The 72,089-nt window shown below is 41.9% G+C and overlaps 1 protein-coding gene and 1 pseudogene across 1 annotated transcript; both read left to right on the top strand.

Moving 5' to 3' along the window:
- Positions 1 to 20,358: 20,358 nt before the first annotated feature.
- Positions 20,359 to 20,451, top strand: LOC115467403 (annotated as a pseudogene).
- Positions 20,452 to 21,553: 1,102 nt separating this feature from the next.
- On the top strand, positions 21,554 to 63,420 carry TMEM30A (transmembrane protein 30A). Its single transcript, XM_030199048.1, has 7 exons — positions 21,554 to 21,971; positions 44,204 to 44,320; positions 45,419 to 45,526; positions 49,955 to 50,042; positions 53,266 to 53,409; positions 59,860 to 60,066; positions 62,799 to 63,420. The coding sequence occupies exons 1-7, from the start codon at positions 21,735 to 21,737 to the stop codon at positions 62,990 to 62,992; spliced, it is 1,095 nt and encodes a 364-aa protein (XP_030054908.1). The 5' UTR covers positions 21,554 to 21,734; the 3' UTR covers positions 62,993 to 63,420.
- The last annotated feature ends 8,669 nt before the right edge of the window (positions 63,421 to 72,089 follow it).

The following is a 72,089-nucleotide window of genomic DNA, read 5'->3' as shown; positions in this document are numbered from 1 at the left end:
GTTTAAAACAAATTAAAATACCCAGAATTAGAAAGAAGAAAAAAGGAAGATACAATCTTAAAAAGAAAAGTGAGAGAAGCGAGAACAAAGACTAACCAGCAGGCATTGACAATACATATGGGAGGGGAGAATGGGATAAGGGAAGTAAAAAAAAGAGGACTGGGAGGAAAAGGCACTGCCTTGAATAAGAGGGAGACAGTAGTTCAATTATAAGCTAACTGGAACAGCTAGGTTTTGAGTAAGCTTTTTAATTTCTTGTATGAACGTTCTATGTGGACTTTGATAGGAAGAGAGTTCTATAGTTGTATGGAAACATCTGAAGAAGGCAGAAAAGCAATGGGCAAAACTCAAAGGAGAGCTGTGATGCGCAACAAACGTTTTTGTTAGGAAAGTGAATTGATATAAGAGTAAAAATAGTCCAGTACGGTTAGCATTCATAAATGACAAGAGTTGCAGAAAGAGAAAGACATGCAACAGTATCTGGAAAAGATAAGAGAAATTGAGAAAGCAGTCAAGTAAGTAAAGAAGCAAACTGAAGAAAAAATAGCCAATACAGTAAAATGGAGGGGGGGGGGGGGGGGGGGGGGAGGCAAGACTTCTTTTCATTATGTAAGTGACAGGAGGAAATGCAAAAGTACCATTGTGAGATTCAAGGATGAAATAAAGGAGTATATAGAGGCTGGTAAGGATAAAGCAGAATTGCTTAACAAATATGTCTGTTCTGTATTCACAGAAGAAAGACCAGAGTAGGACAACAGAAAACAAACATAAATAAAAATGGAATGGAGGTAGATATTGTCTGAACTTTTCAATGCTTCTTTAGAGTAGAAAGTGGCTCCAGAGGACAGTAGATGGATGCATGAGGTTCCTCTCCACAAAAGCAGAAGTAAAGAAGAGACTGGTAATTACAGGCTAGTTAGTCTGATGTCTGTGCTAAAACAGAGGAGAGTGCAACTTCTGGAATCAGATTACAGAGTACAATTCAGAATGGTTTTACTAGAGGAGATCTTGTTAGACAAGCCTGATCAATTTCTTTGGCTGGATGACCAGGGAAAAACACTGGATGTGGAGTACTTAGATTTCAGCAAGGCCTTTGACATCATTTTGCATAAATGACATAAATAAAGTGAGCAGCCTTGGTATGGACTAGTGCTGTTTGATTTGGCCAAAATGTTTTCGATTGAATTCACTCATATGAATCAATTTTTAATTTGATTCAGTACTTTAAGGCTACTGTCAATAAACAGAAAACAAAATTCATTTTTTCTACCTTTGTTGTCTAGTCTTTTAATTTTTGTAATTGTGTTGCTGTCTTCTCTTAACTCTTTTGACAGGGTCCTCTGTCTTCTCTTAACTCTTTTGTCAGGGTCTCCTGTCCATTTGGCATTTCTTCTTTGTTCATGTCCATCATTCAGCTGCCTTCTTTCCCCCTTCCATCCAGCATATGCCCTCCTCCTCTCCCCCTTCTATCCAGATTATGCCCTCCTTCTCTCCCCCTTCCATCCAGGGTGTGTCTTCTTTCTATTCCCCCTTCCTTCCAGCATCTGCCTTCCTCCTCTTCCCCTTCTATCCAGTGTCTGCCCTCCTCCTTCTCTCTCCTCCTTACATCCATGGTCTGTCCTCATTCTCTGCCCCCTTTCCATCCAGCCTCTGCCCTCCTTCTCTCTCTTCCTTACAACTATGATCTGCCCTCCTTTTCTCTCCTTCTTACATAAATGGTCTGCCCTCCGCTGCCCCCTTTCCATCCAGCCTCTGCCCTCTTTCTCTCTCCTCCTTACATCCATGGTCTGCCCTCTTTCTCTGCCCCCTTTCAATCTAGCCTCTGCCCTCTCTCTCCTTCCAACCTCTTCCATCCAGCCACCGTCCCATCTCTGTTCCCCCCCAATCTAGCATGTGCCTATTCTCTGTTCTCCCTCCTATCCTGTCACCCCTGCTGCTGCTGCAGCTATTGCTTCTCTGGAGCAACAGCAGCAGCAAAAGAAGCTAAATTCTCCAAGGGGCCGGACTTTCCATTGGCACAGCTGCCAGTCCTGCTCTCTTGTTCCGAGGCGGAGCTGGCAGCCTGTGCCAATATGGAGCCCGGCCCCGTGGAGAGTTTACCTTTTTTTGTTGTCATTGTGACAGTGGGAGGGAGGTGGGGAAGTCCCAAATTGGGACTCCTGATTTTTGGCAAAAACAAATTGATTTGAATGAATTTGCCTAAAATGAATTGGCAAATCAATTGAAGTGTGAATTGGACAGCACTAGTATGGACCCTTCAGTAACTTACGGGGTTAGAAACTGGTTGAGTGGGAGGTAACCAAAGATAGGGGCATTACCGGTGGCCTGCTACAGGGATTAGTATCTGGTTTAGTTCTTATAACCTTTTTGTAAGTGATATTGCAGAAGGGCTGTTGGGAAAGGATTGCCTCTTTATGGATGATACCAAAATATGCAACATGGTAGACACCTGAAAGGCATAGAATGCATGAAGACAGATGAAACTTGAGGACTGATTTTGAATTTGTCAGCTAAGATTTAATGCTAAAAATAATGCAGGACATGCATTTGGGTTGCAAAAACTCAAGGAAGCAATACAGTATACAGGGTGAAGTAATTTTATCCAAAAAAGCAATGTAAGACCTGGGGGTGATCACGTCTGTTGATCTTAAGATGACCATACAGATAGGAAAGGTGATGGCAAAAGCCAGAAGGATGCAGATGGAGAAGAATGGTTAGCAGGAAAAAGGAAGTGATATGGCCTCTGTATAAGTCTCTGGGAGATCTCATGTGGAGTATGGCAAGGCCGGTCCTAGGGTCTCTGGTGCCCCCTGCAGACTATCAGTTGGCGCCCCGACGCCCAGCCACCCTCCCCCCCTCCCCCCGCAGGGCCATTACCTGGCTTAAAGAGCTTGATTGAGAAGATTCTTCTTCTCTTCTGCTCTGCTGAGCGAGTTCCGACTGGTGGCGTGGCCCATGGACGGCAGGGGTGGATGAGGAGTGCACTAGCCAGTGCAGGAAAGGCCAGGGCAGGGGCGGAAGCTTAGGCAGTGAGTCAGACAGTCAGCTGGAAGCCTCAACGCCTGGGACGGAGGAGCGAGCCGGCCGGAGGAGGACACGAGACATGAGACGCTTAGGCAGTTAGGGTACTCACTTGCCGCAATCGCAAGGCGCACTGGCACGCACGCAGGGTGCCGCAGAGGGAGGAGGCAGCGTCTCGTGACGAGAGCGGAGGAGCCGCTGGCCAGGCTGGAAGGAGACGAGCAGTGCCGCAGAGGTGTAAAGCGCATGCGCTGCCGCATGCAGCGTTACAGCAGGAACTGAAAGCGGGAAGGCCATTTAACAGCTGGGCGGGCCACAGGAGCCGGCGCCCTTGAAGGCAGGTGCCCTCCTGCGGTGCTTACCCCGCTTACTGGGTTGGACCGGTCCTGGAGTATGGTGTGCTGTTCTGGAGATTGTACCTTCAAATGGATATAAACAGAATGGAATCATTTCATAGGGTATCTATAAAATGGCCAATGGTCTTCATCATAAAGCATATAGAGATAGACTTGAAGATCTAAATATGTATACATTGGAAGAAAGAAAGATGGGAGAGAGGAGATTATATAATAGAACATAATAACTCTTAGTTGTAAATTCTAACAGATCATCCTATCACTGTTTGGATAGGGCCAGTGCAGTGTGTCTTAAATTAAAGCACTTCGCTATATGGACAACAATTGAATATTTGTGTCATACAGTGGTGGAAATAAGTATTTGATCCCTTGCTGATTTTGTAAGTTTGCCCACTGACAAAGACATGAGCAGCCCATAATTGAAGGGTAGGTTATTGGTAACAGTGAGAGATAGCACATCACAAATTAAATCCGGAAAATCACATTGTGGAAAGTATATGAATTTATTTGCATTCTGCAGAGGGAAATAAGTATTTGATCCCCCACCAACCAGTAAGAGATCTGGCCCCTACAGACCAGGTAGATGCTCCAAATCAACTCGTTACCTGCATGACAGACAGCTGTCGGCAATGGTCACCTGTATGAAAGACACCTGTCCACAGACTCAGTGAATCAGTCAGACTCTAACCTCTACAAAATGGCCAAGAGCAAGGAGCTGTCTAAGGATGTCAGGGACAAGATCATACACCTGCACAAGGCTGGAATGGGCTACAAAACCATCAGTAAGACGCTGGGCGAGAAGGAGACAACTGTTGGTGCCATAGTAAGAAAATGGAAGAAGTACAAAATGACTGTCAATCGACAAAGATCTGGGGCTCCACGCAAAATCTCACCTCGTGGGGTATCCTTGATCATGAGGAAGGTTAGAAATCAGCCTACAACTACAAGGGGGGAACTTGTCAATGATCTCAAGGCAGCTGGGACCACTGTCACCACGAAAACCATTGGTAACACATTACGACATAACGGATTGCAATCCTGCAGTGCCCGCAAGGTCCCCCTGCTCCGGAAGGCACATGTGACGGCCCGTCTGAAGTTTGCCAGTGAACACCTGGATGATGCCGAGAGTGATTGGGAGAAGGTGCTGTGGTCAGATGAGACAAAATTGAGCTCTTTGGCATGAATTCAACTCGCCGTGTTTGGAGGAAGAGAAATGCTGCCTATGACCCAAAGAACACCGTCCCCACTGTCAAGCATGGAGGTGGAAATGTTATGTTTTGGGGGTGTTTCTCTGCTAAGGGCACAGGACTACTTCACCGCATCAATGGGAGAATGGATGGGGCCATGTACCGTACAATTCTGAGTGACAACCTCCTTCCCTCCGCCAGGGCCTTAAAAATGGGTCGTGGCTGGGTCTTCCAGCACGACAATGACCCAAAACATACAGCCAAGGCAACAAAGGAGTGGCTCAGGAAGAAGCACATTAGGGTCATGGAGTGGCCTAGCCAGTCACCAGACCTTAATCCCATTGAAAACTTATGGAGGGAGCTGAAGCTGCGAGTTGCCAAGCGACAGCCCAGAACTCTTAATGATTTAGAGATGATCTGCAAAGAGGAGTGGACCAAAATTCCTCCTGACATGTGTGCAAACCTCATCATCAACTACAGAAGACGTCTGACCGCTGTGCTTGCCAACAAGGGTTTTGCCACCAAGTATTAGGTCTTGTTTGCCAGAGGGATTAAATACTTATTTCCCTCTGCAGAATGCAAATAAATTCATATACTTTCCACAATGTGATTTTCCGGATTTAATTTGTGATGTGCTATCTCTCACTGTTACCAATAACCTACCCTTCAATTATGGGCTGCTCATGTCTTTGTCAGTGGACAAACTTACAAAATCAGCAAGGGATCAAATACTTATTTCCACCACTGTATGTATCATTCAGCGATCATAGGTTTATTTAGTGCTACTAACTATAGCTACAGTGGCCAGGGTGGGTCAAGGGTATTTGACACCCTATGCAAATCTTCAGTTATGCACCCCCCATCAGAGAGAGACAGGAGTTGACAGGCCTTGAAGATGTACGGATACTTAAGGCACCTTCTATAGCTGCTGACTACTGTGTTGCTTCCCCAGTGGAAAGGGAGGTAAGATGCCAAACACTTTGGGGTAGAGGGAGAAAAAGAAGGATGTTGGTGAACACGGTGGGGGGTGGGGGGAGAGAGAGATGCTGAAAGTCAAGTGCCGACCTCTAAATTCTAATGCCCTAGGTGGACAGACCAGCCTTGACAGTGCCACTGAATACATGTGAAAGATTTAAGTGCTTCAACCAGTATATTTAAAAATTGTTGGGTCTCACAATAAAGATTTGTTTGCTATCCCAGCTCTGAAGGCCCTTAGTTCTGTTTTTTCTTGATGTTCTGTACTGTGTGCTTTGGTTTCCTTCTTCTTCTTTTTTTTTTTTATTTAAATGAAGTCTTTATTCACTTTGATAACAGAACAATCAATTAAATAACAATACAGGTTGCTGTGTAAAAAGATTGTTGACCACAAGGTTTAAATATTGACCTGTTAGACTATAAGCCCTCTGTGGCAGGAAAAACAGCTACAGTCTAATATTCAAATGCATTTATGCAGTCAGTGGTGCTGCAATAAATAAATGCTCTTTAAAAAAAAAACCCTGCAGCATATCTGTATATAGAATGGCCAAAGTTATCCCTAAGGAAAAGAAGTGTGATTTGGGGAAGTACAAGGCCAGGGGAAAGTAATAAGTTCAGCAGCTAAATTCATTTGCTGTACTGAACACATTTACGTAACGCATAACCTAGTAAGTTACGGCAGATAAAGACCTGAATGGACCATCCGGTCTACCCAACAGTCATATTCATTATCAATTCAAGATTTAAGTCAGCAATGAGCGTGATATTATTTACTTGATCATGGTCTTTCTTTGGTGTTTCTGGGACATAGACCATAGAAACCCAACTGGCTCTGTCCTTATGTTCCAACTACTGGAATTGCTGTCAAAGCCCACTCTAGCCTATCCAAATCTCTCGTGTCATTTGCGGGACAAAGACCATAAAAGTCTGCCCAGCACTGTCCTCATGTTCCAAATCACTGGAATTTTCATCAAAACTCTCTCCAGCCCACCCTAAGCCAGATCGCCATGTGCAGGACTCAGACTGTACGACCCAGCCCAGCACCGGCCTTAGTTGATGCAGCCAGAGTCGCCATCTAAGCACCATTTCACATGCAAACACATATACAGCCCTTTACGTTTTGTTTTTTTATATCATTTATTTTCTAATTAGAGATCCTCTGTGTTCATCCCATGCCTTTTTGAATTCCACCACAGTTTTTTTTCCACCACCTCCCTCGGGAGGTCATTGTAAGCATTCACCACCCTCTCTGTGAAAAAGAATTTTCTGACATTACTCCTACGTCTTCCACCCCACAACCTCAATTCATGTCCTTTAGTTTTACCACTTTCCCTTCTCTGGAAAATATTTGTTTCTATATTAATACCTTACAAGTATTTAAATATCTGTTTCATATCTCCCCTGTTCTTCCTCTCCTCTAGGGTACACATGTTCAGGTCTTCCAGACTTTTTTTCTCATATGTCTTTTGGTACAAGCCTCATATCATTCTTGTCACCTTCCTCTGGACTGCTTCAAGTCTTCTTACATCTTTAGCAAGATACAGCCTCCAAAACTGAACACAATACTCCAGGTGGGGACTCACCAAGGACCTGTACAGGGGCATTAACACCTCCTTTCTTCTGCTGGTTACACCTCTCTCTTTACAGCCTAACATCCTTCTGGCTATGGTCACCGCCATGTCACACTGTTTCATCGACTTCACATCCTCAGATATTATCACTCCAAAATCCCTCTCCCTATCTGTGCATATCAGCTTCTTACTGCCTAGCACAGATGTCTGCCTTGGATTTCTACTCCCTAAGTGCATCACTTTGCACTTACTTTGCATTGAATTTTTAATTGACAAACAGACCATTCTGACTTGCAGATCCTTTTTCCTGTTTTCAACTCCCTCTGGCGTGTCCACTCTGTTACAGATCTTGGTATCGTCCGCAAAAAGGCAGACCTTACCTTCTAAACTTTCAGCATTATGCTTACAAATATATTGAACAGAATCATCCCCAGCACTGATCCTTGAGGCACTCCACTACTCACCTTTCCTTCCACTGAATGAATTCCATTAACCACCACCTTCTGGCGTCTGTTCATCAACTAGTTCCTAATCCAGTTCACCACTTTGGATCCTAACTTCAGCCTGTCAAGTGTATTCAAGAGCCTCCTGTGATGAACCGTGTCAAAGGCTTTGCTGAAATCTAAGTAAATTACATCTAGTGCACGTCATCGATCCAACTCTCTGGTCACCTGTCAAAGAATTCAATCAGGATCATTTGGCACAATTTACCTTTGGTAAAAACATGTTGTCTTGGATCTTGTAACCTATTGACTTCTAGGAAATTCACTATCCTTTCCTTCAGCATCGCTTCCATTACTTTTCCAATAACCAAAGTGAGGCTTATCGGCCTGTAGTTTCTATCTTCTTCTCTCTCACAACCTTTGTGAAGAGGGACCACATCCGTTCTTCTCCAATCCCAAGGAACCTCCCCCGTCTCCAAGGATTTATTAAACAAATCTTTAAGAGGACCTGCCAGAACCTCTCTGAGCTCCCTCAATATCCTGGGATGGATCCCATTCAGTCCCATGACTTTGTCCACCTTCAATTTTTCAAGTTGTTCATAAACACTTTCTTCCGTGAACAGTGCTATATCCACTCCATTCTCATATGTACCTTGGCCAGTCAACTGCGGTCCTTCTCCAGGATTTTCTTCCTTGAACACAGAACAGAAGTATTTGTTTAGCAACGTTTGTTTTTTCCTCATCATTCTCCACATAGCAGTCCATGGCATCTTTCAGTCTCACAATTCCATTTTTAATCTTCCTCCTTTCACTAATATACCTGAAAAATTTCTTCTCACCCCCTCCTTACATTTCTAACCATTTGTTCTTCCGTTTGCACTTTCGGCAGACGTGGCTTCTTTCAGTTTCATCCGGTATTCCTCTCTGTGTTCTTCTTCTTCTTAAGTTTTTCTGTATTTCATGTTTTTCAACTCTTTAGCCTTTATTTTCTCAGCCACTTGCTTGGAGAACCATATTGGTTTCCTTTTCCTCTTGCTTTTACTTACTCTCCTTACATAAAGTTAGTAGCCATATTTATAGCTCCTGTCAGCCTGGACCTCTGCCTTTCCACTTCTTGTATGTCCTCCCAGCCTGCCAGCTCTTTCTTCAGGTATTCCCTCCATTTTGCTAAAGTCAGCATGTTTGAAATCCAGGACTTTGAGTTTTGAGTGGCTGCCCTCCACTTTAGCTTTTATATCAAACCAAACTGTTTGATGATCACTGCTGCCCAGGTGGGCACCCACTTGGACATTAGACACACTTTTCCCATTTGTGGGCACTGACTGTATGTCTAGAGTATAACTGTGCTGTGTGAGCCACGTGGGAATGCTCAACAGATTCTTTGAACTGCAGGAGAGAATTGACTAGATCTCATTGCTAGATGTTTGAAATCTTGACAATTAAATTTGAGACTCCCTATTGCCACCATGACTTTTCTACAGCAAACGAGCTAAACATTATTAAAGACTTTTTTCCTGACACATTTATGTTTCATTTGTTTATCGTTTAATAACATTTGATATACCACTCTTATTAAGCACAAATCAGAGCGGTTTACACAAATAATTAAAACACGGTAAGAAAAGAACTCCAAGTTGCATAGGACAGGAAAGTATAAAGTCTCACATATACAACATTCATTCAGGGAATCCTAGCAAAGGAGTGGCAAGGGTAGGCAGGAAGGGTGAGAAGTTATAGTGAGACAATAATGGAAAACAAAGGAAATAAGTAGGGATGGCATAGGGACGAACTTCAGGGGAAAAAAAGGGGAGTCTGCTGTGCAATTAACTCTTCCACTAGGTCTATCAAAGTTAAAGTGAAGGAAAGGCCAGATTAAAAAGGGATATATGGAACAGCAAGAGGGAGAGAGGTCTTTGCTCTGAGGGAATGGGGCAGGGAATTCCAGAATTAAGATGCAAGTAAGAAAAATGCAGTATTATTAGTTTTTTCTCCCATCTGGCTTGAGCAGAAGTTGGGAGAACAAGTCAGTGAACAAAGACAATGGGCTGGAGTATAGGGGATGGTGAGCGAGACAAGGTAATTGGGCTTATCTTTGTGAGAATGATTATTTTAAACTGAATCCAGTAGGGAATTGGGAGCTAATGCAAAGGTACATGCAGGTCTGTACACAGTGCTTCATAGTGCTTGTTTTGCCCTACATCCCCTCCCCCCCATTTTCAAGGGTTCAGCTTTAAGGAGGAGCTGAGCAGCTTGAAACACTAGCTAAGCAAGCGACAGTGTGTTTACTCCATCACAATAAATGTCATTACAATGTTTCACCATGTTAGACTATATTCTTGCATCTAAAAGCTTAATAAATGAGTAACACAATATTGTAATCAAGCTTCAGACAATAGCTTAAAACAGTAAAAGGTATACAAATATGAAAATACACTCTACTTGAACATAAAAATATGCTATAAAGTAAAGCACATTAAGTTGCATGTGATGTTCAACAGAGAATGTGGTTAAGTGACTTTGAAATGTATAAGCAAATGCCCATAAAATTCAGATGACTTGCAAGTTCATGGAAGAAAAGTCACTTTGTAGCGTGGAGGGGCATAATCGAACGGGGCGCCCAAGTTTTCCTGAGGACGTCCTCGCAGGATGTCCCAGCGAAGGGGTGGGGAAACCCGTATTATCGAAACAAGATGGGCATCCATCTTTCGTTTCAATAATACGGTCGGGGACGCCCAAATCTCAACATTTAGGTCGACCTTAGAGATGGTTGTCCTTAGAGATGGTCCTCCCTGGTTTTCAGCGATAATGGAAACCGAGGACGCCCATCTCAGAAACGACCAAATGCAAGCCCTTTGGTCGTGGGAGGAGCCAGCATTCATAGTGCACTGGTCCCTCTCACATGCCAGGACACCAACCGGCACCCTAGGGCGCACTGCAGTGGACTACATAAATTGCTCCCAGGTGCATAGCTCCCTTACCTTGGGTGCTGAGCCCCCCAAACCTCTCTGCAAACTCACTCCCCACAACTGTACAACACTACCATAGCCCTAAGGGGTGAAGGGGGTACCTAGATGTGGGTACAGTGGGTTTCTGGTGGGTTTTGAAGGGCTCACATTTACCACCACAAGTGTAACAGGTAGGGGCGAGATGCCTGAAGTGCACTGCACCCACTAAAACTGCTCCAGGGACCTGCATACTGCTGTCAGGGAACTGGGTATGACATTTGAGGCTAGCATAGAGGCTGACAAAAAATATTTTTAAAGTTTTTTTTGAGGGTGAGAGGGGGTTAGTGACCACTGGGGGAGTAAGGGGAGGTCATCCCCGATTCCCTCTGGTGGTCATCTGTTCAGTTTGAGCACCGTTTTGAGGCTTGGATGCAAGAAAAAATGGAACAAGTAAAGTCGGCCAAGTGCTTGTCAGGGACACCCTTCTTTTTTCAATTATCAGCTGAGGACGCCCATGTGTTAAGCACGCCCCAGTCCCGCCTTCGCTATGCTTCCGACACACCCCTGGGAACTTTGGTCGTCCCCGCGACAGAAAGCAGTTGGGGACGCCCAAAATTGACTTTCGATTATGCTGATTTGGGTGACCCTGGGAGAAGGACGCCCATTTCCCAATTTGTGTCGAAAGATGGGCGCCTTTCTCTTTCGAAATTAAGCCTGAAAGCCTTGCAAAAGCTGAGTGGTGAACTACAGCATTGAAGGTAGTGTTTGACACACCACTTTAGCGACTTTTAATGTGCACAGTATGGGCAGCAGGCAATACATGGCTACACAAACAGTCTGTAGGTAACTCAGTCCATGGAATGCAGTCCTTATCATGCTGGGCAGTAAACAATGCAGTAACATAGGTTGCGTGTGGCAGGTAACATAACACATTGCTTTGATTGGGTTAAAAGGTCCATGCCACAGGAACTGTAGGCACTCATGCTTATAAGTCTCTGATAATACATGCAGTTCATGGTTCATGAAGAAAAGGTATATGAAATACATTGCAACAAATAGGCAACAAATAATGTTCAGCACAAATCAATATAGATGCAATATGAAAATCAATAGTATAAGTTTACAAGCAAAGCTATTAACAATACTATATAAGTGTAGAAAAACCTACTCATGGGAAAAAAATCTACAAGAGTTTATTTGCACTAGAATGACAGTGCACATTGTTCAATATAATGACTTAACCTAATATGTATTATGACAATGCAAATAAAGTAAATGTGATACACAAAATAGTGATACTTGGTCTAACCTATAAGATATAGATAAACTGCATTATACTAGGCATATATGTACTATAAAAATGGAGAAAACCTTGTCTTTTATCATATCAAATAACAATAATGTACTAGCGAAACATAAGAGGAGTGTATATCACCTAAAACATGGTATGTGAAATAACACAATCAGTGTGAAATTATGTAAGTATTGCTATAAATGCTGAGACAAGTGACCCCCATGTCCAAGGCTTCCCCTTTTTCAAGACTTTGACCAAAGGTTGTGTAATCTCTATGTATTGACCCACAAACTGCTGGGAATAATTGCATATCCCTAGGAAAGACCGTAGTTCAGAGATATCGGTAGGTGTCTTCAACTGCTGTAATGTTTGAATTCTTTTCTTCTGGGGACAGAGTCCCTTGGCAGACACCTCATGTCCCAGGTAATTCAGCAAACTGTGACACCACTGTCTTTTTGTCAGGGATAATTTAGCACCTGCATCCTTCAATTGTTGGAAGGTGTGCTCAGTCTCTGTAAGATGTTCAAAGAGAGTTGCACTTTTTATGTTAAATTCCGCTGGGGAAATGAAATATCCAAAAGACGTTCTATTCTAGAATCTTGCCAACATAAGAGGTTCCAAATACTTCACTAGCCTAGATTTTGCTTCAGGGTTATGGGCCATACCTGTGCATTCTCTTGATCAGTACAAGCTGCCATTTTAGTACACCCAAAATAATAGTAAATGCTATTGAAAACAATTAGAAATAACAGACTGCCTATGTGTGGTCCATATATGATAAAAGCGGTTAGCTTAATGGGGTTTAAAAAAGGTCTGGGTGGCTTCCTAAAGGAAAAGTCCATAGACCATTATTAAGTCGACTTGGAGAAAATCCACTGCTTATTTCTGAGATAAGCGGCATAAAATGTATTGAACTTTTTTGAGATCTTGCCAGGTATTTGTGACCTGGATTGGCCACTGTTGGAAACAGGATGCTAGGCTTGATGGACCTTCGGTCTGTCCCAGTAAGGCAATACTTATGTACTTATGTACATAAGTACATAAGTATTCAGTTGGATAGGCAGCACCTTAAAAGGTGGAGGACAATAGATTTCTCTTTGTACTTCTTTGACAGCTTTTTGATTTATTTTAAAGCTTCCCATATCTAGATATAAATATCATGAAATAAAAATTAAATATCACTAAAACAGCTGGAAATATTATTGTATCTACAACTACTAATCATTTCTATAGTGCTACTAGATGTATGCAGCACTGTACACATTATATACAGGTAATTTCTCTATCCCTAGGGGGCTCATAATCTAAGTTTTTTGTATCTGGGGCAATGGAGGTTTAAGTGGCTTGCCCAAGGTCACAAGGAGCTGCAGATTGAATTGAATCCGGGTTGCCAGGATCAAAGCCCACTGCACTAACCATTAGGCTACGCCTCGACTCCACTGGTAGAAACAGCACTTATAAACTCTGTATTTTGTGCTCATTTTTCTACACTGTTCTATACAACACAGAAGGCCAAATTTCAGTGAGGATATCCTGTTGCCTGATGGTTCATCTTAACTGTTGTTGTAATCTGCCTTGGGAAGCCTGGTGTTATAAAGATGGAATATATTGAAATTAAATGGAAGTAAAATTAAACTCGCCTTTCACTGGGGCACATGGAATCACTTCATCTGTTTTGTAGATGCTTACATTTTAGATACACAAATGGATTATTCTGTTTCAGGGGCAAGTGGTTTTATAAGTCAAAATAAAAATAAATAATTTGTTTCATGCAGATCACTGTTGTTTAAACATAACTACATGGGCTATAAGCCCCTAATGCAGCCCATTGGTTTTCTTATATTTTGTTCTTCTGATGACTTATACTGTGCCAAAACGTATCTCTATCTGGTTGATAAGAAAAGAGGTCATGGTGAACACTATCCACCTTAAAAGGTTGTTTTCTAGCTGTATATGAGAAATTGTGATATTGAATTAACAAGTGTATATTTGTGTCCCTAGTCATGCATCCAAAATGTATAATCCTTCCAATAAAGCCAGTTAATCACTTAACTTATTAAGTGGAACATAACCACAGTGACATGGTATGGTCGCATTTTCAATATGGTAATACAAAGGCCCAGCAAGGCACATGTTATTTTGAGTTAGCCTTCACTGGCCTCCAACCTTGCTTTCATTGTGCCATCACCATCCAGCTAGATAGGTAGTGTCTCAAAAGGTGGAGAATAAAGGATTTCTTTTTTACATTTATATCACACATTATCCCAAACAAAGTTGAGTTCAATGTGGCTTACATTTGAAAATACAGTGAGACAGAATAAAAGAATTCAGTTATATCATGGGAGCAAATAGATGAATATGTCTGAAACATTTTTCAAAGTTGAGATTAGCATATATACCCAACTGGCATTTAAAAGTCTGTCCTTTAATGATGCCACCATGATAGCCATAAGTATAGACAGTTATTCAAATATTATCACACGCATACACCAGAACAGGCATCCATACACACATTGCAAAAGTAAACAACAACTTCTACATAGAATATCCAGAACTTATTTTTTATTTTCTCATATCCATCTTCCAAAATTCTTGACAGTAGATGTACTGATCAGTAGGACCCAAAACAAGTAAAGGCAGAAACAACACAGTTTATACCTAATTGTTCCACCACCCTTAGGATTCACCTTTGGGTTTAAAAAGCAAAAATATGTGCATGTAAGGACTGGATAAACAAATTTTTAGGAAGTTTTATTTTTATTTTCTTTATTTATTTGTTACATTTGTATCCCACATTTTCCCACTCCTTTGTAGGCTCAATGTGGCTTACATAGTTCCGGAGAGGCACTTGCGGACTCCGGTGTAGACAAATACAAAGTGATGTTGTGGTTAAATAGTTAGCTAAAGCTAATGTGGTGCAACCACATTGGGAGATTGTGCAACGGAAGATACAGTATGTGTCCTGGTTGAACCGTGCATTAGTTAAGTTGTGTTGGAGAGATCGGGCATTTATGTTGGATCAGTGGGGTATGCCTTTTTAAACAGGTGAGTTTTTAGGCCTTTCCGGAAGTTTAGGTGGCCATTTGTGTTTTTCAAGGTTTTTGGTAAATCGTTCCACAGTTTTGTGCTAATGTAGGAAAAGCAGGATGCACATGTTGATTTGTATTTGAGTCCTTTACATCTTGGGAAGTGCAGATTTAGGTATGGTCTTGCTGATTTTGATGTGTTTCTCGTTGGTAGGTCAATCAAGTCAGACATGTATTCCGGAGCTAGACCATGGATTATTTTATGAACCAGTGAGCAGATTTTGACAGTAATTCGTTCTTTGATTGGTAGCCAGTGTAGTTTTTCGCGAAGGGGTTTCGCACTATCAAATTGTGTTTTTCCAAAGATAAGCCTAGCTGCTGTGTTCTGAGCAGTCTGCAGTTTCTTAAAGTTTAAAGCAAATGCCCTTAATATGTAATACTTGGTAGCAATAATAAAATGGTGATGAAATATTCACAGAGCAAGCAGCCTGAGCCAACAGATTTGTTTACCACGGAACATAATTAACTTTGTATGAACTTGGTGGCTAATAGTGTGCTGAACTGGACAATGATGGCACATTTAGACTGACTCTGGACTTCTGCATGAAGGTAGCTCTGCCCTCATTATTCAATATCTGTCTTTTAAATAGCAGTAATAAAAAATATCAAATGCATTTTTATAATATACCACTGCAATCAACAAGTTCCCACAAACCATCTTTTTCTTTTTGATCTAGATACAGGGGGGAAAAACTATTTTAAATGCTCCCGGGTTTCAACGTAATTCATGTTTGACTTGGGATATATAAATGTCACAAATAAGTAAATAAATAGAAACTCTAAATGTTGAGCATCTGATTCTCATAAGACGATGTCTGTTTTAGTGGTCCTTTACCAGGAGAAAAAAAATCTCTGCACGAATATAACATATGCTAGGGTGTCCCTATAACCAGCCTCTCCAAATGACACACTGATTATGATTTATAACAAATTCAACTCTACCTATGAAAAGTTATTCTGTTAAACTTCCTCTGTGTACATACGTATGCTGCACAGCCTGGTATGTTTGAAAATATAAGCGAGATTAAATAAAAATGCTACCAACAATAAAGAACAACAAAGTGGACGCAGAAGCTCATAGGTTAGTTTGCTTTTTTTGAGGGTACAGGAATGACGGCAGCATGGAGAAGGAGAAACAGGCTAACCTAATTGGTTTTAACTCTTTGACTTCATCCCGTCTCCTGTTTTCATCCAACCTCCTTGGTTTCAGCCAAGGAGGTTAGATTGAGAACAGGAGACAGTGTGAGGCTATCTAGCCCATTATAGGCAGTAGGCAGAGTCACTGGTTCACCCAAAACAATAGCAAACGCTATTGAAAACAATAGTAAAAGATTATTAGAAATAAGGGACTGCCTATGTGTGGTCCATCTGTAAAAATTCAAAAGCTGTTCCAGTTGGATAGGCAGTGCCTTAAAAGGTAGAGGACAACATGTGTTTTTGTTAATTTGATAGCGTTTTAATTTATTTGAAAGCTTCCCATATGTATTGAGCCTACAAATAGGCGGGAAAATGTGGGATACAAATGTAACAAATAAAAAAACTGAATATCACAAAACAGCTTCAAAAATTATTGTAGTTGGTGGAAACAGCACTAATAAATGCTGTATTTTCTGGTCATTTTTCTACACTCTTCTATACAATACAGTAATACATAATTTTAGTGAGGATATCCTGTTTACTGATGGGTTCCTCTTAACTGTTGTTGTTGTAATCTGCCTGGTGTTATAAAGATTGGAAGTAAAATTAAATTCCCTTTTCATTAGGGCAGATGGAATCACATCTTCACCTGGCTTATTCTGTTTTGAGCATGTTTCAGGGACAAGTGGTTTTCATAATTCAAAATAATAAAAAGAAATATTTTCTTTCATGCAGATCTCTCATTTGTTTAAACATAACAAAATAGGCAATAAGCCCCTAATGCAGTCCATTGGGTTTCTTATATTTTGTCCTTGTGATGACAAAACTGGAAAAACAGTGAGACAGAATAATAGAATTCAGTAACATCCAAAATGTATTTTTGTTTTAATCATCTTTATTCAAAGCACAACATGTTGGTTGATAAGCTTCATACAGAACAAGAAAAAAAACAAACCAATGAACAGTCCAACATGGCACAAGAAAAACTTTTACTGAACTCACGCTGGCTCATTTCCCCTCCTCCAGATTTGTTCGTTATTCAGCTCCAACACTTTTACTGCTGCTTTCCCTTAGTCATCATTATTCCCAGGACGCATCTATATATGTTATTCAACATCTCACTTATAAATAATAGTAATAATCAATATTAAGTGCATTTTTATAATACACCACTGCTTCTTTTCCCTCTCTCACCCCCGCCGCGAAGCGTCTAGTTTAAATTAAGGGCGCCGGCCAGCAGAGATTCACAGAGATCAACTCCGGAGCCTTCCCTGTGCAACGATCCAAGCGGTGGCCGAGGTGAATCATCTTTTCCCTCCCTCACCCCTGCCTCAAAGCATCTAATTTAAATTAAGGGTGCCGGCTGGCAACGATTCACAGAGAACCACTCCAGAGCCTTCCCTCTGCAATGATCCGCCCTCTCGGAAACAGGAAGTTGCGACAGAGAGAGTGGATCACGGCAGAGGGAAGGCCCTGGAGTGGGTCTCTGTCTGTGAATCACAGTCAGCTTGTGCCCTTAATTTAAACTAGAAGCAGCACAGTGAGAGTGAATGAGGAAAAAGGACGGAGTAATACTGACCTGTGGGGCGGGCTGGGAGTGAGTGGCTGTACCTGCAGGGTGGGAGAGGGGGCGGGCTAGAAGACAGTGGTTGCACCAGGGGGCTGTAGGCTGAAGGGAAGGGGGAGAGGTTCTGGACCTGCAAGGGGGGGGGGAGAAGGCTAACTGGCTGGAGGGGAGAGAGGTTTGGGACCTGTAGGGGGAGGTGGCTGGCTGGAGGGAAGGAATAGGGTTTTGGACCTGCAAAAAGGGGGGGGGGGGTTGGCTGGCTAGAGGGAAGAGTGGTTCTGGACCTGCAAGGGGGGGAGTGGCTGGCTGGAGGCAAGGGAGAGAGGTGCTGGAGGCAAGGGAGAGAGGTGCTGAACCTGCAAGGGGGGAGGATGATGGAGGGAAGGAAGAGAGGTGCTGGACCTACAAAGGGGAGAGGCTGGGAGCTGGAGGAAAGAAAGGAAATTGCTGAACCTGCAAGGGGGGGGGGGGCAGGCTGGAAGGGAGATGCTGGACCTGTGGGGGGGTGGGGCTAGAGGCTGGAAGGAAGGCCTGCAAGGGAGGCTCGAGGGAAGGAATAGAGGTGCTGTACCAGGGGGAGAGATTAGAGGGAAGTGTCACGTCCCTTATCTACGGCGTGCTCCGCGCAGTTGGGCCGCTCCCTGGACTCCCCCTGGAGACACTGAACGTCGGTGGGCTGGGCGGGGCCCACACGTCCGGTTCTGCACCTCGCCCGATGCTCTTGGGCACGTCCTGGAATGTCGGCCATGTTGGTGGCGCCGGCGCCCCTAACGAGGGTCATCTTCCGGGTGCCGAGCCCGGGAACTTGGGCCACACCTTGCTCCCTCCAGATTCGCCGGGTATGGCTCGGCTCTGCCCCTGCCGGCTAACAGACCTATCAGGAGGGCTCAGTCCGACGACGCCGTCACCAGGTTCCAGCGTCTCCTGCCCCCTGCCAGCTGATCCTCGTTTCCCAGATTGAAGAGCTATTTAGGGAACCAGACGGGTGCCTTGCTTTACTTCGGCTTCTACTCTTGTAGAGGGTTAAGCTTCCTGAGAGGTGTATCCTGACTTCGTTCTGCCTGACCGGACCTGACTTCTGCTGGTATCCTGATTATTCTCTGCTCGCTGCCTGCCCTGACTTCTGCTGGTATCCTGATTATTCTCTGCTCGCTGCCTGCCCTGACTTCTACTGGTACTCCGACTACTCTCTGCCTGCCCTGACTTCTGCTGGTACTCTGACTATGCTCTGCTCACTGCCTGCCCAGGCCCCGAGGTTCCGCGCCATCTGCAGTCCACAGTCCACCAACCCCGCGGTTCCAGAAGTCCTGTTGGCCGCCAGCACCTGGGGGTTCAACTCCCGGGGAACGGCGGTTGCCGCAGGTGAAGTCAAGGGGTTGTTCGGCTGTCCTTCGTAGGGCCGGTGTCCACCTTTGACCTCAGCTCTCCATCTGGACCCAAGGGCTCACAAGATTCAGTACAAGACAGGAAGGGAGAGAGATGACGGGTCAAGGGGATGAAGTGGAAGACAAATTTTTAACTCACAGTGGAAAAGCCAAAAGCTGGAAGGAGAGAAGCTGGATAGGTGGGATCGCAGAGGAGAGGGAGAAAGGGGAAATACAGAAACAGATGTGAGATGCTGTATGGGGATAGCATATGAACACAGAGGGGCAATGCCTGATGGGGGGGGGGGGGGGAATTGGGAATAGAGAGGCTATGCTGGACACTGAGAGGGAGGGTTATATGGACACAGGGGAGAGATACTAGACAGGGGAGATTAGGAACTTAGAAGGGAGGTACTGGATATGGGAGGGCATAGGGACACAAGGGATGATGCTGGACACAGGGGTAGGGGATAAGAGGGTGATGGATGCAGGAATTTGAACATGGTGGAGATACTGGACAAGGAACCATAGGGACACAGAGATGGGGGATGGATGGTGAACATGGAGAGAGAGAAGACATGACAAATAGACAGGAGACCATGGTAAGTTAAGACAGAGGAAAGAAGAAACCAGAGACTAGGACCAAGCTGATTTGAAAAATAAAATAGCCAGAAAACAAAAGGTAGAAAAATAATTTTATTTTCTATTTTGTGATTAGAATATGTCAGATTTGGAAAGTACATCTTGCCAGAGCTGGTGTAAGACATGGCTGGAACCCAGGCCATAAATCTGGGAGGGAATCCCAAAGCCCATCACCAGGCTGCATTGCCTTCAGCTTCCATCATGCCTGTGGTTCTCTCTGGCCAGGGGATCAAGAATAATTGCTCCAGTTGCCCTCTTCTAACACCATCCTTGGCATGTACTATCTTTATATTTGCACAGGAGGAAATCCATTTCTTTCTGTTTCTCTGGTATTGTATTGCATGCGAAGTCTGTCTTCCTGGGGTTTTGGTTATGTTTATAATTTGTAGTCAATTATTCTATATTTGGCATTTTTGTTCCATGTGTGTGATTAAGGTATTCTGTTCGCATGAATTTTCTGTGTAGCCTTTTGCAGTAATTTTGGTTTGTTCAGCTTTCCCAATAGATGTATTTATATTTTAGGGCCCCTCTGTTTTATGTCAGGGAATGCCTTTTTCATAGGTAGGATCCTTGTTTTGGAAGTTAATGCTGGCATCGCAGATTTGCTCTAGGTTATGAGTGACATTTTGTTTTAAAGATTGTTTTATTTACTATACGGTAGCTGTTGAGATTACGTTGAGTTTTATGGGGAAATGTCCTAATTCTGCTCTGCACCCATTGGGGGAAGGTCAGGGGGTTATGTGGATGCAGAATTTATTTGCCTTTAACACTAGGCTATACTTTCTAGGATCATTTCTATAGCATGTAACTGGAGAGATATGTTGAAAAGTGTTTGGTCTTGCTATACAGGCTAAGTATGTGTGTTATGGGACGGAGGCTCAATGGAGGCTGAAGAGTGAAATCTCTTGTACTTCTTCCTAGCCCTCAATGTGGCCTGCAGTCACTGAAGCCTGCACTGCTACCCTCATTGAAGTAATTGGGAGTGGGGTAGAGGTGGAGTATGGGGTGGGGCATCAGGTGGCAAGTTTTTCAATTTCAAAAAGTTGGCAACCCTGGTGGTGCCCACCCATCTGACCAGTGTTGCCAGGGCTGCGGGTTCCTTTCTGCGGTTTTTTTCTCTGCGGCCGCGGGTTGGCTGGTTTTCACACGGCCGCAGCCAGTAGAAGCCCCACGGAGGTGGGCTTAATGATGTCATTTGTATGCAAAAGGCCTCATTAATATTTATTAATGATGTCATTCACATGCAAATTGACTTTGTGCGGTTTGGGGCTGGCTTTGGGCGTGAAAAATTTTCTCCATCTGGCAAAACTGCATCTGACCTGTTGGCCCACCCAAAAATTGCCTTCTGGCTACGCTGCAGTTTTAAAGGCTCCCAGGTTTCAACCTAATTCATGTTTGATGTGGGATATAAATGTCATAAATAAGTAAATAAATCGAAACTCTAAATGTTTGAAGAGATGATTTTCATAACATGATGTTTCTTTTAGTGGTGCTTTCCCAGCAGAAAAAAAAAATCTCTGCACCAATATAACACATGCTAGAGTCCCCCTCCTCCAAATGACACACTGATTACGATTTATAAACAAATTACTACTCTACCTATAAAAAGCTATTCTGTTATTATACTTCCTCTGTGTACATCCGTATGCTGCCCAATCTGGCACGTTAGAAGTGAGATTAAATAATAAATGCTATCAACAAGAACGACAACATGGATGCAGAAGCTCATAGGTTTGTTTGCTCAAGTGTACGCGTCGCGAACGACCGCTGGGAAAACAGCCAGGAACTAACCTAAGTGGCTTCAACGTTTTGACGTCATGCTGCCTCATAATCTCAATCTAACCTGCTGTCTTTTGTGCTGCTTTCTCCAAGCTCTTTGCTGACACTAGCAAGTGCTGCGCAGGCGCAGTATAGCGGAGCAGACGGGGAATGAAGGCGAAGCCCTGTCTCTGACGATGCCGTGATATCACTTCCGCCTGCGCGGAATAGGGACGCTCCATAATTCCGGTTGTGTTTCCGGTGTCGGTTGTTGTTACTTTGTATGAGGAGAGAGAAAGGTTTGCTGTGATCGCTGCTGGTGTATTAAGGGGTAGCGGGGCTCGTCGCGGCCGCTCCGCCGAGGAAGGAAGGGCGGACGGAGAGCGCCATGGCGATGAATTACAACGGGAAGGAGGAGGACGGGCATCCCTCAGGCACCGGGCCTGGGGCTCCAGCCAAGAGCCGCAAACCCGACAACACCGCTTTTAAGCAGCAGCGCCTGCCCGCCTGGCAGCCCATCCTCACCGCTGGCACCGTGCTGCCCGCCTTCTTCGTGATCGGCCTCATTTTCATCCCCATCGGCATCGGCATCTTTGTCACCTCCAACAACATCGTGGAGTTCGAGGTGAGTTCAGGCTGGGTCGGGGGTGTTTGGTTCCTTGAGGAAGGGGCCCTGTAGTTCAGGATGGCTCCGAGTAATCATGGGTTGAGGCGGTGAAACAGAGTTTGGGGAATGGTGGAAATGACTGCGCTTCATTCCATACTTCATGGGTCACAAATGCAAGTAGAGTTCGTACGAAACCAGTTCAATTTTTTCCTGATTGTTTTCTCTTTTAGATTTATAGCTCCACAAAAACAGCAGTGAGCATGAGCAAATAGTTACAAAAAAAGTGTAACATGCTTTCTGTGGTCACCTGCAGCTATCAGTTTGCAAGGTCTGCTGGTGGGGGCGGGGCGGTGTCTGATCAAAACGGGGGTTAGAGATATGACCAGCTAGGTGTTTCGAGCTGCTTGGCTTGCTCTTCCTGTTTGGTAAGTGTTGAAGGTGGTGTTATGTTAAGAGCATTAATCTGACTGGTTGATCAGAAGCTGAATCATCACCGTTTTCCGCCTGCTGACTCGGATGATTTTTGAAATTGACTTTTTTTCTACCTACTACTACTACTTAGCATTTCTATAGCGCTGCCCGGGTTACGCAGCGCTGTACAAGTTTAAACATGGGGAAGGACAGTCCCAGCTCAAGAGAGCTTACAATCTGATTTCGGAGAATAAATGAGCCGCTCCCTCTTGTAGTTTGACTGTTTTCATAGGACCTTGACTGCGTTATGTACATTTCATCTTTAGGACTGTTTCTGTGCTGGCTCAATATCGCTTCCTTCCTTTTCTTGTCGTTGTCCCCCCCCCCCCCCTTTTTTTTTTTTTTTTAAGCTGTTAACGGATCACAGGGACCTTGACTCGCGTTAAGGCAGGCAGGCAGCCAGTTTGTTTAGATTTTCTTTTCACAGTTTATATATAATGGTATCACTTTCTATTGTTAATAGCTTCAAGGCAGTGAAACGTGAATTGCCAAACTTTTTTGTGTCCGCTTTTCTGTATTCCGATAAGTAAACATTCATGATGTTTTGTTTAGCTATTTTTATACTTGTTGTCCCATTTTATTTTTAATGTGTTCCATGTACTTTGTTATCTCAAGGGGCACACTTAAAAATAAATGAGCTGACATAGAAAAGCACTAATAACACTAATGCCATCAATGGCAGTACCATCTGTATAAGTGCTTTTAAATTTTTTATTTTTTAAATTGCTGGCGCATAAAGTTTTACCGAGGCACACATCTCAGAGAATGCAAAAAATATATAGAGAAAACTCTTCACAACACAAAGGTGAATTGGAAGGAAAAAGCCTCAAAGAGCTCCAGGAACACAGTTCTATAGAGCTGAATCATACCACAAGCTCTGAGCTGAAATCAGCTTATGAGGCAAGGCTCTTCATCATTGGCAAACAACCTTCCAAAAATCACCTCCATGTTTTACAAACATGTCTATTGAAATTGTGTGAACCAGTTTCTGTTTCTTTTGTGTAGTGCACTTATCTTATCAGATATCCATGGATAATCTCAAGCCCTATTTCTCAGATCAGAGATCCCCGAACCAAGGATGGTCAGCGTTTTGCTCTGCTGAGTCAGGGTCCGAAAAAAACAAAAAGTAGGCTAAACACTAAATTGCTGTATACATAGGCACTCGGTACTGTTCATTGTAACTCGCTTCTCTTAACAGGGCCAGAATACTTAGCTGCTGGAAAAAGGCTCTCACAGTACCTGCAAAAATGGATGCTATACATTTTTTGCTATCCTTTTGTGTTTTGCTTGCTATATATAAATGACATCAGGTGCTTGGAAATTCTGCAATCAGTGGCTCCATAAAACACTTTGAGTACCTGTTAATAAAGAAAACAGGAGTCCAGAAAAATCAAAAGAAATGATACCATTCCACATGAAAATTTAAACCTACAGGTTCAAAAGAATTTAAATGAAAAATCCATTTCTGCTCGTTTTTGAAGTAAAATCTTACACCGGTCCCCATCTCTACATGATGACGCGACCCATCTACAGGTCATGGAAAATGTGGAAACTGCAGTTTCTGTGACATTATGCTTGAAACCATTGAATGTAGGCATCCACTGACTGGCAAACAATATAAATTGAAAACTAAAACCTCTTGTATGTCTGAGTTTGTTGTGTACTGTCTAATATGCCCCATGACAAACTTTATGTTGGACAGACCACTTGTAAGTTGTCCATCAGGCTGACTAAGCAAAAATGCTCTATTCAAACTCAGTGGGGCTTCCGTTGGCAGTTCACTGTGTGAAATATGGATACTCTTACTGAACTACGATGGTTGTATTTCAGTTGATAGCACCATTACATAGCGATGGGGACCAACATAAGATTTTACTTCAAAATGAGCAGAAATAGATTTTTCATTTAAATCCTTTTGTACCTGTAGGTTTGAATTCTCATGTTGAATGTTGTCATTTCTTTTGATTTTTCTTGACTCCTGTTTTTCTTTATTAACTGGTATTCAAAGTGTTTTGTGGTGCAACTGATTGCAGAATTTCCAAGCGTCTGATGTTGTCATTTATATATAGTGGCCATTTTTGCTGATACTGTGAGAGCCTTTTTCCAGTAGCTAAGTTTTCTGGCGCTGTCAAGAGAAGTGAATTATAATGAATAGTACAGTGTCTACTGTATGCAGCGATTTAGTATTTAGCCTACTGTTTTGTGTTTTCTTGCAGCCCTTGTATTTTCAGACCCTGACGCAGCAGACCAAAACGCTGACCATCACTGGTCCGGGGAGCTCTGATCTGGGAAAGAGGGCTCGCTTATCAAAGGATGTTTTGTTAAGTGCACTACACTTAAGTCATACTTAGTGCAAACCAGTCTGTTTCATTATCTTGAAAGGATTGTTTTGCACTATTTCAATGTCCAGTTTGTAAAACAAAGTGGTTTTTGGAATGTTTTTTGACAATTTTGAAGAGCCATGTCCCATAAGGTTGGTTCGCCCCCTCTCCCTTTCTGAGCTTGTGGCATGACAGCTCTATATAGGACCGTGTTCCTGGAGCTGTTTGAGGCTCTTTCCTTCCAATTCACCTTGAATTGTTTTGTGAAGAGTTTTCTCTATATATTTTTTGCTTTCTCTGAGATGCGTGCTTCTGTGTAGTGTGTAGACAGTATTGCAGACATTGATTATTATTATTGATTTTGTCTACATCCCACCTTTTATGTAGTAGTATGCATAATGATGGCCATAGAAAACAGCCACATCGATGTGCCTGAAAGAGAGACATGGTTTAGAGCCAGGTCAGCAAAAAAAGAAAAATCTGTACATTTAGCAACAAAACCAGTGGCTGAAAGTGTAACTACTCCTGCTACTTAACTGTTAGCACATTGATGCGACAGGTTATTTAAAATTATATATGGGTTTTCAAAGTTTGCATTTTAGAAATAATTCAGCATCATTAACCATGTATAATTTAAAATGTATTTTTATATGTTTCAAGCTGGCAGGCATGCAGCTAACTATTGATGATCCTTTCCGTTAAATAAATGCGTGAAGCTCAGTTTGCTGAGGGCACCGAGGTAGAAAAGGAGATCCTGAAAGGAGTGGAGCAAGATGGAGGTGCATTAGAAGTGCTTCTGAACTGCTAGTGTTTCCTTTTGTGAGTTCTTTTCTATAATAGTTAAGAGGAAAAGGAACATACGGGTGAATTCCTTGGAGGGGCCAGTGCTCAAAAATCCCTGTTAAAAGCCATGTGTGTTTAGATCCATGGTAGATTTAACAATTTTAAACTAGTGAGCGATGCTCAAAGGAAATTGTATGCAAATGAGATTCAAGTAAATTCAGCAAGCATCTTGGTAGGGAAAGCACATACGCAGAACAGTGTCTTGGTAAGTGTCCATGTTTTGTGCAAGCTCAGGAATCCTGCTGCTATACTCGCTCCTTTCCCCTGCAGTACTTGCTGTTCCACCGTCTCCCTGTCTCTGTTCCCCTGCAGTGCCCTGATGCTGGCTCCACGGTCCTGCAGCTTACTTAAAAACATGACGGCAGATAAGGGCCAAATGAACCATCCAGTCTGCCCATCCTCAGTAACCACTAACTCCTCCTTTTCCTAAGGGATCCCGCGCTTTTTATTCTGACAGTCTTTGTCACCACTACCTCCACTGGAAGGCCATTCCATTCATCCACCACCTTTTCCGTGAAAGAGTATTTTCTTAGATTCCTCCTAAGCCTATATCCTTTTAACTTCATCCTATGCCCTCTCATTCCAGTGTTTTCCTTCATTTGAAAAAGGCTCTCCTCCTGTACATTAACACCGCTGAGGTATTTAAACGTCTCTGTCATATCCCTTCTCTCTGTCCTTATATGTTTTATGACCGAGACCACTTATTTTGTAGCTGCCCTCTGGACCGATTCCATCCTGTTTATATTTTTCTGTAGGTCCGGTTTCCAGAATTGCACGTAGTACTCCAAACGGGGCCTCACCAGAGATTTATATGAGGGCACTATCACCTCTTTTTTTTTTTTTTTTTTCTGCTGCTCATCCTTCTCCTTAAACACCGAAGCTTAGGCTTTGACCAATTACCTGTTTGGCCACTTTAAGGCCATCGGACACAATAACTTCCAAGTCTTGTTGTTCATCCGTATACAGAAGCACTTCACCCTTTATATTGTACTGTTCTCTTGGATTCTTACAACCCAAGTGCATGACTCTGCATTTCTTAGCATTAAATCTTAGTTGCCATATATTGGACCATCCTTCAAGCTTTGCTAGATCCTTCTCATGTGGGGTGTCCATCCTATTACAGAGTTTGGTATCGTCCGCAAAGAGATGAAAATTTCCCCAGCTTGCTTTTATAAAAGTATTGACAAAATTTTAAGTAAGCTCTTGTGGTCTGGGAAAATGCCCAAAATTGCTCTTACTACTCTTAAATCAACTAAAGAGAAATATGGGGTTTTAGTCCCAAATTTCCTTACTTATCATAGAGCCTTCATATTACAGCAAGCCTCCAAGTGGTTAGTGAGTGATCTGGTTTATTCCCCTTCGTGGTTACAAATTGAAAAAAGTAAATGGTATCCCCTAGATCTTAGCTCACACTTGTGGACAAATTAAAACAAGATCCCTTGATTTCTTCTGCATTTTCATCTTTACTAAAACTAGATAATCTTTTGGTCATTCCATCTGATACTTCATTGAAGTCATCCTTATGGTATAACCCTAATATTCGCATAAATAACCATCCTCTCCAGTGGAAAGAATGGTTTCACAGTAACATTTGGTCTGTTGAAAATGTTTTTTCAAATAACAAATTGAAACCATTCTCAGCACTTCAAACTCAGTTCAGCGTGCACTCTACCCAATATTTCTGTTGGATTCAGTTGATGCATTGTTTTGACTCCATCCAGACTTATTTATCATCCTTACGACTGGCTGCCCCTTCTCTCTTTGATTTTGTCTCTTCAGTCACATCAAAAGGTCGTGTTGTCTCCAAGTTATACAAGTTTATGATTACTTCACTTTACAGTGGTAAATCTAGTCTACGAGCTATATGGGAATCTGAGCTGATATACCACTTGACAGATCAGTAGTGGAGTTTGTTCTGGTCCAAAATCAGTAGACCTATATATCATCTACAAATTATTTGCAATCTGTCTTCTTTCTTCATCACAGGTCGTTATGGATTCCTCATAAGATGAAAACTGCTGGTCTCTTGGACAACAACTTGTGCTGGTCTTGTAAATCAGCTATAGGAACCTTCAATCATATTCTTTTTGATCTAAAACTTTCAAATATTTAGTGTGTGATTTCTGATATTTTTCATTTATCTGAAACGCTTTCAATCAGTAAAATCATATTTGGTTCGCTTGTTATTGAAAAGGTTTTAGATAAATATTCCTCCAAATTGTATGATACGCTAATTGCTATAGGTCTAAAAATGGTTTTGGCAAATTGGAAGGATAATTCCTTTCTTAACTCTCACTTTTGGTGGCATTCTGGTTTACAGATTCACAAATTTGATTTATCTTTAGCCATCAAAGTTAGAAATTCCTTATATTTTGACAGTGTGGTTGCCTTTTAAAACTTATCTTTCTTTAAACAAGAGCTCTCCATAATATTTGATTGTAATTTTTTGTACCTATCCTTATGGTCCTTTCTAATTTTAATTATTAATTTATCAATTCCCATGTAAATTGCAGGTTCTGTTTTGAATTTATTTATTATATGCTTTCCCCTAATCCCCCCTCCTTTACCTTCCTACTTTTCCCTCCTCTATTACATATATATTGGTATTCTTTGATTTGACTATTCGATTATTGCTTGTACTTTGCATTTCTCTTCCCTGTATCATTATAAAATTAATAAAAATTTCAAGAATGGTATCATCCACAAAGAGACAAACCTTCCCTTAGGATGTCCTTCCTCCCCTGATGATTTTGCTTGGGAATCTCCTCCTTGCTGAATGCCCCTCCCAGCTGACATCATAGGGGCTTCCCCAGCCAATTAACTGTCTGCTTGTTTCTCTGCCTCTTTAAGCTGTTCTCTGCTCTTGGGCAAGTTTTAGGTAAGTATTGCCACACTGGGACAGACCAAAGGTCCATCAAGCCCAGCATCCTGTTTCCAATAGTGGCCAATCCAGGTCACAAATACCTGGCAAGATCCCAAAAAAGTTCAATACATTTTATGCTGCTTTTCCCAGAAATAAGCAGTGGATTTTCCCCATGTCATTTTAATAATGGTCTATGGACTTTTCCTTTAGGAAGCCAGCCAAGCCTTTTTTAAACCCCGCTAAGCTAACCGCCTTTACCACATTCTCTGGCAGTGAATTCCAGAGTTTAATTACACGTTGAGTGAAGAAAACTTTTCTCCAATTTGTTTTAAATTTACTACTTTGTAGCTTCATTGCATGCTCCCTAGTCCTGAAAAATGCAAGCAGAGTGCTACTCACAGAAGTTGCCCTCGCACAATGACAGCTCCAGACCTGCCAGAAAATTTTGCATATTAAAGGTAGGTGCTCCTTTCTGTGCATCATGCGAAATGCTCATTTTAATACCAATTAACTCATTGTAATACATTTGAATTGGATTATCGCTTGCAGCTATGGTAAATGGTTAAACTCACGCAGAACCCCCTTGGTCATTAGTTACTAAATAACCTTTGGTTTAGATTGGCTCCAAGCAGTCTAAAGCAAACGTTGCAAGCACAGTAAGCTTTGTGCATTGGACCCTCAATGCCTGTCTTTGAGGGCTGATTTGGTTTCTTTTGCTGTTTGGGTTGCTGGAACCTCAGCACCCATCGGGATGGAGCTTGCTGGAAGGTCTCCCAGTAGAAGGAGCACCTGCATTTGAGACCACCTTGAGTCCCAAGGTCTGCTAGGGTTGCAGCTGCAGGAGAAGCATGGTTTCATGTGTAGGTTGATGATGTCCTCCATTCCATTATTGCCATGGTTGTTGCTGGAAGTACGGGGAGCGCAGTGTGTACTTTGCCATTGTTGAGTGAATTAGCTCCACTCAAGTTAGATATGGGGGAAGCCATTGCTTGACCCGGGATCGGTAGCATGAAATGTTGCTACTATTTGGGTTTCTGCCAGGTGCTTGTGACCTGTATTGGCCACTGTTGGAAGCAGGATACTGGGGTAGATGAACCATTGGTCTGATTCAGTATGTCTGTTCTTGTGTAACTTCTAACAACTCCAATTTCTGTTTTTGTGATGTGCCAGGAAATAGAAATCTCTGTGTAAAATTAGACAGGATACTTTGGAAGGAAAGGTGCCTGCGATGAACCTATGTATAATATCGTAGTTCATAAAAAGATGAGACTATGGTTAATGAGAATCCTTTATTTTCTTAATTTTCATAAGTCTGAGAGAATATTTCCTAAAGGGATGTTTAAGAACTATCTTGTTGACATTTGTAAAATTCTTGCAGTCCCTCTTATCTATTGTGCCTGTTTTTAACCATTAAGGAAGAAAGAGAGGGTCTTTTTTTCAAGAGATCAGTTTGAGCTTTTGTAGACACTGTGGATTTGTCTGGGTTTTTTTTTGAGAGCTTTTATATAAATGAGTTGAACCTGCTATGCTTACTGACTTTTGTCCTGGAACCTGACAGGACTGTGTTTTAAGGCTATCCTTTTGACACAGAGATGAACTGTTTCTCAACACTAAAATAACAATATTTTCTGATGTGGCGAGAATTACTCAAAAGAGGAGGAAACAAAGAGGCATATTTTCAAAGCACTTTGGGAGGCTAAGTTCCATAGGTTTCTATGGAACTTTGGGAGGCTAAGTGAGCCTCAAATTCTCCTTATGCAGCCAAGGGTTTATAGCAGCATGCTAGAGCCATCTAATAGCTGCTCCAGAGATGATTTATGTCTTTTAGTTCAGTTATCAGCTATAGCAGGCATTTCCACCAGTCTCTCCCTTTCATCACCCTCATCCTTGCCGTTTCTCTCATCCCCCATCCTCTGTCCTTCCTCATTCTTCTATCCATCTCACCTTGTCCATCTCAGTCTCCTCTTAACCGCCATTTTCACTCCTCCTGTTTCAAGTTTTTTGTCCTTATATCTTTTGTCCTATCCTTCCTAGTTCGTTTCCCCTCACCCTACTGGCCAGGTTGGCAGGTTCCAGAGGAAGCAGGGCTTGCTTCTCTCTCTTATCTCCTATCTGCTTGTGATTTTTTTGTTTGTTTTCCCCCATTTTTTCCAGGTTTTCTTCTTTTTCCCCAGTTTCACTCACTTTTTATGATTCAGATTTAAAAAAAAAAAAAACTTTTCTCTTCTTTCCTGCTCCTCTACCTTTTTCTGTTCCTTTTTTTCTCTCCTTCATTTTTTTTTTCTTTTGTATTTTTTCTGCCCTAATCAGAGGCAACTTGACCCAAAGCACCAAACCAGGGGATATTTCCATACTGGCTCATCAGCTTACCGTGCCTTGTCTTACCACTTGGCCATACTGCACCTTGAGGGTCCTTATGGCCAAGTAACATATATGAAAGTGCAGGATCTCTGAGCTGCCATGTGTCCATTCCCTCTTTTGGCATCGACTTCCTGCATTAACATGTTTGCTTTTACTTTCTTCCCTTTTTTAAAAATTAAGATTCTTAATTATTGAATCCTTGCTAAAATTGTTGACTTTTGGGCTAATTTTTGAAAGAGAAAAAAAAGTCCAAAATATGGCATAAAAGGCACGTGTACGTCTTTTTTGGAGAAAAAAATGTACTAACACGTCAGTACGTCCGGATGTAATCATTTCCAGAGGGGACTTGGCATGGGCGGTCTTACGGAATGGACGTCTCCAGCCCATAACGGATAGCAAAATGGTTCCTTACTGGTGGGAAAAACATGTACAGAATTAGACCTATTTTAAAAAGCATTTAGAGTAAGAGCTAGCTTGTCTTTTGATCCATTTGAGATTTTTGTGGAGTTGGAGAGTGGAAAGATAGGAGTGTTGGTTATTCAGAAAGAGAGTTGTTGAGTGCTGTCTTACTGTTTGTCTGTTTGTCCCCCCACTCTTAGTCATGTTCTGGTTAATTTTCTTTCCTTGCCTCCTCTGTGCCTCACCTTCCCAGGGCCTTGCTCATACCTGAAATCCACACCCATCCCTTCCGCTGTATCTCTCTCCCTTCCTCTCCCCCCTTACCTGCTTGTTCTCTGTCTTTGTGTTCCTCTGTTTGTCCAGTACCAGTTTGTCCCTGTGCTTTGTGCTGCTTCTTTGTGAGGACGGTTTGTTGGTGGGTGGAGAATGAGTGCCTTGTGTCCCATCTGTTCAGAGGATTGAGTGCTGGTGTTGAGAGGGTGAGTGATTGCTGCTGTGTCTGTGTGTCAGGACTGTTTGCTGGTAGTGTGAGTGTGTGTGCTGGGCATTGTCTGTTGGTGGAGAGACTTGCTACACTTGGCACAGTCCTTAGTTTGGAATAAGTTGGTTGCATCTGTGGTGTTTGGTAATATCTGAACTGTATGCACTGTTGGCGCACAGTTTAATGGAGGTGTTAGAAGGTTTGGAAGAAAGACACTGCAGATGATAACCCCCATCCCTGTGTATTCAGGGCTCGCTCCAGTTTCCTGGAGCTCAAATGAAGCCTAATGCCTCAAACTGATTTGATAGGGCTACCATCCAGCATCTGTATGACCAAATCCAACGCCTCCTACACTGCAGGAGATGCCCCCGTCCCCATTTATTCAGGGCCCTCTCCAGTTTCCTGGAGCTCAAATGAAGTCTAATGCCTCACCAAGTACGGATTTGATAGGTGGTCTGGCCTAGGACGCTGGTTGTGTACCAATGGCTGCTGTTTAGGTGCACAGATCTTGCCTTAGCTGGTGCCAGATATTCTTGTGTGCCTGCTGGAACTCTTTCCTCATTTGCTGCTTCCAGTGACTGGCAGATTTCCGCCATCATGAGGTGCTGCAGTTTATTGGCAGTCTCCTGTGCCCGGACCCCACGAAGTATGATGTCTAATTTCCTCCTGGGGTACTCCGCCAGCCAAGAATCATGTGGCCAGTCTTGTGACCTGCCTCCGGTGGTGGTGAATACCCTCTGTGTGGGTGGCCTCATCCAAGGGCTCTTCTGCTTGTTCCCCTTCAGATGTTTCTTGGGCCACCTGTTCCCCAAATAGTGGCCTACTGAGCTTCTGTAGCTCCTTCTTTAGGCGGCAGTGTTGCCGTTGCTGCCTCCTTTCCTTCATGTTGCTGGATGGGCTGCTGGCCACTGGGTCCTGCCTTGGCCTCTGAATCACTGTCTTCGCCTGAATATCAAAAGTGCAGGAAATGTGTTTGTTTCAAAACCTCACCTGGCACTGTGCTGCACCCTTCTTTTACAGCTCCCTCCATGGACACCTTCAGCATACAGATGATGTTGAGGAAAGCCATTTATAATTAACAAAGTATGTGTGTGTGTCTGGCATAGATACTGAGAGCAGCCATTTAAAAAAAAAAAAAAAAAGAGCACCATCTTCATGTGTAAATGTAAAATTTCATAAAACTAAATGTCCTGGAAAATCTTAATTTTAAGGGTCTTCTTGGGAGGGGGGGGGGGGGGGATCTTTTCTTTATTTTTTTTTTTGTAAAACTGAGTATTTTAACATGAGAGAGGGTCCCTCAATGGTGCAGACCCCTAGTCCAAACAAGCTCTTATGAGATCTCTCCATACAGTTTTATTACCCTTGCTCAACATTACCCCTATTCCATCCTTTTAGTCATCTTGATGTAGTAGCCTCATGGCTCTATTCCAGAGGTTCTCAACTACTGTGTCCCAAAGAGGTGAGTACTGTGTCACAAAAAATTTGGTGTACACAGCAAGCCTGTGTTTCCTTTTTAACCACCAGTGTCTGCAAGCTGGGAAGACCAGCAGTCTTGAGTCAGGTTCTTGAAATCCCTGTAACTTGTCCCTGTTTCTGCTTCTCACTACCCCCAATAATAACTTCTGTTTCCAACCCCAAATGAAAATGTTGCAGGTCTGCTGTCCATAGATTCTGTTTACTATATATTTTGAGTATAATTACACATTAGGAGTCACCGACCAGGAAAGGAATCTAGGAGTCATTGTTGATGATATATTGAAACCCTCTGCTCATTGTGCGGCAGCGATTAAGAAAGCAAATAGAGTGTTGGGCATTATTAGGAAATAAATGGAAAACAAAAATGAGGATGTTATAATGCCTTTGTATCACTTCATGGTGCGAACGCACCTCAAATATTGTGTGCAATTCTGGTCACTGTATCTCAAAAAAGATATAGTGGAATTAGAAAAGGTACAGAGAAGGGCAACAAAAATGATAAAGGGGATGGGACGACTTCCCTATGAGGAAAGACTGAAGTTGCTAGGGCTCTTCAGCTTAGAGAAAAGACAGCTGAGGGGAGATATGATAGAGGTCTATAAAATAATGAGTGGAATGGAACAGGTAGACGTGAATCACTTGTTTACTCGTTCCAAAAATACTAGGAGTAGGGGGTACGCAATGAAACTAGAAAGTATGAATCTGAGAATATATTTCTTCACCCAGTGTGTAATTAAACTCTGTAATTCATTGCCAGATAATGTAGTAAAAGCAGTTTAAAAAAGATTTGGATAGCTTTCTAATAGAAAAGTCTATAAGCCATTATTAAAATGACTTGTCGAAAATCCACTGCTTATTTCTAGGATAACTGTCAAACACAAGGCTGAGCCAACACTCCGTCGAGCATAGAAAATCGCAAAATGTACAGACAAATATGAATGTAGGTTTTTAATCTACAAAAGTGGAGTAAAGTCTCATATATAAAACACGAAGAGAATTGTTTTTCTCATTCAATCACTGAATGTGTGATTCGTGTGTACAATTTAATCATTGACTTAACCTCCACCACCCTTTATTATTCACAAACGTATAATATATGTTGATCAAACTCTCAATTTAGTCGCAATCAACAACAAAATATATCTAGCACTTAGCTTAGGCAGGATGGTGCACTCAAAAACCATTTACGTTTGTGAATAATAAAGGGTGGTGGAGGTTAAGTCAATGATTAAATTGTACACACGAATCACACATTCAGTGATTGAATGAGAAAAACAATTCTCTTCGTGTTTTATATATGAGACTTTACTCCACTTTTGTAGATTAAAAACCTACATTCATATTTGTCTATTTCTAGGATAAGCAGCATAAAATGTATTGTACTGTTTGCCAGGCAATTGTGATCTGGATTGGCCACTGTTGGAAACAGAATGCTGGGCTTGATGGACCTTCGGTCTGTCTCAGCATGGCAATACTTATATACTTATGAGTAGCATATTTGCAAGTTTTTGTGTTGCCACATAGTATCTGGCAGTGAAGGGATTTTGTGTTGCTGTTAGAATTTGAATATATATTTGTTTTGTTGCATGGCAAGTGAGAAATCTGGGACTGATGTGTTGTATACAGCCTTTGGATATACAATATGCAAATTCATACTAAACTTAGTTAAAAATATGAAATATTTAGACATGCTTTGTTCTGCTGTGAATTTGTGTTTGGTGTGTCACATACATGAACGTTGTCTGTCAAGTGTGTCACAACTGAAGAAAGGTGGAGAATCGATGCTCTGTTCTAATAAGTTGCTTTCTAAATTCTTCTAAAACCGTAGTATGTTGGGTTACAGGATGATGGGATAGACCCATCAAGGTACCAACGTCTATCTGGCTCCCCCTCTGACATTTAGTTGAGAGTTATAAATATCTTGGTGTTCTGGTTGATCAACCTTTTAGCTTTGAATCGCTGACTGCTCAGCTTACGTGAAAAGTCTTCTGGTCTTCGAGTTAATTGAGATCTATTCATTGTTAGTTTTGCCAATTATGGCTTTTATTTGCTGGTATGGCCTCCAGGTTAGACTACTGTAATTTTATCTGTGCATTGCACACTGTTAATATGAATAAACATTTACAGTTTGTCTAAAATACAATTTGTATCTTGTATCTTCTGTCATGATCACTACCGGTTGCTTGTCGTCTTCCAAGTTTTTATTATAATATCTTTGTCCTCATAAAACTATTGATAAGGACAGTCTTTGGTATCTGGCAACCTTGATATGTGTCTCTCATGTTATGTTATTCCTCTGTGTTTCCATTGTCTATTCCCCCCTGTGGCTCTGACCTTACTTAATTCAGCCATGCATGGTACCCACATTATGGAACCCTCTTCACCCAGTCTTACAACTAGACCCATGTCTCATTAAGGTAAAGGCTGCATTAAAAACGGATTGCTGAGTCTGGTTTTATTAACCCTTCCTGATTCCTTTTCTTTTATTCCTTCCTTTAAATTGTAGATCTTCTTTTTTTTTCTATCTGAATTATTTTATATGTAAACCACTTTGATTTGTCTCCTCTAGAATGGCAGTATATAAGACATAAATATAAACATAAATATAACTTATAAATGCTGTTGTCCAGATTTTTTTAGAAGGAGGCACGTGTTGCCATAAGATGTCACTATAATAGTATCTTCCTCCATTAAGTCTCTCTACCAGCAGATGGAGGAAGCTAGATATAGTGAACTAGTCCAGTGGCGTTACCAGTATAAGGGCTAGTACAAAGCAGTAATAGGTGCACATTGCCAGTCACCAATTATCACCTCATCAAAACTACTGCAGCATATTTCATTAACAACAATCATAAGATGAACTTGCCAAGTCAAGTGAGCTATATACAAAGCTAGAGCAAGAGACAGCAGGCTAAGCCAAAAAGGTATCCTGTCTTCCAAGCTGGGCTCTGGACTGATCTAGCAGGACTCGAGGAAGGTAATTGTGAATGAAATTTCACATGCTAGACCAGCCCAGCCCAGTGAGGTGTATAAAAGCAGTACATTGCTAGATGAGGGAAGACAAGGCCCCCTGAATTACTGCGCCGCCAACGGCCACATCACCCGTAGCTATAACGTAAATCTTGCAGTGCTTCACGAAGGACAGCAGTGAAGACCATGTTGACTTTTTTGCAGGTGTCGTGTGGCATATGAATGAGCTTTCAGACCCCGCCCCCCCAAAAAAAACACCTTCTGATGAATAATACACACCATGTCTGACAGCTTTGATCCATTATTAATTTTATTTATTTATTTGGATTTTGCTCACACCTTTTTTTTAGTAGTAGCTCAAGGTGCGTTACATTTAGATACACTGGATATTTCTCTGTCCCAAAAGAGCTCACAATTTAAGTTTGTATTTGAGGCAGTGGAGGGTTATGTGACTTGCCCAAGATCACAAGGAGCAGCAGTGGCATTTGAACTGGCCACCTCTGGATTTCAAGACCAGTGCTGTAACCACTAGGCCACTCCTCCATTAAAAACCACATGCCCCTTATGCAGAGTCCGAAGTAAGCTCTTCATGCTGTGGAATTAGTCAATATCCTGTAAATATTCAGCTTATGAAGCTTCCGAGAAGCCTCTTGTTTGTACTATGAAAAGGCTAGGAGAACCACAACCTGATTCACATGGAACAGGGCGACTACCTTTGGACGACTTTCCTATGAAGAGAGGCTGAGAAGGCTAGGGCTTTTCAGCTTGGAGAAGAGACGGCTGAGGGGAGATATGATAGAAGTGTATAAAATAATGAGTGGAATGGATCGGGTGGATGTGAAGCGACAGTTCACGCTATCCAAAAATACTAGGACTAGAGGGCATGAGTTGAAGCTACAGTGTGGTAAATTTAAAACGAATCGGAGAAAATTTTTCTTCACCCAACGTGTAATTAGACTCTGGAATTCATTGCCGGAGAACGTGGTACGGGCGGTTAGCTTGACGGAGTTTAAAAAGGGGTTGGTTAGATTCCTAAAGGACAAGTCCATAGACCGCTATTAAATGGACTTGGAAAAATTCCGCATTTTTAGGTATAACTTGTCTGGAATGTTTTTACGTTTGGGGAGCGTGCCAGGTGCCCTTGACCTGGATTGGCCACTGTCGGTGACAGGATGCTGGGCTAGATGGACCTTTGGTCTTTCCCAGTATGGCACTACTTATGTACTTATGTAAGAACAAAGGCACCATCTGAAGAGGTAAACAAAAAAAACAGCACCACGGGCCTTTAAAAATGGAACACAGTTCTTTAATGAATGAGCGTTGACAAAAAGACCCGACACGGGCCGTGTTTCGGTGACTAGCACCTGCGTCAGGGGTCACAGTGATGACGTGGAAAACTTGGGGAATAACTCGAATATATTCCTCTACAATATATTATTCCTTACCCCACGTCTCATGTAGTAAAAGCTACAAAGCACCAAGGCACTTTCACTTTCTGTATCATCACTGTGACCCCTGACGCCACGTCATCACTGTGACCCCTGACGCAGGTGCTAGTCACCGAAACACGGCCCGTGTCGGGTCTTTTTGTCAAGGCTCATTCATTAAAGAACTGTGTTCCATTTTTAAAGGTCCGTGGTGCTGTTTTTTTTTTTGTTTGGACTTTAGTTTGTACTTTGTTCCCTCTCTTTTGTTATAACCATCTGAAGAGGTACCATCTTCTCCAGAAAAGACAGGTATGGATCCCTGGAAGATGAGGCCTGCAATTTGGACACCCTTCTGCCTGAATAAATGCTCTCTCCCACCTATTGAGCCTGCAAATAGGTGGGAAAATGTGAGGTACAAATGTAACAAATAAAGTCCTTTACAGAGTCCCTTCAAAGCAGTTTGAACAGGGCACCAGGACATGGCACCAGAAGGGGACATTAAGGACCAAGTCAAGGTTCCACTGTAGGAGAATAGGTTAGAATTAGAGAGTTGCACGGGGACAGAAATCTTACCCATCCACGCCCATCCCTGCTGGAATCTTACCTGTCCCCACTGGCATTTTACCCATCCCCGCAAAAATTTAACCCGTCACAATCCGTCCCCACCCATCCCCGCAAGACCCATTCTGCTCAGCTCTCTCAGTCTCTCTCTGTATTTGAGCCACAGCACTGCAGGCAAGGAAGGAACGGAAGCTGGAACTTGGAACACTCTGGTGCACACATGGAAAATTTGCCTCCTATTTACTGGCAATATATACTGAGAGGTGGCCACATGAATGCACCAGTAGGTCAGGTGACATCTGATGCTCGTGCCTGTGTCAGAGCTGAGGTCTGTGCATCAGCACAGGAGCAAAGTGAATTAATAGTAACATAGTAAGTGATGGCAAATAAGAACCTGTTCGGTCCATTCAGTCTGCTCAATAGTCACACTCATTATCTATTCACGATTAAATCAGTGAGTGTGATATTATATACTTGATTATGTTCTTTCTTTGGTGTTTCTGGGACATAGACCGTAGAAGTCTATCTGGCCCTATCCTTACGTTCCAACTGCTGAAGCTGCCGTCGAAGCCCACTCCAGTCTATTAGTCTTATTTGTGGGACACATACCGTAAAAGTCTGTACATCACTGTCCTCATGTTTCAGCCACTGAAGTTGCTGTCTAAGCCCTTTCCAGCCCATTCTAAACCAGATTGCCATAATTAGACAGACTATACAAGCCTGCCCGGTATCGGTCCTAGTTAATCACTGTCAGAGTCGCCGTCTAAGCGTCACTTGACACATTCACACACATGCAGCCATTTAAGTTTAGGTTTCTTATAACTTCCATTTTCTAATTAGAGATCCTCTGTGTTATCCCATGCCTTTTTGAATTCCTTCATCATTTGTGTCTCTACCCCATCCTTAATGGAAGACTTTCCCCATTTGTGCTGCTAAAGCGAGGAGGAGACAGCACTCAAAGAACTTGGTACTTGATAGTTGAGAGGCTGGCGCAGGAGTAGCTTACACTTCCATGGGAACCCCCGCAAGAATTGCTTCCATCCCCACAGGAATCCTGCAGGAACCCCGCAACCCCCATTCCCGTGCAGGTCTCTAGCCAGAATGGATACCTAATTTTGGTTCACCCTTTGTTAGAACTGTATGATATCCAACTGCAATGTTTGGGAATTCCAATGTATCTTGCCCAACACAAGGAATGGATGTCTGGCTATCCTTCAGAGGAGTCTGCCAACCAGAGGCCAGGGAACAAATACATGTAGAGACTTCTTCTCCAGCCATGGCTATACTAGAGCATTGATTCTTGCAAGCTAAAGTCATTTCTGCAGCTGAAGAACCGAATGCACTTGGAATTTTGGCAGTTGCTGTCAGGTTGAAGCATGGTGGACCCCAGTGGTCCACCTTTAGCTGAAAGGTCTAAGGAGCTTCCATACTCCCAGATTCAGTGGATTAGCTGGCATGTTCTCTGCCAGCAATGTGCAGCACCGAGAGAAAAGTCTTCAGCACCACTGCTGCACTCTAGACCCCCCCCCCCCCCCTTATTTGTTGATAAAACTTACTGTTGTGGCATTCTGATATCACCTGCACTGCCTTCTCCTTCACCAGGGGGAGAAATTTCTGCAGTGCCAAGCAAATGACCCTTGCCTCTAGGTGATTTTATGGGCCAATTGACTCTATCTGGTGCCACCATCCTTGCACCACCCAGCCCAGATAGTGAACTTACTAGACCAGGATGCCTGCGTCAGTGGTCACCACAATCCACTCGGTGAGGGAGGGGGTATCCTGAGTGATTGCCTTGAGTAAATGGCGTCGATTGTCCCACCATGTCAAAGGGAGAGAAGACATCCATCAACTGCTGGGACCGAAGAGCCCAGCATGACAGCAGTGCCTTCTGGAGTTGGCACCAAGGGCCACCTCCAGAGTTGAGCCAAGGAGTTGTAGGTAATCCTAGGCACACGGAGCCTTCTGAACACAGTTCCTGCCTCCGAGACTGCAGCTCGTGCATACACTGCACTGGCAGAAACACTTCCCCTTGTTGTTAGAGCAGACTCTTAGGTACTCAAGCTCCTGTGCAAGAGCCAACTTACTGTTGGCATAATTCACTACCCAGCACTAGCGCTCTAGTAGGCAAATCACTTCTGCCATAGCTGCCCTTGGAATGGGTTCAGGGGCTGTCACCTTGAACTGCTAGAGCCTGCCAAAATGCAGAAACACAAACACTTGTCAGGACTTCCAGATGGCAGTGTGGAAGTACTTCTCTGCCAAATCTAGGGAAGTTAAATACTCACCCGGCCTGACCTAACCTATATCTGACCACAAGATCTCCATATGGACTTGCGGAACTTAGAAGGAGCCACATTTTTGTAGGGGCCATAAAATAGATGAAGTAATGTCCACACACCTTCTCCTGAGGGGGAACCTGCTGTTATTTTCCCAGCTACCATAGGATGGCCTGAACTACAATGGGAGACTGTAAAGACATTGGAAACAGGTTGAGCGAACTCCAGGGCATAGTTCTGGTGGACCACCTCCAGAACCCACTGATCAGAGATGATGCTGGCCCACTTGTGGTGGAACTGAGAGTCTGCTACTCACATGCACCACCGAAGGGTCTGGCTGACCTCATTGGGATATCTTGCCAGGTTCCTTCATGGATGAGGCAACAATGGTCTGAACTGGTATAGCAGGACACAAGGAAAGAAAATTAACAGGTACAAATACATTTTACCATATGAGATTTGTATTCAGGATCTTTATTCTCTCTTTTGGTAAATGGCCTGTGGCTCAATCTGAGATATTGGGCTTGTGCACCTGTCTGCTTGAATTGATGATATTTTAGGACATTGATCTTTACTATTTTAAAGGTAGAAGCCACTTTGGCAGAAAAATTTCAGTGTGACAGCTAGAACCATCACTGGACAAAGCAGCCTGACACTTAATTGAAGCTGCTGGCGCAGCTGTTCAGACTTACTTGGTGTGACTTGTTTTTGTTTTTCATTTAAAAGAGTCATCTAATATCCCCCATGCTTCCATGCCCTAAATCTGTCTTTTCCCTGCAGCCCATGTCCCCCAATACAGTTTATCTTCAGTATGCCACTTTCCCCATCCCACCCAGTGTGAACTCCTACCTGCCCCACCATCTTGTCTTCTGTCTCCATCCTGCCCAAACCTGCTGTTCCCCACCCTCCACTATTTTCTAATTCCATTTTAATGCCCCTCTTATATTGTAAGGGGTTCAGCTGTTCTGTTTTTTATGTTTCCAAGTCATAGTTTTCAGTGCCTTTGAAGAAGAAACAGCAAGGATAACCAGAACAGAAGACTATTGAGACCTGATCCTTATTGAAGTTCATTTATTTTATATTCAATGAAACAGTTCCAGGAACTTGACATGGACTGTATTTCAATAATGTTGCCTGCATCTGGAATTCAGGGGTCTGATGAGATTCATAAACGTTTCTTCTTTCTGTTCCTTTCAGTGCCTTTGAGCCACACTGTTTTCACAATCTTGCACAGAATGTGACAGTTTAGACACTGTGCAGTTCAAACTTACTGAGATCCATGCTGTGGCAGATTAAAACAGAGTATTTGGAGAAGGTGGGCGAGGAGTCAGTAACACCCACTTATGGTCAGTTAGTACGGTCTCCCACTGGCTCATGGGCCTTACAATGAAGAACATTGCTTTGTAGAAATATTTTATAAGAGAGTCACTATAAGAAGGTGGGGATATAATTAGAAGAAATTAGGTCAGACAGTAATTAATAGCTGCTTCTCATGAGTTGCCCAGAATTCAGGGCTGCAACCATTCGATCATACCTTCCCACAAAGGAAATTAGATTTGAAGTATCACAGTGGAATGCCATCAGGCAATATAAATATAAGGTGTGTAATGTAAAAGTCATGTTTCACATGTGTACTTGGTCACATGTCTTCTGTGGTAACTAATATATATATATATATATATATATATATATATATATATATATATATAATATTATATTATAGTGCAATCTGGGGGGACCAAAGAAATACATGCAGTTAACCGGAGCGTGCACTTAACCGTTGTGACCCAAAGAAGCTTGACATCTGATAAACATACATACAGTGTACAGTCTCCGTTGACTGACGTTATACAGTCTCCGTTAACTGACATTAGGCTTACTTGAAGTAATCAGTCATAGTCCTCTGTACACTCTTGTGTCTGTGAGTTCCATAGACTACGTCTGCCAGACGGTAAAAACTGTCTTCCTTGTCATCAAGCAGATGAAGCCATTACGTATGGGTTGTGTCCATCAACCAGCAGGGGGAGATAGAGAGCTCTCAACTTTTCACAGTGCCTCATGGCCAGCTAGCTCCACTGCCTCTTCAGTATTCTCTATCTCCCCAAGCAGGGTGGCTGCAGCTTCTTCGAGCTCCATCAAAAATCTGCCTGGGGGTGGCTCCTGGCTTGCCAGTTGTTAGCCGGGGTGTTAGAGGCTATAGCAGCTTCACTTTGAAGGCACATAGGTCAGCTCTTTCCCTGCCTTACCCATGCCCCGTGGATGTGGACATATTAGCTTGCTTTTCCCTGTCCTTTCCCACTCAGTGGATGCAGGCACATTGGTTCGCCTTTCCCTGCCTTTCCCACTTATCTGAGACTCCGGAGTGCTTTTATTTACCTCTTTTGCCTCTGCTTTTCTCACAGCGTTAAAAAATAAATAATTAAAGTTGCATCGCGCTTTAGCGCATCGGTCTTGGAAAAGAGGTTTTTTCCTTGAGATTCTTCTGCAGGACCGGAGCTATGATACTCATTCTAGTGAGGTAAGAGTGTTTTCTGACTCCTCCGGGGTGGGCCTGCGATCGGGACGGTTTTGGTGCGAACCGCCATTTTTGAATTTTACCGCCGTTTTCGGCGATGGCTGCGGAGACTGTAAAGCGGCTAATTCCCCTTCTGAGTGTGGAGTTAAGGTTCTACGTGTTTTACTGGACGGGAACTTAAGTATGGAAACTCGCATTAATTTCTTAGAACGAAGTTCTTTTCTTATGATGAAAAAGTTGAGGAGCATTTAGAAAATATTTACCAGAAGAATTGTTTAGATTGGTGGTACAGTCACTTATTCTCAGTAAGTTGAATTACTGTAAAATTATTTACTTGGGGTCTATCGAAACAGAAAAATCCAAACTATTCAAAAAGTGGCTGTTCATCTGATCTTTTCTCTTAAAAAATATGATCATATCACTGCATTTTTTATTAAGCTGCATTGGCTTCCAGTTGAAGCTAGAGTACTCTTTAATTTGGGGTGCTTACTATATAAGATCCTTTTTTGTTTAAGCCCTCGATTAGCTTTCTTTAGTATGTTATTCTGATTCAGATTTACGATATATTCGCAAACAATCTTTTTTTTTTTTTTTCCCTCCTTCCCTAATCCTCGGGGAATTATTTCAAAGGAAGTGTTTACTAGATTGTTTTCTTACCTGACTGCCTCTCTATGGCCAGTTTTGTCATCTATTGTAAGTAGCATGCCTAGTTATGCTACCTTTAAGAAAGCTTTAAAGATGTTGTTTTATAAACGTGTATTCTGTTATATTATGATTATTTACTGATCTTTGTTGTAACCCGCTGTGAACTATTTTTTGGTATAAGTGGGCTATAAATAAGTTAACTGTAACTGTCTTTGCCCTGATGGTAGCATATAATGAACTCGGTCACCAGTAGATACTCCTGCTTGTAACTTAGCAATCACTCTCATTTGAGATGTGTACAAACTGGTGGTGGTCATATGGGTAAGAAAAAATTGTGCTTTATAAATTTTGAACTCTGTGGAGACCATTAATCACTTTTGAATTTTTAGATTTATTACTCGCCTTTTCCAAATCCAAGCTGAAAGTGAGTCACATTCAGGTACATGAGTAATTTCACTGCCCAAATGGGCTCACAATATAAGTTGTACTTGAGGCAGTGGAGGATGAAGCGACTGCCAAAGATCTCAGTGGGGAAAAAGTGAGATTTAAACTCTGGCGTCCCTGATTAATAGCCTGTTTCTTCAGCTCCTAAGCTAATCATTTATTTCAGTCCTAACTCCTTTCTTTTCCTCTTGTTACAGATTGATTATACAGGAACAGACCCTTCGAGTCATTGCCACAAATGTTTAAATGCATCATGGAACTCTACACCATCATGTAATTGTACCATTTACTTCACTCTGGACAAATCATTTGAGGTACATTTATTGTAATTTTTCTTGAACTCAGAATTACATTTGCTGTCACTGGTCCTGAATCCTAAGAATAATAGAATATGCATGCTTTATGAAGGCAGCACAGTTTTGTTATAGTTTCAGGGCCATCTGTTGGAAATACATCTTTTCAAGGTATAGAGAGAGCCAGCATTTTGGTATGCAAACAAATGTTTTTCAGAGAAGGGGAAGTGGTAAGAATAGAGGACATGATTCTATGTTGCAAGGTGCAAGTTAGAAGTAACATTAGGAAATGTTTTTTCTCAGTGGTAGATGCCTGGAACACTCTCCGGTAGAGTTAGTGGGATCAAAAACAGTGATGAAGTTCAAAAGCACATGGAATAAACACTGTGGATCCCTGTATAGAAAGAGAATGAAATCAAAGTAAAACTTAAATGACCTTCACACCTTAATCAGAGCCTAGAGGGGTGTATTTTATTTTATTTGTATTTTGCTCACGCCTTTGTCAGTAGTAGCTCAAGGTGAGTTATATTCAGGTAGATTAGGTATTTCGCTGCCCCTAGAGGGCTCACAATCTAATTTTGTGCTGTGGCAATGGAGGCTTAAGTGACTTGCCCAAGATCACAAAGAACAGTAGTGGGATTTAAACAGGATACCCCTGGATGTCAGCCCTTATGCTCTTGCCACTAGGCTATTCCACTCCAATTTGCTGGTATGGCAGGTGCCACTCAGGCCACCTGACTAGATAGACTGAGGAGGATGGAATTAAATGATACGTTCATCAGGGCTTAGAGGGGTGTAACGTAGCTGATACAGCAGGTACAACTGTAGCCACCTGACTGGATGGACAAAAGAAGATAGAACTAAAAGCTTTAAAAAAACGTTCACATTTACGTCAAGGGTTAGAAAAGTGTAGCCTGGCTGTTGTAGTGGATGCAGCTCTGGCCATCTTGTTGAGCAGACTGGATGGAGCATGGAGCTCTTTTTCTGCCGTCATTTACTATGTTACTATGGTAGTTTATAAATAAAAAGATGATTAAGAAATAATAGCACAGAGTAATAGAAAAAAAGATTCTATCATTGGGATAGTATTGGATTATTTGGAATCTTTTTATATTACAGGGCAATGTGTACATGTACTATGGGTTGTCCAACTTTTATCAAAACCATCGTCGGTATGTGAAATCTCGTGATGACAGCCAGCTAAATGGTGATAAATCTTCCTTGAAAGTAAGTAGTTGATCTAGAACAGCAGTGATTCCTGCCGGTACCTTGTGAGTTCTTTTGTTTATTCAGATGATAAATGTGCATAGACTACAGACTCACACATTCACCCAGGAAATAGGATACGGATAGATACTTTTAATGTGATGCCAACAGAATAATCAACTTGCACAGCTTCTGGTTACAGGTGGATGGTGTTCATGGCAATCTTTAGCCTCCTGTGCACGAGAAGGGGGCATGAAGGGTCTGGACAGCAAAAACTTGTGGTTATATCCCCACAGGGCGAAGAGATGGAATATCGGAGCAAAAAGATAAAAGAAAAAGAAAAGAAAAAAAGCTCTAAAGAAGTTCCCCCTAAAAAATACCAGTCCATAGTGGTTATCCTTGCTTTGCCCAACTCAAAACAGGGCAGAGCCTGGATAGGGCAACCAATCAAATATCGGCAGCCCAAAACAGGGCAGAACAGCATAAAATGTATTGTACTGTTTTGGGACCTTGCCAGGTACTTGTAACCTGGATTAACCACTGTTAGAAACCTGGTCTTGATGGACCTTCGGTCTGTCCCAGTATGGCAACGCTTTTGTTTTTATGTTACAAATGCTGCAGCCTATTGGGTGGGTGCTGTTTTCATGCAGCGCAAGAGAGGCCTTTTGCAGCACTGAGTAATTAGATGAAGACCCCTTGTTTTGTGTTGCATCAGATCATGCAGCATAAGTTGCTATGTAGGAGTTGACAGGTTCATGCTATTCCTTTTTTTGTCTGTGAGATAAGGACCGTGCCTCAGAATGGTGGAGTACATGAGCTGAAACCCAGCAATTGGTCACGTTTAGCATTTTTATCTGTGAATGTCAGGAAGTCTCAAAACAAAAACTTGTAGAATAAACACCTTCTGCTAGTTCCAGGCCTATAGAAATAACAACCTGGAAAAAGATGACCACAATCGACCACCAGCTGGGCCCCAGACTGAGGTAGTTCCTTGAACAGTGTTCTTAATTCTAAAGGATTACTGGCCTGCAGTCTGGGATGCATCCAGGTTAGTTCCTTCTCCCAGTGATGTGGGTTTCTTCCAGTGTAATGCATGGATCCATGTAGACAAACCTTGACTCTTCACTGCAGTGATGGTTAGTAGCACTTGGTATGGATCCTTGCGCTTGTGAACCTTTACATGTACCCAGTCTCCTTGTTGCAGAGGATGATATGATTCTTCTGGTTCCTTAGTTAAGGCAATCTCTATCCCCAAGAACTGTTATTTTATATTGCATTCTAATATAGTGAGGTATACATCAGAGGCAAATAATACTGCCTAGCCTAGCATTCAGTGGCCAAAGTGCATATTTTCCTCTTCTGTCAGTTCTTGCCACTAACTAAAAGAAGCTATATAGGGTGATTTAAACAAGAAATTAGAAGAAAACAATATAAATTGTGAGGGAAAAAGCAAACAAGCTGGATACAACTTAGACTTGATGGACTATAAGAACAGCCATACTGAGTAAAACCAATGGTCCATCCAGCTCAATATCCTTCTTCCAACAGCGGCCAATACATGATACAAGATCCTATTTCAATAGTATCCTTCAAGTGTAATCCACACCGAGCCATGCACTCCTGGGTGATTGTTGGCCTCCCCCCCCCCCCCCACCATTTTAATTTAAGAGCTGTTGTATCACAAGTACTTGGCAGAAACACAATTAGTGGCATCATTCCAGCTACCAATCCCAGGGCAAGCAATGGCTTCCCCCATGTCCATCTCAATAACAGGCTATGGATGTTTCCTCCAGGAACTTGTCCAAACTGTTTACATAAGTACATAAGTATTGCCATACGGGGACAGACCGTAGGTCCATCAAGCTCAGCATCCTGTTTTCAACAGTGGCCAATCCAGGTCAAGATCCCAAAACAGTACAATACATTTTATGCTGCTTAGTCTAGAAATAAGCAGTGGATTTTCCCCGAGTCCATTTTAATAATGGTCTATGGACGTTTCCTTAATGAAGCCATCCAAACTTTTTAAAACCGCTAAGCTAACTGCTTTTACTACATTCTCTGGCAACGATTTGTTTTAAATTTATTACTTTGCAGCTTCATTATGTGCCCCCTAGCCCTAATATTTTTGGAAAGAGTAAACAATCGATTCACGTCTACCTATTTCACTCCACTCATTATTTTATAGACCTCTATCATATCTCCCCATAGCCGTCTTTTCTCAAAGCTGAAGAGCCCTAGCCGCTTTAGCCTTTCCTCATAGGGAAGTCGTCTCATCCCCTTTATCATTTTCGTCGCCCTTCTCTGTATCTTTTCTAATTTCCACTATATCTTTTTTTGAGATGCGGTGACCAGAATTGCACACAGTATTTGAAGTGTGTTCGCTCTATGGAGCGATACAAAGGCATTATAACATCCTCATTTCTGTTTTCCATTCCTTTCCTAATAATACCTAACATTCTCTTTGCTTTCTTAGTCGCCGCAGCACACTGAGCAGAGGGTTTCAACGTATCAATCGGTGACGCCTAGATCTCTTTCCTGGTCGGTGATACACTAACCGACGTTACCACATCCTTCAACAACGAGTTCCAGAGCTTAACTATTCTTTGAATGAAAAAGTATTTCCTCCTGTTTGTTTTAAAAGTATTCCCATGCAATTTCATTGACTATCCCCTGGTCTTTGTACTCCTTGAATGAGAGAAAAAAAACGATCCTCCTCCACCCGTTCCGTTCCACTCAAGATTTTGTAGACCTCAGTCATATCCCCTCCTCAGCTGTCTCTTTTCCAAGCTGAAGAGCCATAACCTCTTTAGCCTTTCCTCATACGGAGCAGTTTCATCCTTTCATTTTGGTCGCTCTTCTTTGAACCTTTTCTAATTCCGCTGTATCTTTTTTTTTTTTTTTTTTAGTAGGGCGACCAGAATTGCCTCCAAGGTGAGGTCGCACCATGGAGCGATAGAGGCACTATAATATTTTTGGTCCTATTTTGCATCCCTCTCCTAATTATTCCTAGCATCCTGTTTGATTTTTTTTGGCCACCGCTGCACATTGGGCAGAAGATTTCAACATCTTTTCTACGATGACATGTAGGCCTTTTTCTTGAGTGTTGACTCCTACAGTGGACCCTAGCATTAGATAACTTTGATTCGGATTATTCTTCCCAATGTACATCACTTTCAGTTTTTCTACATTAAATTTCATCTGCCATTTGGGTGCCCATTCCAGTTTCCTAAGGTCCTGCAATTTTTCACAATCCACATGCGTTTTGACAACTTTGAATTGTTTCATGTCATCTGCCAATTTAATCACCTCACTTGTCGTTCCTATTTCCAGATCATTTATAAATATGTTAAATAGCATCGGTCCCAGTACAGGTCCCTGTGGCACTCCACTATTCGCCCTACTCCACAGCAGAATATTGCCTCCTATCCCATAACTCTTTAATTTTCTCAGACGTCTCTCATGAGGAACTTTGTCAAAAGCTTTCTGAAAATTTAGTTACACTACATCAACTGGCTCACCTTTAGCCACACGTTTGTTCATGCCTTCAAAGAAATTAAGCAAATTGGTTAGGCAAAACCTCCCAAGGCTGAATCCATGCATTAAACCATGTTTGTCTATGTAATTTTATTCTTTATAATAGTTTCAACTATTTTGCTTGGCACTGACGTCAGGCTTACTGGTCTGTAATCGGCGTCTCTCTATCAGGATTCCCTAAAGATCCTATTTCAATAGTATCCTTCAAGTATAATCCACACCGAGCCATGCACTCCTGGGTGATTGTTGGCCTCCCCCCCCCCCCCCCCATTTTAATTTAAGAGCTGTTGTATCTCCTTTTTAAGTGGTAGTGCCAGCAGCCTGGTTCCATTTTGGTTTAGGTGGAACCCATCCTTTCAGAACAGGCTCCCCTCACCCAGAATGTTGCCCAGTTTGTAACAAATCTAATTCCCTTATCCCTGCACCGTCTCAACCTCGCATTGAGACTTTGGTGCTCTGCCTGTCTCTTCAGTTCTGCGTATTGAGAAAAGGGGTGAGAAGAACTGGAAAGATGTTTAATCATTTGCTATCACTTAAAATTTGCTGCACGAGTTTTACGTTTTTTGACAAACAATTATAGCATTTGTTACTATAGAAATGCTTTGGAGAAAAATATTTTTGGTCAGTTGTGTTGTGCTTGAACTTGATTTAAGCCACATTTGTCAAATGAATATGAACATGATAAAAAACATATTTTGAGTTTTGTTTCCTTATTCAGGCCCCCTTTCACAAAGCCACGCTAGCTGTTGGCAGTGCGGTAATGCCTGCACAGCCTGTTCACTTTGAATGGACTGTATCGGCATTGCCGCATGGCAGCTGCTAGCTCAGCTTTGTAAAAGGGGGCCTCAGTTAAGTTCCTGACAACATTTTCTAGAAATGTGATGTGATTTTTTTTCTTCTTTATCTGTAAATCAGAATCCAAGTAAGGAATGTGATCCATATCGTACTAATGATAAGCTGCCCATTGCCCCATGTGGAGCTATTGCCAACAGCATGTTCAATGGTAAGGTCTTTATTTAACCTGGTGTTCTTGCTACAGTATCTTGGGTTTTATTTGAAACTGAAATGTAGATGGATTTTGTAGTGGATAAGGATTAAGTTCCATCTACTAAGCCTCTTTTCCTTTCCTGTTGCAATACCACAGAGCAGACTGGATACCTGTCAAGGGCGTTGTTGGAACTAGATACACAGGGTCCATGCCTTAATCTCTTTTCTGTGTTGATGGGTCCAGAACCTTGTAGAGGAAGCTGGTTCTGGCAGAAAATCCCATGGTGGAAGGTAATCTCCAGTCCCTACTGGCTGATTACCCTGGGGAGCCAGTTTTCAAGTCTCCCATTGGATGTTGACTGCACTGTGTATACCATTGGGAGAGCTAGGAGGGAGAAAGGAGAATGTGTGGTGGACAGAAAAGGACATTGTGGGGGGGGGGGGGGGATATGATGTGGAGGGGGGAAGAAGGAGCATGCAACCCACACAACATGTCTTAAGCCCCCACAAATCAACTCCCCCTATACACTCCCAACACACCTCCATTCCACACCTGCACACAAACCTTCTGCAAATCTATGTTGAAAAGTGAGTAGGAGTGAGTGAGTGTCAGGGAAGAGCATGTGGAAAGGAGAAGAGGGGAGCAGAGAGAGTATGGTGTATTATTGGATAAATGTAGAGAGCATTGGGATTAAATGATTGGGGAATTGAGGATGGGAGAAGGGAGGGTGGAATAATGAGGATTAGCAAATAGAAGGGTGGGGAGTTGATTGAATAATAAAGAGAGGAGGGAGAGAAGAGTGTACTGATAGACTTGCCCATCTGTGTTCCTAAAAAATTTGAAAAGAGGGATAAGTGTGCTGGCAGGTTTGTTATGTTGCTATGCAGTTGGTCGTACTGGTGACTCGACTCTGGAAAGATACACATTATGATTTTCCAGGAGAAAAAAAAGCGCAAAAATTCAAATTTCCCTAAGAAACAAAGCCACGAGAGGGAATAAACAACAAAAACAAAAAAAGAAACAGTAGAAAGTAACAGCACAAAAAAAATAAATAAAAGCACAAAGGGTATCTGGGATAGGGATAGCAGAATTTTATTCTAAGACCTGACATAAACAGTGTTTCGGAATAAGCGCCTGTATCAGAGGTCTGTAAAAGATGACTCAAAAAAACAACATAAAATAAAACCCTTACGTTTTATATATATAGTCGGAACATGTTATGTTTGAACAATGCAATAATTCCAAATGTGACTGAAGTGAAAAAAACTTCATGTGAATATAACTTAACATATTCAACTGGAATTTTTTGCAGTAAAGTTTAACATAGTGCAATAAAGTGTTTGAACATATGAAAGTAGGAAAGAGCCATTTGTGACCAACATTCTGTAACATGTTTAAAAAAAAAAAAAAAAAAAAGAATGTTTGTATAGTTAAGCTAATTCTCACAAATGTAATACAGTTCACTCAATACAAGAATGCTGTCCAAAAGCAAAATTGCAGCAGCAATCCTGAAAATTAAGATAAAAGTACATCTAAGGGTCCAAAAATTATAAAAACTGTACATAATAAAGAGCTGCATACCTAGTGCATCAGTTAACTTCAAATTGGCTATAAAGACACTACAAGAAAACCTTTAAATATATATGCACACTTTATTACATCAGATCCAATGTTCTGCAAAAAGATAAAAAAACAAAATATACTCAACCTATAACACAGGCTGGCAGACCAAGGGGCTTGTTTTCAAAGCACTCAGACTTACATAGTTCCATATGTTAATATATATATGTTAATATATATATTATATATATATATGTTAATATATAATTTTGTAAGTCTAAGTGCTTTGAAAATATACCTCCAAACCTGCCAGACCAAAACAGCAGTACCCACCAAAACTCAAACAAACTACTAATAATATGAAAAGCCAACACTACAAATATTACAACATATGCTACAGAACACCAATCTTGGCAAAGCATGGACATGTCGGGGCATCTGAGTGTGGACCCTGGGACCACCTTCATCAAGGTCTGCTTCTTGTTTTTTGTTCCACATTAGAAGAAAGGACGACAGGAAAGGAAAGACATGCTTTAAATAGTTAATGTTTATTAATAGACAAATCTTTTTTCAGAGTTTGAGAAGCTGTAGAGCTAGAGGGCATGAACTGAAGTTGTAAAGAGGTAAACCTAAGAGTCACATCAGGAAATATAGTTTACGGAGAGGGTGGTGGATGCCTGGAATACCTTCCTGGTGGGGGTGGCAATAACAAAAACAGTGATGGAATTCAAAAAGATATGGGATAAACACGGAGGATCCCTATACAGCAAAGAGGCTGGAATCAAAGCAAAACTAAAACCTACCAACTTTTACTATGTTACTATTTTATTGTTTAGACAAAAAATGGGACAATGCCACTACGTTTGAAACAAATGAAATTTTACCATCCAAAGTGGCTCAATCAATTAACAGTTGCTATTCAACTTTTTTTATTCAACTTTTTTTTATATATGTAAAAATGAGGAGGAAAAAAGCCTCTGTATTCCCGTTTCAGTACATACTTGTGTCTGTTAAACCGGGATGGAATCTTCATAGGCTAAAAAAACCTCCTTATACCTTTAATCAACAAAACACATCAAACACATCACTTTTGACGAACACTTATCTTTAGTGCCGTCCTTGCAGTTGCAATATAGCTTCACTCTGATATACCGACGGGGTCCCGTTTCGCCGTACAGGCTTTCTCAAGGGAAACATCTCATGCTGCGATGTGAATCTGCTTGCTAAGCCCTGCCATGCTCATTATCAGAGACATGCTGCAGTCCTGTCACTTGGGTTCCAGATATGTCATTAATCAACAATACCGCAGCTTTCCTTTGTTGATTAATGACATATCTGGAACCCAAGTGACAGAACTGCAGCATGTCTCTGATAATGAGCACGGCAGGGCTTAGCAAGCAGATTCACATCGCAGCATGAGATGTTTCCCTTGAGAAAGCCTGTACGGCGAAACGGGATCCCGTCGGCATATATATATTGACCTGTTTCACTGTTTCAAAAACATAGCCAAGCATCAAGGAAAAATGGCTGGATCATATGTTGCTTTTAGCACCATGCATAGTTTTGAATTCTTGTGTGATTTTTGTGAAGGTACCAAACACATTTTAAAAAGCTGATGCCATTGTGTCTTTATATGCTGTACTTTGTCCTCTGGTTCATAGTTTATTTTCTCTTTCAGATACATTGCAGTTATTTCGTATTGTTAATGGTAGTAAAACACCCATTACATTGATTAAGAAGGGCATTGCTTGGTGGACGGATAAAAACGTGAAGTTCAGAAATCCAACTGAAAATCTAACTGATTTGAAAACTGCTTTTCAAGGTAAAATACCTGAAAATTAAACAGTTGCTTCTCAAAGTATATTGAAACAATTGACCTGAAAATTTAGAAGTTAGCCATTGTGCATTCAGAATGGAAAAGGAACGTGTATTTCCTTGCCTAAAATGTTCCAGACTTTACAATATTAATTTGACCTTTTATCCTTTTTTTTAAAATAATGAATGGCTGCTATTTGTCTGCATTACAGTGTCTAGACTCTAACATATATTGTCACGCACAAGGCACTGAACAGGAAGGACCCAAAGATTTGCAGGCCAACAGATGCACTTTAACTCCCATAAAACACTGGAGGGCAGTTGGCAGACAGTTTAACATTGCAGTACTCAGGACAAAAGATAGAGAGGCTAAAAGCAGATATGTTAACAGTGCCCCCTTTCCAGGGAAAGCAATTTATTTACTCAGGCATTCAGGACTTCGCAGGGTACATAAAAGGCATTTTTGTTCAAAAGCTACTCCAGCATTCAAAACAATTACAGCAGCAAAAGAAACTCCCCAAAAAACAGCAGGTTGGGGGAAAATAGAGTTGGCTAGAATTGCAAAGTGGCTCTGTCAAATAAAGAAGTTCCGGTTCCAAACCCAAATGTCCAGCTTTCAAACTTGGACGCTTTGGTGGCAGCAGTGACCAAGAAGATGACTTTACATGTGGAGGAAGGCATAGCCCTTAAGGATGTGCAGGATCGCAAGCTGGAGCCTTCGCTGAAACTTTTTTTTGAAGTTTCCGCTCTTGCCCTTCAGGTGGCGGTCTGTTGCTCTTATGTGGCTATAGCTTGTTTGTCGTGGGTTCAGCAGGCCACTGATTTGGCTCTTGGTGGATGCTTTGTATGGTCTCATCTGTGCTTCAGCCAAACGGATATCTTTGATGGTCATGGGCCGTTGCTTGTTATGGTTGTGCTACTGGGCTGCAGATGCAGCTTCTAAACAGCACCTGGTTATGCTTCCATTTAAAGGCCAGCTTCTATTCAATCATGATCTGGAGAAGTTGGTTAAGGATCTTGCAGATTCCAAGTCTCAACATCTGCGTGAGGATAAGCCTCTTACTTCTTTCAAGCCTGGACAGTCGCAGCAATTTAAGGACATTATGCATTATCACCCGGGTAAATCCTCCTTTTCTTCCAGATCCTGCTTTCAACAGAAACAGTCTTTTTGCGCAGACAGGTGCTCATCCGCTTAGCTGACCAGAGCCCGCTCCTCGACCCTCACAATGATAGGGTCGTGGCTCACTTATTGGTTCAGATAGGGGGATGGCTGTCCTGTTGTTGTTGTTGTTGTTTTTTTTTTTTTTTTGGAGGAGTGGGCCGAGCTTACTATGAACCAGTGAGTCTTGGATCTTATTCGAGAGGTTGCAAATTAAAATTCTCCTCTCCCGTCAGATTTTTTTTTTCTTGGAGTCCCTGTGCTTGGCTGGTGCCAGGTGGGCAGCCGTACGGTCCACAGTGCAGTGGTTGCAATAGTTGGAGGTGGTGGTTCCCTTGCCTCGGCAGGAATGGGGACAGGGTCACTTCGCCATCTACTTTGTGGTGCCAAAGAAAGAGGACTTCTTTCGTCTGGTTTTGTACTTGAGGAGGGGTCAGCAAGTTTCTCAAGTTCAAGCATTTCCATATGGAGACATTACGGTTAGTCATAGCTGCGGTACAACCAGGGGGAGTTCCTCACGACTCTGGATCTCATGGAGGCGTATCTGCGCATTCCTGTTTGGCCTCTGCATCAGCGTTTCCTTTGCGTCGCAAATCCTGAGACATAATTTTCATTTCCAGGCTCTACCTTTTTGGGCTACCCACAATGCCACGCACCTTTTCCAAAGTGATGATGGTGGTGGCCGCTTTGCGGAAGGAGGGAATAAGGGTGCATCTATATCTGGGTGGTAACTCTGCTTCAGTCTTTGGAGTGGATCATCGATTTTTCAAAGAGTCATTTTCCCTCTCAAATTCTGGAATATCTGGGAGTTCTTTTTGACATGGCTCAAGGCAGAGTAGTGTTAACGTAGCAGAGGTGTCTCAAAGTTACAGCGACAGATTTGGCTATTAATGCAGCCTTTGGCCCCCCGAGTCTGGGATTATGTCCAGGTTTTGGAGTCTATGGTGGTGACACTGGAGGTTGTGCTCTTAGTGCTGGCCCACACGAGGCCTCTGCAGCAATCCCTATTGAGTCGATAATCTCTGGTATCTGAGGACTACCAGCGACTCCTCCCTTAGCAGCCGCAGACACGCTGCAGCATCAGTGTGATAATAGGGGCCCCTCTGGCAGTTCTGACGTGGATGGTGGTCATGACCAATGCCAGTATCCAGGTTTGGGCTGCACATTGTTGCTCTCAGTACGCACAGGATCTCTGGTCCGCGACTGTGATGCTCTGACCCATAAACAGCTTGGAACTCTGGACCGTATGCAAAGCGTTGATAGCTTTTGGGTGCTCATGGAAAGCACACCAGTTTGTGTTCTCTCCACCAACACGATAGTGGTGGCATATGTCAACAAACAAGGGAGAAGAAGTCCCTCTTTAACATTGGAGGTGCACTTGGTTCTGCAGTGGGAGAGTCTCACCTAACGCAGTTGTCGACAGCGCACATTGCAGGAACTCTGTTCAAGCCGATTATTTCAGCCAGAATACAGTGGATTCGGGGGATTGGGAGCTTGTGGTGCAGGTCTTTCGGGTGATCACCTGTCTGTGGGGAACTCCTATGTTGGATTTAATAGTGACTTGGTGCAACGTCAGAGCTTCACGGTTCTTCAGCAGAAGAAGGGAAAGTGACTCCAAGAACATCAATGTCCTTCTCCGGGCTTCTATATGTCTTTCCCCTGTGGCCGATGATTGGCAGGGTTTTACATTGCATTCGTTTTCACAAAGGCCTAGTGATTCTGATCGCTCTAGATTGGCCCAGGAGACCATGGTACACGGATCTAGTCCAGCGCCTAGTGGACAAGCCGTCTCTGCTTCCCACAGAATCCGGCCTTCTCTGCCAGGGACCTCTTCTGATGGCGGATCCATCCACCTATGGTCTTATAGCATGGCTCTTGAGATGTTGCAGTTGAGATGTAAAGAGTGCCTAGAGTCTGTGATTATGACTTTGCTTCAGGTGAAAAAGCATTCCACTTCAGTGACCTACCTTTAAGTATGGAGGCTTTTTGAGGCACGGTGAGACAAGAGAGCTGTCTCTCCTTTCCCTGCATCCGTGCCTCTTATTGAGGTGTTCTTGCAAGCTGGTTTGCAGAGAGTCAAATGGCAGCTACGTCTTGCAAGGTTCCGCGTTAGGAGTTACGGATCAAGAAAGGGATCTGGGTGTCGTCGTCGATGATACGCTGAAACCTTCTGCTCAGTGTGCTGCTGCGGCTAGGAAAGCGAATAGAATGTTGGGTGTTATTAGGAAGGGTATGGAGTCCAGGTGTGCGGATGTTATAATGCCGTTGTATCGCTCCATGGTGCGACCGCACCTGGAGTATTGTGTTCAGTACTGGTCTCCGTATCTCAAAAAAGATATAGTAGAATTGGAAAAGGTACAGCGAAGGGCGACGAAAATGATAGTGGGGATGGGACGACTTTCCTATGAAGAGAGGCTGAGAAGGCTAGGGCTTTTCAGCTTGGAGAAGAGACGGCTGAGGGGAGATATGATAGAAGTGTATAAAATAATGAGTGGAATGGATCGGGTGGATGTGAAGCGACTGTTCACGCTATCCAAAAATACTAGGACTAGAGGGCATGAGTTGAAGCTACAGTGTGGTAAATTTAAAACGAATCGGAGAAAATTTTTCTTCACCCAACGTGTAATTAGACTCTGGAATTCGTTGCCGGAGAACGTGGTACGGGCGGTTAGCTTGACGGAGTTTAAAAAGGGGTTAGATAGATTCCTAAAGGACAAGTCCATAGACCGCTATTAAATGGACTTGGAAAAATTCCGCATTTTTAGGTATACCTTGTCTGGAATGTTTTTACGTTTGGGGAGCGTGCCAGGTGCCCTTGACCTGGATTGGCCACTGTCGGTGACAGGATGCTGGGCTAGATGGACCTTTGGTCTTTCCCAGTATGGCACTACTTATGTACTTATGGCAGCCCTTGCGTCTTTTCTCGGACGCCTTTCTGGCTCTTTGTTGGCTTCCCATCTGGTCGTCATGCATTTCCTTAAATGGGCTTCCAACCTTAGGCCTCTGGTGGTTCATCCGTGTCCGGAATGGAATCTTAACTTGGTTCTTCAGGCAATGCAGAAATCTTCGTTAGAGTCATTGCATAAAGCGACGATTAAGGATCTCACTTCGAAAGCGGTTTTTTCTAGTGGCTATTTCGTCAGCTCAGAGAGTCTCCAAACTCCAGGCTCTCTCTTGCAGAGATCAGTTTCTCAAGTTTTCTGATGGGGTTACCGTGCGTATGGTTCCTTCATTTCTGTTTTTATGACGTAGTTGGAGCATGTGTCCAGAATGCAGAAGGCAGAGGAGAATTTTCTTACCGCTTGTGTTACTATCTCATCGGTGGGCTGTGTGAAGACTGTCCATATTCTGTCCGCTGGAGATTCTTCTGGAGGGTAATCAAGTTTGTCTATAAGGGTTTCAAAGTTAGTATCATCCTGTAGGAGACTCTTCCTTAAGTTGAGGATCTTATCAGTGGTTTGTTGTTTACAAACTTGTATAGTTTCTTCATGTGTCTGTAGTGTGAGCCAACATGTTCTTTGTAGAACTTTCTTTTAGCCTATCTTTTTGATCTTGTACCTGTTTTGCACTTCCCTCCACATGGCTCTGTTTCATTTATGTTTTTCGTCCCTGAGCACTCTTTTGCAGTGGATTTTTAACTCTTTCCATTCTTCATTGTACCATGGGACTGCTTTATGTCTTTGTCTGATTTTTGTTATCTTGGGGGCTATTTTCTATAGTACAGTAGTGCTTCTTTTGTCCCATTCTGATAAGAATGCTTCAGAGTTAGTTGTTGGTAACCACCACTGACTTTCATATATAGCTGTCCAGAATTTTGTTGCATCAACCTTTCCTTGTGATTTATATGGCGTACATATTGGTGTTGGCCGGGTCCCATGTTCTCGCCAGTAGAGGGTCATGTGCAACCTGAAGTGGTAGGACCATGATGTTTCTGTCCAGTTCAGGTTCTGTATTTTGAAGTCATTGTCCAGTGAGAATCTGTATGCTAGTAGGTCTAAGGCATAGCCTTTCATGTGGGTTGAGGTCATTGGTGGTGGTTGAAAGTCCCATAGCTGAAGGAATTCATCACAGTCTTTGCTGTCTGTGCTTTGATATTCTAAGTGTGGATTGATATCTCCTATTACCATTGCATTGGAGTTGGCTACACATGTGTTTGAGATGGATTCCATGAAGTTTGTGTGGGCCACGTTCCAGTTCCCTGTGGGCCTTTAGAACAAGATGCAGCACAGTTGGTGTGTAGAAATGTGTCCCTAATTCTGATTGTGGCAATTTCCAGCTGTGTTGTTACAATTCCACCATGATTTCCACTGTTAAAAAGGATCCATAGATTAGTGCAGTGCCTCGCCTCTTTTCCTGTTTCTGGTCCTGTGCAAGATTTTATAGCCTGGGGACATAGATCTAAGATAATTGGGTCTTCTCTGTCATAGATCCACGTTTAGGAATACCAGTTTAGTTTACTGTTGATCTGGCATTGATGTATCTCACTGGCATTGGTAGTAATTGTCCTCTGTTGGAGCAAATATGGTACTTTTCAATATTTGATGTTCATTTGAGCTTCTGGGTTGGGTTCCTTTTTCTCCTCTGTTGTATTTGGACCTTTATTGAGTGATTTCCATTGTTTAAATTGCCCTGCGTGTCTGCTTGGACTTTACCTGGGTAGGAGGTGGCGCTTCTTGCTGGGTGACTCAGGTTGCACAATATTGGTATTCTGTTGTTTTCACCATGTCGGGCATGGGCACCTTTGGTGGTTAGTAGCATTAGGGTTGATAGCCCTACTAGATGTCTTGTGATGTGCATTTTGCCCCTTTAGTGTACGAGAGAAGTTGGTGTGTTCCCTGGTCCATGTTATTTTAGAAGGAAAGTGTAACATAGCATAGCAGTTTAATAATACAACACATCTTTCTACTAATGTGCCTGAAGTGCATTACAATTCAATAATATTTAATAATTAAAACTTACCACATTATGTAGTTTAGCCTACAGTTACATAGATTTAACAGATTTAATTGTACACCAGTAGAGAGAACCTTGTGCTTTTAAACTCAAAGGTGTCTTTCTTTTAATCTGCATTCTCCTTGTGATATCAGGATATAATCAACACCCAAAAATTAATTTCTAGGGGATAGGAAATTGATACAAGGGGGGGTGGGGAAATCCCTGGGTGGCTGGCAGGCAAGCGAACATATATGGGACGGGTCAGATCCATAGCATTAATTCTTGTGTAATTGGAAACTCGAGAGGAAGCTGCTATGTCAAAATCAATAAATGAAAGAAAGCTTTAACACTTACTCATTTTAGGTACAACAAAGCCTGTGAATTGGCGAAATTCTGTATATGAGCTAGATACTCAAGATCCAGAAAACAACGGGTTCACCAATGAGGATTTCATTGTGTGGATGCGCACTGCAGCACTGCCCACTTTCCGGAAGCTCTATCGACGGATAGAAAAGCAATCGGAGATGCCCACCTTGCCATATGGAAATTATTCTCTTGAAGTTACGTACAGTATCCTTTCTTGACCTATCTTTGTATTAAATGGTGATGCTTTTCATGGAGCTGTCTCTCAGAGCAATTTCAAATCTGCACTGAAGGGGGTTGCCTTCTGATAGTTGTTCTGCTTTGCAGTTGGTTTCAGAGGTGGATGGAAGCCTGTTAAAGGGTTGTCCATCTATGTAGGTACCCTAGGCTTATGAGGCTTCATTTATTTAATTATTAAATATAAAGAAAAAGTTCAGAGTTACTTGACCAATATCTGGAAAGTAGAGCAATTAGATATAGTTTGTTTGATTTGCTCTGCAGCATTTTTTGGGTTAGTTTTTAAACATCCATGACCGATTTTAAACTCTTAACCATGCAGCCACTCCTTTTAGCTTTTTTACCACTTATCTCATTTTACCACAATTGCATATTTCACTAGACTTCATTCCAGTTATTAAGTTAAGTATATCATGCTATAATCTCTATCGTCTCAAGTGGCCACAACACACTTAACTTTCATACCAAGTCCTGCAATCCGCTAAGGACTAAATCTAAACTAGGTCCCCCTCTTGTCGCTTTGTGAACCATCTATTCCATGAAGCAGTCATTTATTTCATCTAGGAAACTTTACCTCCTAGCATTTCCTGATGACACATGTATCCAGTCAGAAATGGAGTAACTGAAATGACATACAATGTTGCCAGGTTTGTTAGCTTCTCTAATTTTATGTTTAAAACCCTTAACTGCTCCATCGTGCCAGGGATGGCCAAATTTCAAGGGGGGTATCGGGCAGAGCAAAGGCTTGGATGTGCTCTGAGAAACGTCCATTTTGGGTGCCCTTAACTGCTCCATCGCAGGGATGGCCAAATTTCAAGGGGGGGGGGGGGGGGGGGGGGGTTGGAGGCGTAGCGAAGGTGGGACTTGAGCGCCTAACACTTCATCCGTAATCTAAAAAAAAAAAAAGGACGTCCCTGACGAGCACTTGCACGTTTTCACCCGGGTCTCTCTCTCTCAACTCAGTTCAACACGTGCAGGAGATTTGCTCAAGTTGTATGTAGTGAGTCTTCCAGGCACTGCCAGACCTTGGTATCCACAGAAGAGTGCTAAAATTGTCAAGGCACACCATCCCACAAATATTCCACATACCCCCCCCCCCCCCCCACCACACACACACACTTGTAACCCAGTATCTTCCATCTCTTTTCTTTCCACAACACAGTATCTCTCTTTCTCTCCACCCCACTCTTATAGCCAAACATCTTTCCTATTTGTAGCCTTGCATCTTCCCAACCCCCTATCATTTTCTTCTCCTTCCCTTCTTAATAGGCATCTCCTCCTCCTTTCCCCTCCCCCATCAGCATCTCCCTCTCTTTCCCATAGCATGTGAAAAAGTGTGACAAGAGGATCCTGGCTAGTGTATCTAAGTACTAGAACACTGCCTGATGTGCTTAAAAAAAAAAAAAACTTTTAAAGATGCTTTTATATTGTTATATTGTGCAGACAGTAATCATTAGATGCAGAGACCAAAGTCCGGTCCCCCCCCCCCCCCCAACTGCCTCTCTTCCGACACATCTGTCATGTCACCTTCCCCCTTGATAACCCCTTGACAGCATCTCTGTTAGTCACCCTCCCTGGAGCCTCCCTGAGGGCAAGGAATCTTGGTGCAGCTAACAGCAGCTTTCCAAGTAATCCTTCTGGCCCCTCCTCAGCCAGCAACCAGGCATCTCCCTTTATCTCTCTTGACTTCCTCCCTGTACTTTTTACATTTTCTTCTGTAGCAGTCAGCAACGGGCAGCGATTCAGACAGCCTGCTCGCGCCAACCCCAGAGTCGTCTTTGTGATGTAATTTCCCGCTTCTCCATAGGCGGGAAGCGTCGAATAAGACTCTGGGATTGGCATGAGCAGGCTGTCTGAATCACTGCCGCTGACCACTACAAAAGAAATTTTCAAAGGTACAGGGGGAAGGTAAAGGGGGTCAAGAGAGACAAAGGGAGATGCCCGGTTGCTACCTGGGGAGGGGACAGGAGGGGGAGAAATCTGCAAGCATTCCGGCACAAATTATTAAGCCATGCTACTAAAATGACTCCAAATTCCCATGGCACACCAGCTGAAAAACGCAGTTCTAAAATCTTATCTAGATGCTTTTAAGATCTCACTTTTGCACCAGGCAAGTAAGTGACCAAGTGATCCTGTCCACCAGCTGCCCAGCTGTCTGCACACCTAAGGAAAGCAAAAGGTGGAGAAATGTTCATATTTTTAAGTGATTACGGAACTTTTGCTCTGTTTGTATTTAGCAAAGGAGAAATGTTTCCCTATAGTAATACTTGCAGATACTATTAGTATAGTCATGCTTGGATTTAGACATAATTTGCCTTTTTTGGATTCAAGCACATTTGTTTCATATGCTGTGCAAGCTGCTTCAAAATAGCATCTATACATCGCATGTGATCTGTGTATACTAATCCATTATTGAAAGTGATTTGATAACTGCATGCAGACTTTGCACATCTGCTCTAAACCTTTGTTCATATTGATTAAGTTCAGTGTATTTATGTCCTACCTATTAAGGTACAGTGCCTTGAATGTTTTGCACTGGTTATATTGAGACTTGTGTAAATACTCATCTATCCCCCACCCCCCCCCCACACCTAATAAGGTGATTGTGATGGAGAGCTTTCAGAATGCTTGAGCAGGGATGAGTTGTATAGCTGTGCACAGCACTGAGTACTAGAATGCTTGTTTTCCTATACACTGTTCAGATTACCCTGTACACAGCTTTGATGGCCGAAAGCGGATGATCCTGAGCACCATCTCTTGGATGGGAGGGAGAAACCCCTTCCTGGGAATTGCATACATTACTGTTGGCTCAATTTGCTTCTTTCTGGGCGTTGTACTACTCATCATTCATCATAAATATGGAAACCGCAGCAATAATGCTGACATTCCTAACTAATCATTTGTGCACATGCATCAAGGCAAGTCCAGAATGGACCCAACAATTGTACGCTAGAATGCTTGCTTGCTCCATGTGTTGTGTCCGATGTCCAGACAAGAAAAGTGTGCACAGATTATTTTTAAATGCTATGTTCCTTCACTGTGGATTTGCTTGTAAAAGAAGCATAAGAAATTAATTATCATCACTATTGGAATAACTATAGTAGCTTTCTAATGTTTGTTGGCCTCCTGTCACAGATACAGCATAGTTTCCCAGCCACCTCTTGCAGCTCTCCCTTTTTGTATTTTCTGTTGTAATGGTTTCTCTAATTCTGGTCATACATATTTATAAAGAAATGAGATGTAAAAACATTTATGGTTGGCAACAGGCTAGTCCTGGATTGGGTGAAGGCTTTGTGGTGAAAGATAAAATGCAGAATACTTGAATTCGTCCAATGTTGGTGTTTTGTACTGTTCAGCAGATTGAAAGTGTTGAGCGTCTTCAATGCCTATCACTGTAAAATACTGTCATGTGCTAAGCATATCCTTGACGTCAAAACTGTTCATGTAGACTTTCTGTAGGAATGTACAATATACGCCCCCTAAGTTTTTAAGATGTGAGCCTGCATGTCCCAAAGGTACCGGGGAATCAATTTTAAAAACCTTATTCTATTTATTATGATTTACTAACTGAACTCCCACTACTTTGAATTTGTTATTTTCACAGTGCCGGCAAAGTGTCTGTACCTTGTCCGGCCCACATATGGGGTTGCATCAGATATAGCCAAAGCTCCAGAACTGTCTGTGGTTTGTTGATCAGGTGAGGAAATGGAGAACAAAGGCTTGATTTGATATTGGTCTGGAGAGTCCAGGGAAACTGCTCTCTGGCTCACTCAGAGTGTAACAAAGTCTTGATTTGATTTATTCTGTTCTTGCTTAGAGAAAGTATTTTCATCCAATAATCCTCCTCAATCAAGTATATTGATGATTTTATCTTTATCTTTTTTTCTTAGATTTTTTATTTATGTTATAAAAAGGAAGGAAAAGGTCTCATCTGACTCCTATTTGAGGCTAAACGCCTTAATATCCTGGAGTTCAAATTGTCATCATTGGCTAAAAAAACCTTCCACCCTTCCTTAATACATTTTATTTCAATATTCAAAAACAACGAGCAGCTGCTTAGCTTTTAGCTCGTCTCACTTTGCTGGATCTCAATCCCATAATGCTATTCCACTGCCGACCATGGCCAAGGTTTCGTGACCTTCAGGGCTCATGGAGCAGAAGTATAGCTGTTGACTGGATCCGGTCAACAGGTTATACTTCTGGCTCCACGAACCCTGAAGAAGGTCACAAAACCTTGGCCACAGTCAGCAGTGGAATAGCATTATGGGATTGAGATCCAGCAAAGTGAGACGAGCTAAAAGCTAAGCAGCTGCTCGTTGTTTTTGAATATTGAAATAAAATGTATTAAGGAAGGGTGGAAGGTTTTTTTTAGCCAATGATGACAATTTGAACTCCAGGATATTAAGGCGTTTAGCCTCAAAAAGGAGTCAGATGAGACTTTTTCCTTCCTTTTTATAACATTAAAAAAAAAAAATCAAAGAAAAAAAAGATACAATTATCAATATACTTGATTGAGGATGATTGGATGTAAATAGTTTATCATTATCCTCATAAACCATTATTAGATAATCCTGCTTAGAGAAGGCTCAGGACAGGTATGTTCTTTTACTCAGTCTCTCAGCATTAGAAACACCAGATTTTGAAACTGGATGTACATAAGTAAGTGCTTTAGGTTATAAAATATGCAGCTGTCAAGCATGAACATTTCACCGAGCAACATCGGCAAGCTTTTTTTTCTCCCCGGTTGTGACTGCTATTCATTTTTGTGTGTTTAGAATAGGCTAGAAATGCACACGCATTTTTGTTTTTCTTTAGCTGTAATATTTTAGGCCTAGCATTCCATGGTGCAATATAGAGGTCATAAGTAATTTATAATTTATAATGTATATGGTGAAGGTTATTCTATATGTAAGTGGTATGATCAATGATACACATATTCGATATTGTTGAATTTATTCTGTACCTTGTTAGCTATGGAATTCTTGAAATTATACTTTTTTTCTTAATGCTGAAACCACCTATATGGCTTTAAGAATCAAGTGATATTGACTTCATTGCTTTTAACAAATGTTTTATGTTACTACTGAAAACTGCACTTCTACAATGCAGAGTAACCAAAATTTGGCTGTTCTCCCTGTTATATAATAAGGCAGCCTGTGGCCCTGCTGCTAACCCAGACGGTATACTCCATGCTGCTGGCAGGATGGCAATCTCTTTAAAACCCTATGACAAGATTCACTAAAGACTTCCAGCAGTTGAACTCTCTCTGCAGAATATATTAGTTATGGGTCACATGATTTTGAAAGCCAGTTTAGTAGGTCAGTTTCATGGTTACTAAATTCTGTCATTTAAATTACCAGTGCATGCATCAGATTTGGTAGATGTGTGCAGCTTTTTCTTTTCTATTTTATCAATCAGAGGTCCTGTATCTTAGATGGTTGTGTTTCTAGATTTGTTTTTGTATGTGTGTTTAAGGTAACTTTCCAAGTGTCCATTTAAAACAGTTTTGTTACTCTTAGTTAAGAAACTTGTGAAAGGAAAGGTCAGACGAACTAAGAATTCAGAATTTGTATTTTTTTTCGCTGATGGAAGCATTTCTAACCTTTTTTCTGTCAAAGGGGGGATATTCCATATGATGATCCCCATCAGCAAATGCTCTAGTAGTAGTTTTCAACCCAGTCAGGGACGTCTTGGTCAGTCGCATCTTCAGGATATCCACAATGAATATGCATGAGATGTATTAACATATACTTCTTCCACTGCATGTAAATATCTCATACATTTTCATTGTAGGTATCCTGAAAACCCAACTGGCCAGATGGTCCTTGAGGATTAGGTTGAAAACCACTGAGATATTGTGCATCTTGCAGCTGCAAAATGCCAACATTAAAAATATGCGCCAACAGTTTTTGTTTTTTTCTTTTTTTTTTTTGGGTGCTAGCTGAAAACTCCATGGGAACAGTCCTGTTGGCTTTGAAATGCCATATAAGCTTCCCATTTACTTGTGATACTCGCAGGAAAGACCATATTGACTGTTAGCTGGGATTTTGTAAAGATTTTTCAACTTATACTACTCATTGGGGGGGGGGGGGGGGGGGGGGAAGAATACATATACAAGGTAAATAAGTTAGCTTGGAGCACCTGCGTACAGTAATAAAACTGGTATCCTGTGCCTAAAGTCTGATAGTTTTTTTTATTGTATGTGCAATCTTTGTTCTTTTCTTGCTCTGTCTAGTCAGTTCTATATTCAGTATCTACTGTAGGACTGTAAACTCAGTAAACAAATTAAACAAAACTTCCAGCCACTGTAGGAGTGGAGAGGTGTTCGTCAGAAGAAAGTTTCTATAGGGAACAAGCTGAAGTGACCTTGCATTACAGTAAAGTCAAAAAAAGAAAAAAGAGTCTACTTGCATGTGGGAATGGTGTAAACTGGGAATTGGAATTTGTAAATAGTAAAATTGAATAGGAAAGAACTTTGCTTTCAAGGCTGGTGACTTTTTCTTTCAGGTTCATTTTTCCATTTTGCTTTATTAAAACAAACAAGACAGATGCTCAATAAAAACATGAGTCTGTTGTCACATGGGCCAATAAATTAGCTTCACTGCTAGGGTGTAGTGTAACCAAAAATGGATTTGTTTAGCTTTTTATTTTGTTCTGCTTGTTCACATCTTTTTTTAAAATTTTGTTTTTATACAGTTTGCTTCATTATCTAAATGTGTTTCCAGTTAATAAAGGTACTAAACTGTCTTTGTGTGTACTTAGTATAATACATTTCAGTTTAAAATATGTAAACTCTGTATAAAAGTGTAAGTAAAATAAGGGCGTCATGGGGGTGGGTTGAGAAAGGTGGCCACGTGTGTTTTGTGCTCTCCCTTTCTTGCACAAAGAAATGCCACCTATGTTGCGGGTTTATATTTTAATCGCCTTTAGAGAGGAACTGATTTTGGTAATTAACGGATTGTGACTGCTACTTGCACTACCAAGCATCTTCAACAACTGCATCCCACAACAGTTTATCTTTTCCATCAGATTTTGAGTCTTTCTTTAATGGAGCAAGCTAGCTGTTGGAACATTAAGTACAGTATTGGTTTCTGTTGCTCCTCTGAAGACATCTAGATGCTCCTCTTTTTATTGTCACCTGTGGTATAAAGGCTTGCACTTGTTAAAGCAACCAGCTAGAAAATCTGATCGTTTGTGGTAAAAATATAAGACCGATAAATTGAGTTTTTATAAGGCAGAGCAACAGTTTTACCTCCAGCAGGTGAGTGCTACAAAGAAATTTTACTTTCCTTGTCATTGGGGCCGTACTGTCCTGACAAGTGTGTGTGTGTGGGGGGGGGGTGCCCTCCTATCAGCAGATGAAGATAGAGAAACCTGACTTTTAGGACTTAGTGGAAAACACTTGTATTTTCTCTACTTCTAACAGATCGTAGGTGGTTCATGCTGCTATTTCTCGTCCCTGGCCTAGCTCCCAGCTCTGCAGGCTAAGGCCACACGGATTGGTCAAGCCTAACAGCTGCTCTCATGTTCCCAGATCTGTGGACCAGACCTGGTAGAGCACGTAGCGTGGGTCTGCTGCCCCCAGTTGCGCTTCTTAGTGTCAATTGGCTGAGGTGCTTGGCTTGGTCCCATGGGGGCACTGCTGGAGAGGATGCTTTTCCCCTGGGCTCCCCTGCAGCTTCCAGTCTTGCCTGGGTTTAGCTTTATTTTCTTGCCGTGCTTTGTGGAGAGGGGTTCAGGTGCTTCAGCTTGGAGGTTTCATAAGCTGGTGTTACAGTGTTCTCCTTTAATATTTACACGTGATAAGTGGGTTTTGGTTCTCAGATCACCTCTTCGAACTCTTTCATGACCCTTGGAAGGTTCAGGTGGCATCCAAGGCTTCCACTGCAAGGTGGATCAATGCAGGGAAAGAAACAGGTGGAAAAACTGCGCAAAAAGATTAGGTCTCTGAGTAATAACTTTTGTGTTTGAATTATAAATTATTTAAAGAATGTTAAATGAAGAAACAAAAGTCTGGATTACATCATATAAAATCCTAACTAGTACAGTTCTCAAAGCAAATACATGGTATACCAAATTTGGATAAACGAAAGCATTTATAGAACCTATATACATTAAAAAGCAGTCTAACCACATAACACATTAAAAATAAAAGTCACAGATCAATACAGTGATCATCTTCAAGATATCCTATGCCTAAAATGCCTCACATAATATTAATAATCATCTTTGAACTATTTCTAAAATAGTTAAGTTTTTAACTTATTTCTAAATTATGTATGATATGCCATTAGACATAAAAAAATAAGGGGAGAGAATTCCCAAGATCTGGTGCCCTTCCCAAAACCTTTTCTTCATAGAGTTTCCCCCCACCCCCCCCCCCCCCCCCATTTAAATAGTTTGGGAGATTGTAAGCAAATTGTTCTTAGGTCTGCTGATCTTAGGGGTCCTTTTACTAAAGCTTAATGCATGCTATTGATAAGCTTTAGTAAAAGAGTTAGGAACATCATTTAACAAACCCCCATCATGTAAGCCAGTGCCAAGCCATGTAGGATCTTTGCAGGTTCTGTCTTCTTGTTGCAGCACTTACCCAGTCCCACACTTGTAGTGGTAAGCATTCTTGAGATTCATATAGCTCTCTCAATGTAACAATAGAAGCTACATTCTCAACGAAACCACTGAATAAGTTAAATCAGCTGTTACTGAAGAAACACAGCTAGCAGGAGATCATCCTCTGCTTCCAAGTCCCATATGAATGATCTCTATAGAAGGGTTTCTTAACCTTATTTGGTTCTTTCACCCCTTTAACTGATCAGTGAAACATTTGCATCTCTTTCCCAAACCATTTGTTCACTAGTGACTACTGACATTTACATATGTTGCTTTCAGATGCTAACAGGGCTGACTGCTGACATGTCACAAAAATTACACTAGTACACAGTTATACCACAAGTAACTGTCCTACTATCTATCTAGAAAGTTTCAATAACTGGTCCCAGATAGTATGAGCCATCTCCAGGCACCACTGGTTAATAGCCCCTGCTCTAGAGGAAAAGTAAAGAAACCTGAGTTTCCTTATTGTAATCTCATATGTTTCTTAATCCCTCAAAAACTATTGCATCTTGGATAACCAGATGTCCTCTGTGTTTATCGTTTATTCATTTACTATACCGTTTCAAATTGTATTCACAAAACAGAACGGTTTACATATTAATATAAAAATCATAATAAAAACAAACATAAAAGAACTCCATTGAATTGATAGGAAAGCAAGCTAAAACAACCATTCTAAAAAAATAAGAGACACCAATGCTTACTGAACAACCATTCATAACAAGTACATAAACTAAACATATAATTGTGCTGTAAATTCATTCTGCCTTTCATCACAGATTATTTTCAAACGTATTCTGAAATAAATATGTTTTCAAAAATTTTCGAAATTGAATGTAGGACTCTTCCAATCTAAGATTTTTGGGGAGACAGTTCCAAAGAGAAGGGGCTAAACAAAAGAAAGCTGAGTTTCTGGTGGATTCCCATCTGGCCCTCTGTGGTGATGGGATAACTAATCTATTGTCTGTAAATGATCGAAGTGTTCGCCTAGGCGAATAAGGCAGGATAAGATTTGCTAAATACGATGGACTTAATAGATGTAATGCTTTATGAGTCAGGGCAAGGATTTTAAATTTTATTCTGGCTGCTACTGGGAGCCAGTGAAGTTGGAATAAGAGTGGTGTAATCCTGTCATATTTTGAGGCCCTACACTTCCACCTACCCTACAGGCTACAATTTTTAGATATCCTTATAAATTGTAAGGGTGGACAGTTTTTCACACAAGTATTAGTCAATGAATATACATGTGATTTATTTGTATACAATGGAGGCAGTGCATGCAAATCCTCAAAATCCAACTGGATTGCGGCCTTGAGAACCAAGGTTGAAAACCCCTGGGTAAGAGGTTGCTACTACTGTTGAAGAGGAGGAAGGGACCCTGAGAGGCCTGTGAAGCAGCTGCTACCTCTTCTCCAAGGGACTACTGCAAGGGACAAAGAGAATACCTGGAGGTAGTAAGGGAGGATCGGGGAAAGTGAGACGCAATGCCTGGATGGCTGGAAAGGAATTGGGGAAGTGGGAGCTAAAAAGTGGCTAGTGATGAGAAAGTATTTGGATTTTTACTTTTTATATACTGCATTTGACACTGAGCAATAAAAAGGCAGAAGAAAAAAAAACTTTTCTGGGCTTGGCCAATATACGAATCTGGACAAATTGGGACAGAGAGAGTATGTGTATATAGCATGTAAACTGCTTTGGTTGTACCACAGAAAGGTGGTATGTCAAGAATCTAATAAAAACTGAGCTCAGAAAGCAAAAATACAGCCATCTGTTGCTGGTTAAAAACAGCTGCAGACGTTATTTATGGTCCATAATGTATATTGTGACCTGTATATGAGGTCCTTTGTGGGGTTTTGAAAATACATGATTCAAATCAGTGAATACCATGTGCTCTTCAATGGAATGCTCAAAGGCATCTCAAAAAATATTAAGAGGCATTCCTCAAGTTGTATCTTTGGAGAAAAAAAAAGGAATAAAGATCAAAGATGAAAGAAAATACTTCTACATGAAAAGTCGGTACTCACCTGATCTTGTCAAATCAGAGAATGTTTTAGAGTAAGTATCAAAGTAGAAATAAATGTTATTCAGAATTATTCCACCTTAATTCTTTCAACCCTTAAAGTTCTCAGGTAATGGTGTCAGTGAAACCATAGTAAATTATAACAACAGTAATCATTGTTGAGGAATCTGAATAAAATTTCCTTACAGTATATTTTCATATGTCTAAAAATAACTTTTTTCTAAATTTTCTATATTGTAATTATAAAATGTGGCTGCATTTAGAATTCTCCAACTACACATAGCTGAAATTCAAGAAGCAGGCATCTTTATTTTCTATTTTTGATTAACTCTACTTGAAATGGTACTTGCCAAGGAATTAACTCTATCAATAAGCAAGTATGTGTTCCTCTCGTATTTCAAACCATTAGACTTCTATTCAACATGATACTTTATATTTAAGACTTAAATTGTAAACCGGAGGAAAAGACTTCAGATGCTTGGCTGTCATTACCAGAATTATCTTCATGTGAACGCCTAGCGAGCTTCCTCACGAGTCAGAAAAACCTACGATATATTTTTGTATTTCTGATTATAGTAGTAGGTTGAAACTATAAGTAGAAAATCCAAAAGGGCACTTACCTTAAATGAGGCTCACGTATATTGGTTTGCTCAACAGAAAGTCTCCATTTCACCATTAGCTTCTTCAGGAGACAAACCAATGACCAAAATCAATGTGATGCCTTGCTCATTGCATTAATGCTGGCTTACGAGCAGGGCATCACATTGATTTTGGCCACTGGTTTGTCTCCTGAAGAAGCTAATGCTGAAACGGAGACTCTGTTGAGCGAACCAATATATGTGAGCCTCATTTAAGATAAGTGCCCTTTTGCATTTTCAACTGACTACTATAGTCAAAAATTTAAAAAAATATAGCAGAGGTTTTTCTGACTCATGAGGACGCTTGCTCGGCGTTCACGTGAAGATAATTCTGGTAGTGACAGCCGAGCATCTGAAGTCTTTTCCTCTGGTTTACAATTTGTCTTAAATATAAAGTATTATATTGAATAGAAGTCTAATGTTTTGAAATACGAGAAGAATACATATTTGCTTATCTATAGAGTTATCTTTATTTTCTAGCACTTTTCTCATCGAGGTGAAATGCAGAGTAAGCTTTTAATCAGTAATTCATTATTAGATGTTCAATCCTTGGGGGTCCTTTTACTAAACAGCAGTAGGGCTAACGTGGGTAGTGTATGCCAACCTCAGGGGTAGCATGGGTGCCCTATGACAGTTTCAAGGTTGGTGTGTGCTGTTTCCCACAGTAGAAAAGATTTTGCTATTTTCTACTGCAGGGGGTGTTCCTAGCAGTAAGTGGCAGC

Source organism: Microcaecilia unicolor, chromosome 3 (genome assembly GCF_901765095.1).
Source record: "Microcaecilia unicolor chromosome 3, aMicUni1.1, whole genome shotgun sequence".
NCBI classification, from domain to species: domain Eukaryota; kingdom Metazoa; phylum Chordata; class Amphibia; order Gymnophiona; family Siphonopidae; genus Microcaecilia; species Microcaecilia unicolor.
The sequence above is the reverse complement of the archived record's forward strand: the minus strand, read 5'-3'. Positions and strand labels throughout refer to the sequence as shown.

Coding starts and splice junctions, on each gene's coding strand:
- TMEM30A (XM_030199048.1), top strand. CDS start 21,735: ATGGCGATGAATTACAACGGGAAGGAGGAGGACGGGCATCCCTCAGGC. Junction 44,321..45,418: donor CTCTGGACAAATCATTTGAG/GTACATTTATTG, acceptor TTTATATTACAG/GGCAATGTGTACATGTACTA. Junction 53,410..59,859: donor TTTGAAAACTGCTTTTCAAG/GTAAAATACCTG, acceptor TACTCATTTTAG/GTACAACAAAGCCTGTGAAT.